This window comes from Elaeis guineensis, chromosome 11 (genome assembly GCF_000442705.2).
Source record: "Elaeis guineensis isolate ETL-2024a chromosome 11, EG11, whole genome shotgun sequence".
Lineage (NCBI taxonomy): Eukaryota > Viridiplantae > Streptophyta > Magnoliopsida > Arecales > Arecaceae > Elaeis > Elaeis guineensis.
Window position 1 is genome coordinate 9,870,428 of NC_026003.2, and position 72,089 is coordinate 9,942,516.

Here is a 72,089-nt window from a genome sequence, read left to right on the forward strand (position 1 = left end):
GAGCACTCCAAGTAAAATTAGACAATTATTGTTCACCCATATAATTAGTTTGGTCAAATCATATTTTTGCGAGAATAATGTATATTAACATGCAGGAAATAATTGAGAGGTCGAATAAATCCAGATAGTTACTCAAATAAATAACTTAATATGAGCCCTTGATGCAAAACTAGGCTACTCATAAGAAAAAATTTGTGCTTCAAAGATGATCTGCAAGCTAATGTTGTTTTCCTTGCTTCATCCACTAATTTGTGCCTTACTCTCTATTTCTATGAGTTTCTTAGCTAGACTCCTAGTTGTGATAGGATGAGCAATTGAATGACTAGTATTATCACACTCTGAATCTAACATCTTGATTGGCTATATGATGCGGCCATACATTCTTTAAAGCAAGATCCTAGAGAATATGCAAAATCTAAAAATTTATTACAACCATAATATCCATGAATAATACTGATCTTAATTTATAATAAATAATAAAATTTATATAATTATAAATTTAATCTTCTGATCAGCATCAATAGTGTTCTAACCAGTAAAAAAAATAGACTATTAGTAACGGCTAACTGCCGTCACTACTAATCATTTTACCATCACTAATAGTATTAGCAAAGGCAATCTAATGGAAATAACCTTGTCGCTGATTACCATTATTAGCGACAGCAAATCCACTGTCACTAATAACAGTAATTAGCGATAGTATTAGCGATAAAATATCATTACTAATAATTTTAACTTTTTTAATTAAAGTATTAAAAAATTATTAGTGATGGCCGTTGTCATCGCTATTGCCATCGTTAATAATTTTTTAATTTTTTAATAAAAATTTTAAAAAACTATTAGTGACGGCATCTACCGTCACTAATAGTTTTTAATTTTTTTTAAAAAAATTATAATTAAATATTTTAAAATCTATTTTAATCACATTAACAAGCAATAATATTTTCTAAAATTTATTATAAATAAAATAATAATTATTTACATAATCATAAATATAAAACTAATTATATTATATTAAAAATATAAATTTTATAATTTTATAAATTTATACTACTTTATAAGTATCAAAATTACATACATATCAAAAAAAAATCATGTAAGATCCTTCTCATCATCCTCCTCATCCTTCTTTTATTTCTGTACATCCTCTCCAGCAGTTGGTGGATAAGAACTGGATGCTTCAACATCCTATAACGAAGAAAAATAAAATATTATTAATAAATTTTGATCCAAAAATGTATATATCAATACGGAGATATATATTTTGATATACTATTTTGATTTTTGAACAGATTATTTCTACATATTTCATTTAATGATACAGAGCTATAAACACCTCCGATCCATCATTTGAACGGTTAGATTAAATTTTTATCTCCTATATCTTCTTTCTGGACTAAAACTAAAATATGTGAAGCTTCTAAATATAAAAATTTAAAATAAATAAAAAAATTATTAATAGACTTATCTGCTGTGATGGCTATAACAACAAGCCCAGTTGATCGCACAGATATAGATTTTGGAGAATCTCGATGATCGTATCGCCGACGGTGTCTCGGAAGCTTTGAGGTCGTTGGCTCCAAAACCTCTATATGACCTCCTCCATATGTGCGTCAGCCCATTTTTGAATCGTTGAGCCTTGAGAGGAGTATCGAGCTACTAGAGAGTCGAAGCTATGATCGAATCCTATGACCCAGCTCCTACTCATCCCTTCAATGGCCTTGAGCCATCCATCGAGATTAAAGAGGGGCTGAGAGGATGGATCATTGCCATGCCGCAATATGAGATACTTCGTATAATCTACATATATAGTTTAAAAATTTATTAATCCATATATATCAGTATATATAAAAATTTAATAAATAATATTTTAAGTTGTTACTGCAATCTATCGAGATCAAGGATCTAAATAATCACTACTCCTCCTAGACTGGTGTGTGGCCTCCCATATCTGTAGATGCTCTGGTGCATGATCCAGCTGTCGTATCTATAATAAATAAATAATAAATTAAATTAATTAATATATATATATGATTAATTTAATATGAAATTAATTTAAGTATAGAATTTTTATCAACTATCGATCATAACATATATGGCAATGGAGCCGTCAGTGTGCTTGATCGGATGCTACTGGATAGATTAATTCTATCATGCCTTCTGCCACCTACCAGAGTATTCCTCAATACTTCACTGGTCATAGAGGGCCTTCCATATATCCATCTGCATCCACTGATCTGTATAAGACTTTTAGTCCGATGGTGACTCAAAATTGGAATACTTTATGATGGACTGTCGAAGACTGTATAGTCCATCCCGTAACATCTATGTGGCCACCTCCTCGAAGGTCCGATGGCCAGGCTCTTCATCCTGAGAAGTCTCGAATCGATAGTACTCCTGCAAGTAAGAGTAATCGTGTATTAATAAAAAGAATACAAACCTACCATAAATTTAAAAATTAAACATCTTTGACTTACTTGGAAGATCTCCTAGGCTGCATCACGAGCTCCTGATGGCCAATTGGAGAACTCGTTTACTGATCTCAGCATCAATCATCGAATGATGTCGGTAACCACACGAGGCATCCCAGGCTTTGTAAATATACTACAAAATTTATTTTGAAAAATAAATATTAGACTCTAAAATAGTTAAAATTTAAATATATTTAGTGAAGATATATAGTACTTATGTACGGTTCTGAATATGGATGAGCTCTCTATCCTCTGATCAAGTCAGAAGTGCTGCGAGCCGAACGAATCCCCTACCATACCACTGACTCTGAGAGTCGGACGCTGCTCCATGTGAGTGTGGGGCCACTGATGACTCCACATTGTTCGAATCTGAGAGTATCAAGACATCATAAAGAATATTATGAACTGGTTCCATGGTATGTGTGCCACAGAACTATATGAGCTGGCTGCATGAGAGCTCTCTCCTTCCGAGCTCTTTCCTCGACTGGGATGGCTCCAGCCTCGGAAAGCCATCTACCGCAGATCAAGAATAATGTTAAAGAAGTTATATATGTTCATAAAATCTAATCGAGTATATATGTATAAAGTTAAATAAAGTCAAGTATCTATATTCATAAAATCTAATCTTTGGCATCCATCAATTTTAAAACATCATATGGATAGAAGAAAAAGTGGCCATAGTAATCTATGGAGCCAGTCCCTTCAATATCCATTTAGTTTGGATCATCATTAGAAAAAATAAGAAGGCAACCATAAGAATATAGAGGCATAAAAGTCAATTCAACTTCTACTGCATCTGATACCATCTGTTTAAAATGATGCAAGATAAGTATTTAGATGTTTGGTATCCTTCGGATGTTTGATACCCTTCAGATGGATGGCAATGCAAGATAAGTATTTAAAACAAGTTAGAGGTCTAGAAATTCATAGCAAGTAAGGAGCACTACTCATCGGCCTCTTTAGATGTTTGGTACTTCTCAGATTCTTCATTTAATTTTTCTTCTTTCTCCTCTTCTTTCACTTCTTCTTATTCTTTCTCTTCTTCACCTTCTTGGATAGGATGCTCCTTAAAAGCAAACTCAATATGATCTACCTCCTTATGTTGGCCATCATATAGGAGAATTTTTGGAGCATCCAACTCTATATTTATTAAATGTTGATGAACTCCTAATGTTTTATCCTCCTAAATGCATTCTGATAAATGAGGCTCTTCTTCTTCTTCTTTGAACTCATAATGAACGACTCGAGACTTAACCTTACATACAGCTCACCAATCTTTCTTTCCCTTTCTCTTGATGGAAAAGAAATATAATACACTTGAATAGCTTGTTGGACTAATACAAAGGGATCATTGACATATGCTTTTGATCCATGTTTGATTTCAATAAGTCTATGTCGTAAATCAACCTTCATACAATTGTTGGTATCAAACCATCGGCACTTAAATAAAATGACACTATTATCTCTAATGTAGATAAACTTGATCATTTCTTCGAGAATTTTATAGTAGTCACTCTCTGCCTCTGCCCACCAACTATCCTTTATATACATACCGCTGTTCATTATATTCTTATAATATCCATATTGCTACGTATGAAATTTGAGACCATTTATGTTACAACAATTATAATATATCACGTACTTTGTTGGTCTGTAACCTAATGGTCTTAGCTTCCTAGGTATGAATTCACCCTCTTGTATGACCTGCATATTATAAAAAGAATAAATTAAAAAAATTAAAATAAATAAAATGACAATAGTTGCTTATCAGTTATAAAATCAATTTGCAAAGTTCTGTAAGTGTTGAGTGAAAATTTTTCTTTGCTTATCATCAAGTTGTTCCATCTCAGCATCTCATTATATTGCCTATACATGTATAAGATAAGTATAGAATGGTAAGAGATTAAAGAGTTGAGATTATGATGGATACTTACTCAACATATGGGCCGACCTCTGTATAGTTTAGCAAAATATATATCTCTACCTATCAAATTTCAGTATCAATTAATATCCAACGAACCTCGTGCCCAAATTCACGAGTGGGATAGGTAAATATTGAGATCTCTACCTCTATCCCTAACCACCATCATCATTTTGATCCATTGGAGTCAGCTTTATCTGTACATTGGGGTTAAAGTAGTATTGGCTAAAATTAAAAATTTCTTCAATTATATAAGCCTCCACAATAGAACCTTCGACTCTGATCTTATTTTTTACTTTTTTCTTAAGATTGTTGTTGCTCCATGAATTGATTTTGATGATTACAATACATTTGAGTTACTAATGATTTTGGTTTGAAAAAAGATTTATTATATTTCAGAGGTAAATCATAATTTTACCAAGTTCTAATTCGAAAGCTTCAAGAGCAAGAACAGAAGATTTGTGATCTATTGGAGGCAATTTCATACTTTTTGGATGGATATGTTGAGAAAAATTTAAGTTTAAAGAATTGGGTCGACTCTTATCAAAAGAGACTGAACGGCATGCTATTTTTGACTGGCACACTCAAAGGGGTTGACCCTATAAGTCGACCTCTGTTGCTGTACAGACCAAAGATACAGAACAGTAGTTTTCTATTCTGTGCCACAGAGATCAACCCCATGAGTCGACTCCTGTGCAGAGATTGACCCCATGAGTCGACCTCCTGTGATGGAAATTTTTGTAACAGCTAGTTTTTAGTTCTTTTTGGCAGTATTTAATGCTCTTTTAATGATCTCCAACGGCTCTATTTTAGTCCAGATTTATCTCTACCATCTATTGAAGCTATAAAGGCACTTAAAGGAGGAAAAAAGAAAAAAAAAAAATTTTCAAGCATTCATTTCAGTCCTAAGCAAAAAGACCTCTTCAAGCAAAAGAAGCTTTCAATTCAAGTTCACCAACCCTTCAAGAGCTCATTCAAGTCTTTAAACACCTTGAAAAAAATCACAAAAGCTTCCTTCTTATTGTGTAAAATATATTTAAAGTTTTATTTACTCATTAAAGGAGCTAAATTTATATTTTCGTATGAGAAAGTGACCGCAATCTCAAGTTTTATTTACTCATTAAAGGAGCTAAATTTGTCTTGATCTTTAATTTTAGAAAGATTCCAAAACTTGAAAAGATTGGTCCGAACCTTGAATCGGATTGTATTGGGTTGGTTTGTACCCAAAAAATAAATGTTCTAGCTTGAGATAGCTAGAGTCGGAGGTACCAACATTGTATTCTTGATTAAATATAATTTTATGGATTTGAATTCTCAAGTAGGAGCTTGGAGAGTGGATGTAGGTGCAAGGTTGGCATTGGACCACTATAAATCTTGTTTGTTTGTGTTGTGCTTACTTGCTCTCTTTCTAAATTTTTTTATCTTCTTGCATTCTTACATCTAATTTTTACACCTTGCTAAAATCACTCTCTACATATATCCTGCTCATTATTATTTAATCCTCATAGTTCTAAATTATTTTTAAAATTTTAGAAATCTAATTCACCCCCCTCTTGGGTTGCATAGCTGGGCAACAATTGTGCATATATCTTTCAAATAGATACATCCATCTATACTGCACTAGTCGCCCCACCCTAGATTCACATGCCAAATGAATCACGAGATGCTCTATGGAGTTAAAAAAACTAGAAGAAAATATCTTCTCCGACTTGCATATAGTCTCTACACTGCTAACCTCAAGACTAGAGATGTGATCGGTGGATAGTTCAGTAGCATAAATATCTCTGAAGAAAAGACTAAGCTTGGTCAAAGAACTTCATATGGAGTTGGAAAGAAGATCACATCAAGCCAATGAGAGTAATTATTGCATGAAGATATGGTAGCCATGGCTCTTTAGTCGATAGAATCTATAATATTTGACATTGATGCACTGAGCTAGATTTCTTGTATAATCATCTAAAAATTTAAAATTTTTACACCATTCATATACATCCTTCAACTGCTCCTTTATTTAGGTGTAAGATACTTTCAGTTTCAAAAATTTTCTAGGTGACAACTCAACCAGCTCTAATAGAGGATGCTTGCATACGTTCTTCATATCTACTCAAACCTTGGGGTTGTCCTTCATCTTACTCTTGATATCTATAACAGTGTAAAAAATATTATCAAATACATTCTTCTCAATGTGCATGACATCAAGATTATGATGGATCAAATTGATCGATTAGTACAGTAATTCTTAGAAGACACTGCGCTTCATCTAGTTATGAGTTCTACCGAACTCTTGAGATTTCTACTTATCAAATAGTATGCGAAACTGAACTTTATCTATTTGAAATATCCTCTGAAATACTTCCATACCACTGAGACATGGGGGTGCACGATCTTTCTTTATCTTATTCCTCCTAAAACTGTTCTGCTGCTTTCGAAAAGGATGATACTTGGGGATAAATTGACAATGACAATCGAACCAGTAAGGCTTACGACCATGCTCAAGTTGAAATGATTTTATATTCTCCATGCAATAAGGACATGCTAACTTTTCATGAGTGCTCCATCCTGACAGCATCCCATAAGCAAAAAAATTACTAATGGTCCACATCAATGCAGCCTTCATTACAAAATTTTACTTCTTTGATACATCAAATGTATGTATGCCATCAGACCATAAGAATTTCAACTCATCAACAAGAGGTCTTAGATATACATCAATGCTTCTACCAGGATGCCATGGTCCAAGAATAACCAATGGGTACAGAAAGTCCTATCCCATTCAGGAATTGTATTAATTTTATAGATCAATTACAGTAATCAAATGATATACAATAGGAACCGAAAAAAATTTCGATAGTATTTTTTCTTAGTTCTTCCCATATGGCTGAAGATATATGAGGAGAGCTAAAAAAAAATACTGTCTGAAATTTTTTTCGAACCTTTAATATACTGTTTGATTATTGTAATTACTTATAAAATTAATTATAATTTTTAAACCATCTAAACTAGACAGTCAATTAATCAATGTACATTATTTTTCGATCCATACAAAAATATACAAATGTATGGATGCCGTAGAATATGTACATTAATCAAATGATGTGTCTATCATTATATGCAATACAATATTTTTAAAATTTTTTAAATCTTAGGTTTCTAATAAAGGACATCATTGCAAATGGAGATGTTGGGACACGTGTCCCATGCATGTGGACTTGAAGCATGCCAGACGACTAGATCGTGCAAGCACACTAGCATGAAATCCACACAAATTCTATCCTAGAGGTTCCAAAGTACTAAGCGGGATTGCAAATAGAGCTGGAAACGGGCTGGGGTGGATCAGGCCACACCCCTCCTTGAGTTCAGTCTGAAAATTAATTTTTTTCGAACTTCAAACTGAGCTTAGAGCCTAGAGCCCAAGCATCGAGTGCTCCGACCATCATCAGAGTAGATGAACAGACCAAAATCGATCTAGTAGTGATCCGATCTCGAGCCCTTCCCATCGAAGGCAGTAGGGCGGCTTTCACTGGAGAGCTTCTCAAAGTAGTTCCACCTCTCGAGAATAATATTAATTTAAATAATATTATTAATATTATTATTTAAATTAATAGTATTATTAATTTAAATATTATTAATATTTAAATTAATAATATTTAAATTTAAATATTATTAATTTAAAATTAATCAGATAAATATAATTTTAAATATTAAAAATTTAAAAGGATGGGAATGGGTTATAGCGATGGCGACGGAGCCGTCGAAGTCACCGTCGCTAAAAATCACCCGATGGCTCCGACGGCGGCATGGGTCCGATGGCATGTCAGTGGTGCGACACTCAAGCAGCTGGGTGTCCGAAGGGGGAGGTGAGGGCGTGGGCAACGATCTGGTGGTGCGACATGGTGGTGAGGTACGAGAAGAAGAGGGGAGGTCAAATCCAGTAAGGGGAAGCTCGATCCAGTGGGGCATGACGGTGAGGAAGCAAAAGGGGAGGCTGGGAAGATGAGGGGAGGTTGAGCAGTGGGACGTCGGTGCTGGGACACAGCCGTTAGCATCGAAAAAGAAAGGGGTAGGGCTCGAGAAGCATCGATGTGATGTGGGGATGTCGGATCCGAGGCGGAGATGGCGGTGCGAGGCTAGGGGAAGGCAGTCGGGGCTCAGGGAGGTGGAAGGCGGCCGAGGGGCTTGAGATCTGACAGACGGAGGCTCGGGGAGGCAGCTGGGGCTCGAGGCTCGGAGAGGTGATCGGGGACTCGAAGAGACAGTCGGGGCTCAGGGAAGCCCGATCCGATGATGAGGAAAAGAGGGGATTGGAGGTGGCCCAGAGGAGGTAGGTTGAGGGCTTAGGGATGTGGTAGGAGTCTCAGAGAGGGAAAAATTGGGAGGAGGGGTTCGGTCACCGATTGGGGAGCCAACCCAGAAAACAAGAGGGGGGTAGGGGAAAAGGAGAGGAGGGTGGGAGAAAATGAAGGTGCACGAAGAAATAAAAAGAAAAAAAATATTTAGGATTATTAGCAATAGAAAAAGCTATCACTAGTAAGATCACTCTGTCACTAATAATCTTATGTCAAATTTTAAAAAATAAAATTATTTTTTATTAGCAATGTGACTTGCCATCGCTAAAAGCCAAAAATATCATCGTTAATAATTTTTTTTACGATGGTATAATTATTGATCGCCATTTGCCATCGATAAAAAATATTATTAGCGACGGTAATTTTATCGTTGCTAATCGCCATCGGTAAAGATCCATTTTTTTATAGTAAACTGTTCATTCTTTCATCTATGATCCCATTTATAGCTAAGTATAAGCATTCTATAACTCTAAAAAATGAAAAAAAATGATTGTGAGCTTTACAATCCAGTATGAATCTCTACACATCCATACCAATATAATAATATAATATAAAAATAGCAATAAGTAATATTATATGAAAATATAAAATATGAAATCTTATATCAAATATTTAGTAAGACTCAATTAAAATCGATAAATATCTATGTAAATATATATCAAACATCTATTTGATCAAAAGAGATATACATCATGCTGTAGCAATAGTTAAAACCTTTTACTCAATATTGGTTTCATATGTCTTATCATTTGTTCCTCTTATTACAATTTCATATGTGATAATAATTTACTTTCTAGTTTTGTACTAATTAAAATCATGCCCCAATCCATGACTGCTAAACAAAATTCTCATATGTAAGCCTATGGCAGTCATTCTAATTGTAAGCCCATGGAGACTATCCCGGAAGTTACCAAACATACAAGCTCATGAAGGCCATCCCATGTATAAGCCCATGGAGATGATCCTATACATAAGCTTGTGGAGACTATCTTATATATAAGCTCATAGAAGTTATCCATATAATGAGATTAGTCTAAATCATTACTATCTATCTAATTATTACATATTGTTCTTATCAAATCAATTTTAATTTAATAGTATATTTCTTAATTTCAAGATAAGCATATCATAATAATATAACTATATTATCAACCACTAATATATATATATATATATATATATATATATATATATATAGTCAACATATAATATATTCATGCTGAAGAGCTATATAAAATGATATCATTTTATGCAAAGCTAAATCCATCGATAAAACTGTTACAATACAAATCCAATGGTGCAAATCAATATAACAAGTATTTAATGGTGATCAAGTGTGAGGATTCTTATCTCTGTCGTTAGCCAAATGCAGGTACCATATCTACTAGTCTACATCGAGCATATCCATCTATAAAAGTTCAACTCATCCTTGCTCACTCATCAACACAAGAAATAAATAAATTATTACTTGTTTCTTAATTTTAGAGCTCTAATATCTGAATTACTCTGAAATCTAATTTTCTAACTCATATAGAGATTAAATAAATAAATAAAATAAATATTAAGATTTTACCTTGATTGAAGCACTAGAGTGTAAAACCCTTACTTAGTAATTCTTGTCTTATCAATTGCATCTCCTGTAACACCTGGCCCATTTTGAGCCCTGGACCAAGCCCAAAAGCCCAAAGCCCATAAAAAAAAAAAAAAGAGAGGAAAGAAAATAGAGGAGAAGACTCCCTTCGGGAGTCTTCTTCCTCTGTTCACCGGCTCTCAATCAGAGTCAGAAAAGAGCCCCCTCCAGCTCTATTTAAGGAGGAGATCCCTCCTCTCTCCCTTCCACCAAAGATCCGAGATCCAGTCGGTGGCAATCGTTGGAAAACCACCGTGGAGACCCGACCTGTGCCCGTCCAATTTCTCATCGGAAAGCCTCACCGGCGTCGAAGGTGAGCCTCCTCCTCCTTCCTCTCTTCTCCCCTTTCCTTCCCGTGTCGGTGTGCACGCTTGCCGGCGACCGAAGTCACTAGATTTTATTGCGGAAGAAATCTTTATTTTGCCCGTTTTTCTTCGATTTTTCGATGCTGGTGGTCACCGCCGACCACCGGTTTGGTCCCTCTGAGCTGTGGGATCGTCGGCCCTTGTCGTCGGCCACCGCTATGCCAGCTGCGGCCCTTGGTCGGCCGAGCAAAGGAGGGGATTTGAGATCCCCTGTTTCGGCCCAAGAGAGGGTCGTGGGAAGAAGAAAAAAAAAAGAAAAAGAAGAAGGAAAAAAAAAGGAAAAGAAAAGAAAGGAAAAGAAAAAGAAAAAGAAAAAGAGAAAGAGAAAAAGAAAAAAAAGAAAGAGAAAATTTTCTCTCTCTCCTCTCTCTCCTTTCTCTTCCTCTTTCCTCTCTCCTATCTCTACCTTCTCTCTCCAATTTCTCTCTCTAGATTCTCTCTCTAGATCTTTCTCTCTCTTTATGGATTTTATCTCTCTAAGGTCTTTCTATTCTCTCTCTGATTGCATCACAGATCCTAGAATAAACTTGAGATGAAAATAAGATGATCTGAGATTGCTCCGAAATTCGTGCGATAGATCTGATCCCAGTCCGATCCTATTCAAAATTTGTAACACTTGATTCATATTGAGTCATCCTGATAGGACCTCTGATGATCTCAACCATGATTGCCTCATCTGAAGGATACGAAGATTCTCTCTCCAATTTCTCTCTCTACTTTTTCTCTCTAAAATTTTCTCTCTCTTCATGGATTTTCTCTCTCTAGAAGTCTTATGGATCAGTGGAGGATCCAGATACATAGACAAGTCCTAATTTTGATTAATCCTAAGAGAGGTCCTCGATTTGTGTTATTAGAATCGATTATCGGTAATTTTTCTATATGTAATTTTTATATTGATCAGGGTCATGAAGAGATGATTGTCTGTATATGATATCGAATAAAATATTTTATTAAAAAAATTCATAAATCAAAGAAGAACATTAATTTCTGTGCTTGGATCAGTCACCGGTAAAGATAAGAATCTTTGTACATGATCATCATTATATATGTTACTTTACCTTTGGTTTTATCTCATTGATTTTGTATCGTTGGATTTGAGATCGATAAATTTGTTATATCTGAGACACTGTTATTTATTTATGTGATTTTGAGCATAAGTATGTTATATCAATACATATGTATCAGCGATTGATGGCATGATTATATGGGTACGATATATTTATTACACTACAAAATTTAAATTGATTAATGAAGTCAAATATTATAATTTTATGAAAATAAAAAGAAAAAAAAATTTGATTTGGACTGGCCTTGTCATGTGGAATAGCCTACCAGGAGCTTATGCCTGGGACAGCCCCCACAGACTTATGTGTGAAAGAATTTGATCCGAGAAAGATCATGAAGAATCTGATCCGAGAAAGATCATGAATGATTTGATCTGAGAAAGATCATGACCACTTTGATCCGAGAAAGATCATGAATATTTCGATCCGAGGAAGATCACAGAAATCGATCCGAATAAAAGATCGTCGCATGATCCTGGTAGTCCAAAGCCAAAGCCAAAAAGAAAGGATTAAAGATGATGTGATAATAGAAGAAAATAGAAAGATAAGACATGAAACAATTGTTGAATAAAATTGTTTCACTTATTAACATATGATAATGCATCTCTTTTGATAAAACAGATAATCTATAAATGTTTGCAGTATTCTGGACAGTGAACATCGACTTTTATGTGTTATTGCTTATCTTTATTTTCAGATTATATTATTATATTGGTGTGATATGGGAATTCTTACTGGACTGTAAAGCTCACACCCCTTTATCTTTCTTTTCTTCTCAGAGTTACAAGATGTCCATGGTTGGCTATGGTATGGATTTGTCAGTGAGCGGATGCATGATAGGTACCGTTGATACCTGATCAGAGGATTGAAGGAATGTTAATTGTAATTATGCAAGTTTTATGAATTATTATTGAAATTAAATATTATGGTTGATAAGGTTGTAATGATTTAATTTAGCCTTGCATATTATTTAGGGCTTGCTTTAAGGAGTGTGCGGCCATCACGTATCCGATCTGGATGTTGGGTTCGGGGCGTGACAAAATGGTGTCAGAGCTTAGGTTATGATCATTAAGGATTATAATATAAGTGAATTAAATATTACAGAGTAATAACAGAGCTTAGGTTATGATCATATGAGATTTATGATTAGGATATGACAAAGTGGTATCAGAGCTTAGGTTTAAGATCATCAGAGATTATGAAGAGATATTAAAATTTTATGTAAGATCAATAGGATGTGACAAAGTAGTATTAGAGCTCAGGTTTAACGTCACTAGGGAATTGTCATATAAGTGATATCAAAACTTTGAGATTATAATCAATAGAGTATGATTGATAATATCAGAGTTTAAGATTATGATTATTAAAGGTATGATAGAATGATATTAGAGTTTAGGTTATGATCACTAGAAAAGATGATTTAAGTGGTATTTGAGTTTAAGGTTATAATTATTCAGAATTATAATTTTAGTGATATCTGAACTTAGGTTATGATCATGAGGAATATGATAGATATAAAAGAGAAGATTCAATATTTAGATTTCGATCAATAGATATTAAAATAAAATTTATGCATAAGTGGTATATGATATCTATAATAGAATTGACGAGTTATATCTTGAATTTCAATTAGTAGGGTGGCCTGAATATAAGAAGAGTTGACCCTAGAAGGAAGCAGGAGGTATTGATATATTATGTTGAGTATACTCGATGATTTTGGAATGCTAAACTTATATGGAAGGAAATCATGATAATTTTTTTGATTTTGATGTTAATTATCTGAGCATTACAAATTTTAAATTTATCAAAAGAAAGTTAATTATGGTATGGTCTAAGAAAAAATTACATCATATGAGAGAGAAATATTTTTGAACACTGAACCTATAAGAGGTCATATATGAAACTCAATCTTAGATGAAAAATATACTTAAATTTTATTATGAGAATATGAGATACACATCTTGGTGAAACCTTTGGTTACTCAAAATATCATATTCTGAATATGATTCCTTGATCTTTCAAGTTGCATTGAATTTCAAGTCAAAAATTTACTTTTCTAAGTGGATCAAAAGTATTTTGATATTGTTGTTAAATTAAAGAAGAAAATTTATTTTGTCAAAGTATGATATACAGGTTATGATGAAATCTTTAATAATTCGTATTACTATCTTTAGATTAGATTTTTTTTTATTTTTCTTGTGATTGTTGAAGATGGTAAAGTGTATTAATTATTCAAGTCAAAGTTTGGATTTTTTAAATTGAACTGAGACATCTTGCTAGTGTTAAATTTTGAATGACTTATACAAGGGACAAGATTTTTGTATGGATTTATTGATTAATATTAAGGGTTGTGATGAAGGGAGCTCTATAAGAAATAATCAAGTTGATTCTACTTAAAGATGTTGGCTTGAGTTCTTCTAGTTTGTCAAGTTAGAATTAATTCTTTTAAAAAGAAAGATTGATTTAGAAATTATCTAAATGATTGTAAGGTAAATCTAAGGTTAACTCCAATTAATTCTAGACATGTTGGATTCTTGAAGAGTGATAAAACTTATGCAATGATTTTAAATATAGGAAGTGAATCAAGGTTTAATTTTTATATACTATAACCAAAGATAGTAAAGATAAAGAAACTTAAAATTTTGCCCTAAGTCTTATATGAAATTTGAAGGTTGGATCTATCCTGGATTGATCTAACATATAAGGATATTTTTATCTTTGATAGACTTATATAATTTGATAAATTAAGATCAGAGTGCGCAGCAAAGCATGGTGGATTAAATTGATTAGAAATATTAATCTTTTAAATCAAAAGATATTATGATGAAATACATTAGTTGCAAATAAGGAAGGATTTTATTGATAATGAAAGGATGCTACAGATTTTGATCTAATCTAATCATAGCCGGATAATTTTTGTCAGTAGGTTGTTTCATTGTAGATAATGCTAAAAAATTTTAGATATCTCAAGTTTATTAACAGCTTGATAGTTCTGATATTAGTTCAAACTTAGAATATCCTGACATAGATCTTATTTTTTTTAAATTAAATATTGTTACTCGAACTAATATAGAAGATTGAGATTTTTCTTAAGATGAGAGTCTACATATAAAATTTGTTGGAAGGTCAAGAGAAGAAAGAAATCGATGATTGTGAAGAGTGCCTGATGTTTGACCTTTATTTATTTTTCTATCAAGGGTAGCCTGAGATAATTATGAATTTCGAGTGGAATGTGTTAGACAGATAATGGTGGTATATTAATACAAGTCCAAAATGTTATAGTTCTTCAAAAAGTTGAGAAATCAATAAGAGGGGATGAGTTTGAGATTTCAAATAATTTTTGTTATAACAAGATCATGAGAAATAAAAGACATGATGCATGTATATATATATTTTTAGAATATATCTCGAACGACATAACTTAATTTTGAAGACGAAATTATTTGAAGGGGGGAGAATGTAACACCCGGCCCATTTTGAGCCTTGGACCAAGCCCAAAAGCCCAAAGCCCATAAAAAAAAAAAAAAGAGAGGAAAGAAAATAGAGGAGAAGACTCCCAAAGGGAGTCTTCTTCCTCCGTTCACCGGCTCCCAATCGGAGTCAAAAAAGAGCCCCCTCCAGCTCTATTTAAGGAGGAGATCCCTCCTCTCTCCCTTCCACCAAAGACCCGAGATCCAGTCGGTAGCAATCATCGAAAAATCACCGTGGAGACCCGACCTGTGTCCGTCCAATTTCTCATCGGAAAGCCTCACCGGTGTCGAAGGTGAGCCTCCTCCTCCTTCCTCTCTTCTCCTCTTTCCTTCCCGTGCCGATGTGCATGCTCGTCGGTGATCGGAGTTGTTGGATTTTATTGCAGAAGAAACCTCTATTTTGCCCGTTTTTCTTCGATTTTTCGATGCCGGTGGTCACCACCGACCACCAGTTTGATCCCTCCGAGCTGTGGGATCGTCGGCCCTTGTTGCCGACCACCGCCATGCCGGCTGCAGCCCTTGGTCGGCTGAGCAAAGGAGGGGATTTGAGATCCCCTATTTCGGCCCAAGAGAGGGCCGTGGGAAGAAGAAAAAAAAAGAAAAAGAAGGAAAAGAAAAAAAAAGGGAAAAGAAAAGAAAAGAAAAAGAAAAAGAAAAAGAGAAAGAGAAAAAGAAAAAAAAAAAGAAAGAGAGAATTTTCTCTCTCCTCTTTTTCCTTTCTCTTCCTCTTTCCTCTCTCCACTCTCTACCTTCTCTCTCTAATTTCTTTCTCTAGATTCTCTCTCTAGACCTTTCTCTCTCTTTATGGATTTTATCTCTCTAAGGTCTTTCTATTCTCTCTCTAATTGCATCACAGACCCTAGAATAAACTTGAGATGAAAATAAGATGATCTGAGATTACTCCGAAATTCGTGCGGTAGATCTGATCCCAGTCCGATCCTATTCGAAATTTGTAACACTTGATTTATATTAAGTCACCCTGATAGGATCTCTGATGATCTCGACCATGATTGTCTCATCTGAAGGATACGAAGATTCTCTCTCTACTTTCTCTGTCTACTTTCTCTCTCTAAAATTTTCTCTCTCTTCATGAATTTTCTCTCTAGAAGTTTTATGGATCAGTGGAGGATCCAGATACATAGACAAGTTCTAATTTTGGTTAATCCTAAGAGAAGTCCTCGATCTTTGTTATTAGAATCAATTATCGATAATTTCTCTATATGTGATTTTTATATTGATCAGGGTCATGAAGAGATGATTGTCTGCATATGATATCGAGTAGAATATTTTATAAAAGAAATTCATAAATCAAAGAAGAATATTGATTTCTGTGCTTGGATCAGTCATCGGTAAAAGTAAGAATCTCTGTACATGATCATCATTATATATGTTACTTTACCGTTGGTTTTATCTCATTGATTTTGCATCGTTGGATTTGAGATCGATGAATTTGTTATATTTGAGACACTGTTATTTATTTATGTGATTTTGAGCATGAGTATGTTATATCAATACATATGTATCAGCGATTGATGGCATGATTATATGGGTATGACATATTTATTACACTGAAAAATTTGAATTGATTAATGAAGTCAAATATTATAATTTCATGAAAATGAAAAGAAAGAAAAATTTAGTTTGGACTGGCCTTGTCATGTGGAATAGCCTGCCAGGAGATTATGCCTGGGACAGTCCCCAGAGGCTTATGTGTGGAAGAATTTGATCCGAGAAAGATCATGAAGAATCTGATCCAAGAAAGATTATGAATGATTTGATCTGAGAAAGATCATAGCCACTTTGATCCGAGAAAGATCATGAATATTTCGATCCGAAGAAGATCACAGAAATCGATCCGAATAAAAGATCGTCACATGATCTTGGTAGTCCAAAGTCAAAGCCAAAAAGAAAAGGATTAAAGATGATGTGATAATCGAAGAAAATAGAAAGATAAGATATGAAACAATCGTTGAATAAAATTGTTTCACTTATTAACATATGATAATGCATCTCTTTTGATAAAACAGATAATCTATAAATGTTTGCAGTATTCTGGACAGTGAACTTTTATGTGTTATTGCTTATCTTTATTTTCAAATTATATTATTATATTGGTGTGATATGAAAATTCTTACTGGGCTATAAAGCTTACACCCCTTTATCTTTCTTTTCTTCTCAGAGTTACCAGATGTCCATGGTTGGTTATGGTATGAATTTGTAAGTGAGCGGATGCATAGATAGGTACCGTTGATACCTGATCAGAGGATTGAAAGAATGTTAATTATAATTATGCAAGTTTTATGAATTATTATTGAAATTAAATATTATGGTTGATAAAGTTGTAATGATTTAATTTGGCCTTGCATATTCTTTAGGGCTTGCTCTAAGGAGTGTGCGGCCATCACGTATCCGATCCAGATGTTGGGTTCGGGGCGATCCAGATGTTGGATTCGGGGCGTGACAAAATGGTATCAGAGCTCAGGTTATGATCATTAAGGATTATAATATATGTGATTTAAATATTACGGAGTAATAACAGAGCTTAGGTTATGATCATGTGAGATTTATGATTAGGATATGACAAAGTGGTATCAGAGATTAGGTTTAAGATCACCAGAGATTATGAAGAGATATTAAAACTTTATGTAAGATCAATAGGATGTGACAAAGTAGTATCAGAGCTCAGGTTTAACGTCACTAAGGAATTGTCATATAAGTGATATCAAAACTTTGGGATTATAATCAATAGAGTATGATTGATAATATCAGAGTTTAAGATTATGATCATTAAAGGTATGATAGAATGATATTAGAGTTTAAATTATGATCACTAGAAAAGATGATTTAAGTGGTATTTGAGTTTAAGGTTATAATTATTCAGAATTGTAATTTTAGTGATATCTGAACTTAGGTTATGATCATGAGGAACATGATAGATATAAAAGAAAAAATTCAATATTTAGATTTTGAATCAATAGATATTAAAATAAAATTTATGCATAAGTGGCATATGATATCTATAATAGAATTGATGAGTTATATCTTGAATTTCAATTAGTAGGGTGGCCTGAATATAAGAAGAGTTGACCTTGGAAGGAAGTGGGAGGTATTGATATATTATGTTGAGTATACTCGATGATTTTAGAATGCTAAACTTATATGGAAGGAAATCATGATAACTTTTTTGATTTTGATGTTAATTATCTGAGCATTACAAATTTTAAATTTATCAAAAGAAAGTTAATTAGGGTATGGTCTAAGAAGAAATTACATCATATGAGAGAAAAGTATTTTTGAACACTGAACCTATAAGAGGTCATATATGAAACTCAATCTTAGATAAAAAATATACTTGAATTTTATTATGAGAATATGAGATACACATCTTGGTGAAATCTTTGGTTACTCAAAATATCATATTCTGAATATGATTCCTTGATCTTTCAAGTTGCATTGAATTTCAAGTCAAAAGTTTACTTTTCTAAGTGGATCAAAAGTATTTTGATATTATTGTTAAATTAAAGAAAAAAATTTATTTTATCAGAGTATGATATATAGGTTATGATAAAATCTTTAATAATTCGTATTACTATCTTTAAATTAGATTTTTTTTTATTTTTCTTGTGATTGAAGATGGTGAAGTGTATTAATTATTCAAGTCAAAGTTTGGATTTTTTAAATTGAATTAAGACATCTTTCTAGTGTTAAATTTTGAATGACTTATACAAGGGACAAGATTTTTGTATGGATTTATTGATTAATATTAAGGGTTGTGAGGAAGGGAGCTCTATAAGAAATAATCAAGTTAATTCTATTTAAAGATGTTGGCTTGAGTTCTTCTAGTTTGTCAAGTTAGAATTAATTCTTTTAAAAAGAAAGATTGATTTAAAAATCATCTAAATGATTGTAAGGTAAATCTAAGGTTAACTCCAATTAATTCTAGACATGTTGGATTCTTGAAGAGTGATGAAACTTATGCAATGATTTCAAATATAGGAAGTGGATCAAGATTTAATTTTTATATGCTATACCCAAAGGTAGTAAAGATAAAGAAACTTAAAATTTTGTCCTAAGTCTTATATGAAATTTGAAGGTTGGATCTATCCTGGATTGATCTAACATATAAGGATATTTTTATCTTTGATAGACTTATATAATTTGATAAATTAAGATCAGAGTGCGCAGCAAAGCATGGTGGATTAAATTGATTAAAAATATTAATCTTTTAAATCAAAAGATATTATGATGAAATACATTAGTTGTAAATAAGGAAGGATTTTATTGATAATGAAAGGATGCTACAGATTTTGATCTAATCTAATCATAGCCGGATAATTTTTGTCAGTAGGTTGTTTCATTGTAGATAATGCCAAGAAATTTTAGATATCTCAAGTTTATTAACAGCTTGATAGTTTTGATATTAGCTCAAACTTAGAATATCCTGACATAGATTTTATTTTTTTCAAATTTAATATTGTTACTCGAACTGATATAGAAGATTAAGATTTTTCTTAAGATGAGAGTCTACATATAAAATTTATTGGAAGGTCAAGAGAAGAAAGAAATCGATGATTGTGAAGAGTGCCCGATGTTTGACCTTTATTTATTTTTCTATCAAGGGTAGCATGAGATAATTATGAATTTTGAGTGGAATGTATTAGATAGATAACGATAGCATATTAATACAAGTCCACAATGTTACAGTTCTTCAAAAAGTTGAAAAATCAATAAGAGGGGATGAGTTTGAGATTTCAAATAATTTTTGTTATAACAAGATCATGAGAAATAAAAGACATGATGCATGTATATATATATTTTTTAGAATATATCTCGAATGATATAACTTAATTTTGAGGACAAAATTATTTGAAGGGGGAGAGAATGTAACACCCAACCCATTTTGAGCTCTGGACCAAGCCCAAAAGCCCAAAGCCCATAAAAAAAAAAAGAGAGGAAAGAAAACAGAGGAGAAGACTCCCTTCGGGAGTCTTCTTCCTCCGTTCATCGGCTCCCAATCGGAGTCGGAAAAGAGCCCCCTCCAGCTCTATTTAAGGAGGAGATCCCTCCTCTCTCCCTTCCACCAAAGATCCGAGATCCAGTCGGTGGCAATCATCGAAAAACCACCGTGGAGACCCGACCTATGCCCGTCCAATTTCTCGCCGGAAAGCCTCACCGGCATCGAAGGTGAGCCTCCTCCTCCTTCCTCTCTTCTCTCCTTTCCTTCCTGTGTTGGTGTGCATGCTCGTCGATGACTGGAGTCGCCGGATTTTGTTGTGGAAGAAATCTCTATTTTGCCCATTTTTCTTCAATTTTTCGACGTCGGTGGTCATCGCCGACCACCAGTTTGGTCCCTCCGAGCTGTGGGATCATCGGCCCTTGTTGCCGGCCATCGCCATGCCGACTGCGGCCCTTGGTCGGCCAAGCAAAGGAGGGGATTTGAGATCCCCTGTTTCGGCCCAAGAGAGGGCCGTGGGAAGAAGAAAAAAAAAAGAAAAAGAAGAAGGAAAAGAAAAAAAAAGGGAAAAGAAAAGAAAAGAAAAAGAAAAAGAAAAAGAAAAAGAAAAAGAGAAAAAGAAAAAAAAAAGAAAGAATTTTTTCTGTCTCCTTTCTCTTCCTCTTTCCTCTCTCCTCTCTTTACCTTCTCTCTCCAGTTTCTCTCTATATTCTCTCTCTAGACCTTTCTTTCTCTTTATAAATTTTATCTCTCTAAGGTCTTTCTACTCTCTCTCTGATTGCATCACAGACCCTAGAATAAACTTGAGATGAAAATAAGATGATTTGAGATTACTTCAAAATTCGTGCGGTAGATCTGATCCCAGTCCGATCCTATTCGAAATTTGTAACACTTGATTCATATTGAGTCACCCTGATAGGACCTCTGATGATCTCGATTATGATTGTCTCATCTGAAGAATACGAAGATTCTCTCTCCACTTTCTCTCTCTACTTTCTCTCTCTAAAATTTTCTCTCTCTTCATAGATTTTCTCTCTCTTAAAGTCTTATGGATTAGTGGAGGATCCAAATACATAGATAAGTCCTAATTTTGGTTAATCCTAAGAGAAGTCCTCGATCTGTATTATTAGAATCGATTATCGATAATTTCTCTATATATGATTTTTATATTGATCAGGATCATGAAGAGATGATTGTCTGCATATGATATCGAGTGGAATATTTTGTTAAAAAAATTTATAAATCAAAGAAGAATATTGATTTCTGTACTTGGATCAATCACCGGTAAAGGTAAGAATCTCTGTACATGATCATCATTATATATGTTACTTTATCGTTAGTTTTATCTCATTGATTTTGCATCATTAGATTTGAGATCGATGAATTTGTTATATCTGAGACACTGTTATTTATTTATGTGATTTTGAGCATGAGTATGTTATATCAATACATATGTATCAGCAATTGATGGCATGATTATATGGGTATGACATATTTATTACACTATAAAATTTGAATTGATTAATGAAGTCAAATATTATAATTTCATGAAAATGAAAAGAAAGAAAAATTTAGTTTGGACTGGCCTTGTCATGTGGAATAGCCTGTCAGGAGCTTATGTCTGGGACAGCCCCCACAGGCTTATGTGTGGAAGAATTTGATCCGAGAAAGATCATGAAAAATATGATCCGAGAAAGATCATGAATAATTTGATCCGAGAAAGATCATGGCCACTTTGATTTGAGAAAGATCATGAATATTTCGATCCAAGGAAGATCACAGAAATCGATCTGAATAAAAGATCGTCGCATGATCTTAGTAGTCCGTAGCCAAAGCCAAAAAGAAAAGGATTAAAGATGATGTGATAATAGAAGAAAATAGAAAGATAAGATATGAAACAATCGTTGAATAAAATTGTTTCACTTATTAACATATGATAATGCATCTCTTTTGATATAACAGATAATCTATAAATATTTACAGTATTCTGGACAGTGAACATCGACTTTTATGTGTTATTGCTTATCTTTATTTTCAGATTATATTATTATATTGGTGTGATATGGAAATTCTTACTGGACTGTAAAGCTCACACCTCTTTATCTTTCTTTTCTTCTCAGAGTTACAAGATGTCCATGGTTGGCTATGGTATGGATTTGTGAGTGAGCAGATGCATAGATAGGTACCGTTGATACCTTGTCATAGGATTAAAAGAATGTTAATTGTAATTATGCAAGTTTTATGAATTATTATTGAAATTAAATATTATGGTTGATAAGGTTGTAATGATTTAATTTGTCCTTACATATTCTTTAGGACTTGCTCTAAGGAGTGTGCGGCCATCATGTATCCGATCTGAATGTTGGGTTCAAGGCGTGGCATCTCCACATAAAATTAATGGTAATCATGAAAGAAGAATGGCATAAGAAGAAGGACAAGGCTAGCTGGGTAGCGATATCTAGTAGCTTTAATTAGTCAAAGTAGTGTAACCAAATTTTTAGATCAGTAAACACATGTCCAATCAAGGTAAGATAGTGAATCAGAGATCACTGATGATAGATTCATGGATGGTCAATGAAGGCTGGAGTATAAGCTAACAAGATGGATGGTCATCCGCAATATCAGTCCAGGATCCTTTATTAGGAAACCTGAGATCCACACATTAAGAGTCCCGAACCCTCCATAGGGTCTGGTAAACCATATAAAGAGAATAGTGAGAGATATTAAGAAAGAAGAGAGATGAAGTGAAGAGAGAGAGAGAGAGCAAGAAAGGGAGAAAGAAAGGGGTAACAAGAGAGATATGGTATCTCTCTCTTCCTCACATCTAAGAAAAAGAAGAGGGGCTGCCCAAGCAATCATCATGGCTGAAAAAATGGTGATCCATGGTGGGTCCAGCAGCAACAATGGTGGCAGTTGGTAGCTGTTGGGATATACCGACTGACCCCCATACGCCGACTTACCCTCGGACCGGTCTGACCGATGACCGACGGATGACTCCGACCGATGTCCGACTCTACCGACCGCACTGATCGACGACTGCCGATAGTAAGCTGCCGACATTATCCAACTGAAGGAGTGTCGGTCGGGCAGACCCATTCTGTTCCCAACCAGCCGAGCGGTGGAGCCCAAATCACCAACTCACTGTCGGGGGCGGCAGCCGACGTCCGACCTTAGCGAGGCATTAAATCGGTCGACGGTGTCCCTGGATCTTCACCCGACATCCCACAACCAAATGCCGATGTATGGTCGGTCGGCTTCCTCAAATGCCGTACGACTACTGAGGCCCGCCGTCCTGACAAAGGCATACGGTGTAGCCACCCTAGGATATTGTCTTGCCAAGGACATAGATTAACCCCAGCGATGTGACAAGCCCACAGCGACTTGACAGTCCACGGCGACTCTGACAGCCTCCGACGATTTGACAACTCCTCCCATTGTCTGCGCCATTAATGACGGCGCCATGTCGTGCTCTACTATAAAACGGGAAAGGCAATAGTTCTGGAGGAGGTTCTCTCGAAACCCCAGGACTCCCCCTCTCTCTCTCTCTCTCTGAGCTCCTTGATTCTTTTCTACTGTTGCCTAGTCTCCTCTCTGACTTGACCGTCGGAGGGTCCCCGTCGGAGTCACCTCCGATCAGTATGGACTTTTTTAGCAGGTGCTCGTTCCCGGTGACCAGGCGACGAGGGGATTGGCCACAACAGGTTTGGTGCGCCAGGAAGGGGCGATCACGACCCCCACAGAACTCGAAACATCTTTTCGAAATGACAAGAACCAGGGTTCAGCGATCGAGAGCCACCGGATCGGCGAGGCACTCTTCCCGTCGGGAAGAGCCCTCTCCTTCACCCTCCATGGTGGAGCCCAGCTCTCCGCACCCTGTGGTGACCACGGAGGCGCAGATCGTGGCGATCGTGCGGCAGATGACCGTGCTAATGGACGCGGTCAAGAGCCTTCAACAACAACCAACCCGATTGCCGCGCTCGTCGGTGGAGCAACCTGCGGCACACCCGATGCCCTCCAGGAGCAGCCGCCGACGCCCACGTCGGTCTCCTTCCCCTCCTCAGGAGCAGTCGTCACGGCACTCCCACCGAGAGGGGGAAAGGCAGACACGGCATGATACCCACCGATCCCGACGACCTTCTCCTTCCCAGCTGGAACGAGCAAGGAAGGAGAAGCGGCCGCGAACACCGTCCGCCTCCCTCTCAGATTCGTCGGGAGACTCCACCCCCGAGGTCTCTCGGCACCGACGGACCAACAACTACGAACGCAGGTTTGAAGAAATCGACCGTTGGCTTGCCCAGCTGCAGATGGACGGATAGAAGTCCTCGAACGATATCGACTTTCAGACCGCCCAACCTCTCTCTCGACTCATCCTCGACGAATCAATCCCTAGTCGGTTCAAGATGCCTCACGTGAAGCCTTACGATGGCTCCACCGACCCAATTGACCATCTGGAGAGCTACAAGGCTCTCATGACGATCCAAGGGGCGACCGATGCCCTTTTTTGCATCGGATTCCCTGCCACACTTCGCAAGGCTGCCAGGGCCTGATACTCCGGCCTCCGTTCGGGAAGTATCCACTCCTTCGGACAGCTCGAACATTCTTTTGTGGCCCATTTCAGTACCAATCGGAAGCCGTCGCGAACCTCAGACAGTCTTTTTTCCCTTAAGTAGGGAGAAAATGAGACTCTACGACACTTTATGGCCCGGTTCAACGTGGCCACACTTGAGGTCCGGGACCTCAACGAAGACATGACTATCTCGGCCATGAAGAGGGGACTAAGGGGGTCTCGGTTCACCTATTCCTTGGACAAGAACCTCCCCCAGATGTATGCCGAATTGCTGGAGTGCGCGTACAAATATATGTGCGCAGACGAAGGAGCTTTCGACCGGCACCTAACCGAGGGCACGGGTCAGAAGGAGAAGCGGAAGAAAAATCGAGCTCCTGCTGAACCCAACGAGCCCCACCGATAGACAGATCTTGTCCCGACAACGGAGTCTGAGACCGACACATCACAGGTATGACTCCTACACCCCTCTCTCCGCTCCTCGTGCGCAGATCCTGATAGAGATCGAAGGAGTGGAGAATCTACGACGGCCTCGGCCTCTGAAGGCAAAAGGCCTCGATCGAAGCAGCTCGATAGTCGATCATCGATCGCCGAACCGACGGCCTCAGCCTCTGAAGGCAAAAGGCCCTGACCAACACGACGATCGCCGATCGTCGAATCAATGGCTCGATCACCGATCGCCGAACCGATGGCCTCGGCCTCTGAAGGCAAAAGGCCCCGACCAACATGGCTCGATCGTCGATCACCGAATCCACGGCTCGATCACGGATCGCCGAAACTTGCCAAAGTAGCTTCGACTAAGAAAAGGCAAAATGCCAAGACAACCGCGACATACCCGCCCGACCAAGGTCTGGGCAACGGGTATTCGACTTGCGACATATCGATCCGGTCACGACCGGTCGAAGGATATTCGGCTTGCCACCGTCTATCATACGACTCGACATGCTACATCAACGAATATTCGACTTGCGACATACCGACCCGGTCACGATCGGTCGAAGGATATTCGGCTTGCCACCGTCTATCATACGACTCGACATGCTACGTCAATGGATATTCGACTTGCGACATACTGACCCGGTCACGATCAGTCGAAGGATATTCGGCTTGCCACTGTCTATCATACGACTCGACATGCTACGTCAATGGATATTCGACTTGCGACATACCGATCCGGTCATGACCGATCGTAGGATATTCGACTTGCCACCATCTATCATACGACTCGACATGCTACGTCAATGGATATTCGACTTGCGACATACCGACCCGATCATGATCGATCGAAGGATATTCGGCTTGCTACCATTTATCATATGTCCTGATGTGCACACCCGACCTAGGGGCCGGACAATGGATATTCAACTTACCATCGTTATCCTATCCAAATACGTCGAATGCTACTCGACTATCAGACTCTGCGGAATGATCGTGTCGACGAGCAACATTCAGAGGTTGGCCGACCTCCGACCCGATGTGCATGCTCGACCTACTATCGAGACGACCGACATCGGATCGTTCGTTGATGCGATCGTCAGAGTTGGGGCAAGACATGACGAAAAACCACTCCTTTCGTCCGAAGCCGTCGCCCACGTGTTCATGCGAGCCAACACAACATCAGACTCAAGAGTGGGGGGGCAACTATTGGGATATACCGACTGACCCCCATACGCCGACTTACCCTCGGACCAGTCTGACCGACGACCGACGGATGACTTCGATCGATGTTCGACTCTACCGACTGCACTGATCGACGACTGACGATAGTAAGCTGCCGACATTATCTGACTGAAGGAGTGTCGGTCGGACAGACCCATTCTGTTCCCAACCAGCCGAGCGGTGGAGCCCAAATCATCGACTCACTGTCGGGGGCGGCAGCCGACGTCCGACCTCAGCGAGGCATTAAACCGACCGATGGTGTCCCTGGGTCTTCACCCGACATCCCACAATCAAATACCGACGTATGGTCGGTCGGCTTCCTCAAACACCGTACGACTACTGAGGCCCGCCGTCCTGACAAAGGCATGCGGCGTAGCTGCCCTGGGACATTGTCCTGCCAAGGACATAGATTAACCCCAGCGATGTGATAAGCCCACAGTGACTTGACAGTCCACGGTGACTCTGACAGCCTCCGGCGATTTGACAACTCCTCCCATTGTCTGCGCCATTAATGACGGCGCCATGCCGTGCTCTACTATAAAACGGGAAAGACAACAGTGCTGGAGGAGGTTCTCTCGAAACCCCAGGACTCCCCCTCTCTCTCTCTCTCTCGCTGAGCTCCTTGATTCTTTTCTACTGTTGCCTAGTTTCCTCTCTGACTTGACCGTCGGAGGGTCTCCGCCGGAGTCACCTCCGGTCAGTACGAACTTCTTTTGCAGGTGCTCGTTCCCGACGATCAGGCGACGAGGGGATTGGCCGCAACAGTAGCAATGATGAGTAGCCAAATGGAAAGAAAAGAAGAAAACAAAGAAAGGGAAAATTGTCAGCCATGACTCATCAAAACTCTAAGCAAGCGATGATGATTTCAAAATAGAGAAGATGGGGAAGAAGAATATTGAGAGACTGGAAGCCTAACATCTTACTTCCGATGAGCTATGATAGTTGTTTTCAGTGATTAAAATGACATCAATTAGTGGCATGGTGGAGGCGATGAAGCTCCAAATAAACCAAGAAGGAAGAAGATGGAAGAGGGGCTCGACCATGGCATCTTGTATGGGCTCGATTGGGAAACTCAAGCCAGTAGTCCCCCTGCCCCAATGGAATTCGATGAGGAGAAGTCCTCTCTTTCAAATTCAAATAGGAGCTCTACCTTGTTTTGATCTTGGAATAGGCTTTGAGGTCCTTTTTTTTCATATTAGGCCAGGCCAATGGGCCAGACCTATCTAGATCAGCTGGGTCTTACTAGGATAAAGGGTCCATCAAAAATAGACAGTATGATTTGAGAGTTTGGAGGGATCTGAAAATAATTGTTCTTGGCAAAAAGGAATAGTACAAAATTTGTAGTTTATTCTCTGAAGAGGGCAATCTAAACCTATCCAGTTTATTAAACTTCCCCTAGTTGTGGAAAATACTATTATGCTGAATTATTTGTGTTGACTTTATATGAAACAATATCTGCTTTTGTTTTCTTCAGAAAAATACTCACTATTCTAGATGAGCAGTGATGTATTTTGATTTAATTACATGAACTATATATTTAATTAGGATCATGAAAGGAATGATGGATATGATTAGAAGGATGGATGATCGGTCTCTATCCATTATTTGATTCAAAGAATTTTAGAAATAAGGGATTATCCATCCACGTGGGATCATTAATTTGCATCCTCCCAATTTAGAAAGATACAAGAAAGGATGGATGGAGTATATAAGAGATGAATTTCTATATTAACAAAATTACCCCTTGTTAGCTTTTTACAAAATCCTAATGGTTCTTCTTTTTTTATTTTTTATTTATATATTTATTTTATCTAAACTATTTACCTTATACTATTAAACATTATTACTGATTATTTTAATTTTAACATATAGTTTCCATAATTATGAGTAAATAATTAGAATTTTTTATTTATAATCACTATTTTTTAGTTATCTATTTACATAAAATTAATTAACTAATTAAATTAAATTATGAATTAATTAGTTATTTATATAACTAAGATATAAATAAATTTATTCATATATAACTAATTTATAAATTATTTATCAAATTAATAAGATAAAATTTAAATATTTATATTTTTAATAATTATAAATTATAAAGTTTATAATTTTATACATTGATCTATTTTTTTGTATAATAAATGTTATAAATTGATAATAATAATATTTTTTAAAAAAAATAATTTAATAAAAATATTATAAAAATATCATTTTTTTTTTTTATTCCTCCCGTACCAAACTGAGGATAGAATAGTTCCAATCCATCCTTTTATGTTTTATCAAATATATGGGAGGATGAACGGTAGATTCATCAATCCTCTCTCTTATCCATCGTTCCTTTCCTATCCATCTTTCATACAAAACAAAAGGAATTATTGATGGTGACAGCAAAAAAAGAAGTGAAAGAAGAAATAAAAGAAAAGAAAAGAATGAGAACAGAAAGAAAACAAAAGAAAAGAAATAGAGCTAGGGCCTGTTGGTCACAAATAATTGGCTGCCAACATAAACCATTACGGGATCAGAGTGTGTTATTCTGAGAGGACGAGTTGTGAAAATTGAATCCAATCATGACATGTATATCATGTAATTGCTCTTTTAAGCTAATTCAAGGTAATGAAATAATTATACATTAAGCAATATTAGCAAGTCATTCTACATCTAAATAATAACAAATACCAACATTAATTAGTTGTAACCATAAGCATGTAATCTTGGTACATGAAAATATGGTAAGTTTATAAGCAAAGAGGACTTGCACACTCGCACATTAATTTCATGTGAAAAATACTTTTTGTGCTTCAGCTATTTTCTTGATGTAACTTAGATTATATGAATTACTCATTACCCATAGAATAATAACCGCAACTATGGGACAATAATTATTTAATACTAGGGTCAAGAATGTGATGAATGAATAAAGGTAGCAAAAGCAAGGCTATGAACAAGTAGCATGACTTAGTTTAGATGCATGTGGATTTTACTTTTCCTAATAGATTGAGCAGGAGGTTGGAATTATTATTTTGCTGTCTTATGTTGAAGTACCTGGTTAGAAGGTAACTCTGAGGGTCTTCTCTTCCACCAAGCTGAATGCCGAGTGTGCTAGAAGAGTAATGTTCCTCAATATTTTTATACATCTCTGTCTTAAGCCTAAATTAGAGAGAAAATCATTAATATCCTTGCTTTGATATTATCTATTCCCTCCCCTCCATCTAACCTCCCTTCTGTATGATTGCAGCCACTCCTTATGGTGAGCTCAAATCTTTTTTTTTTTTTTTTTGATTGAAATAGAGAAGAAGCAAAAAACTTCCCCCCATATTTATTGATATAAAAGCTACAAAACAACAAAATAGAGACAATTAGACTTCTTAATTTGGCAGTAAGGAATAAATGTGCTCAGAAACGACCTAGTGGCTTCTTTTTATCTTCTCACTATGAATGACCTCCCATTGATAAAATGAGTGAATTGTATTGAATTGCTTTGTATAAAGTGGAATTAATGGAAGCTTTCTTTCATAGAAAAATTTGAGCATTACGATCCAATCAAATATGCCAACAAATCAACATAACCAATTGATCCCATCCCGATCTCAAATCTTTTTAAATTTTTCTTGATCTACATGCTATCCATATATCTTTGATATCCTTCGGCCATCTGCTAATGTCAAGATATAGCTTCAAAGAAAACCAGATACTCTTAGCATATGCGCATGTAATCACTAGATGATATATGGTTTCAAAACTATGGCCACTGAAAGGACCACAAAAATTAGAGTTCCATCATTTTTTGCCAATACTTCCCCTATGTTTAATCTCTTTCTCAATGCCAATCACATAAAGACCTTTATTTTTCTAGCACAACCGCTTTCCATATAGCTTAATAAAAGAGCCAAAGAAGACCACCATGATTGATGAATTTCTAAAAGTTGACTGAGAAGTTACCATAGCTAGCAAGTTTCCAAATCAGCCTATCTTCAATTTTCAAAGGTTTGATTGGTTCAAGCGTACGAAAAAGATACATAGACCGCTCGTTTCGATTCCATAAAAGTCAATGGGCCATAAAATTCAATAGACCATCTTCTAATTCAAGAGGGAGGCAACTGAGATATTAATTTTTACGAAATTCTTTATGCACTGCAGGTGGTGCAGAACTACACGCATCATCCGCGGTGATTGATTCTCATATAGAGCCGAAGGAAAAAAAAAAATTTCGTACGTCGCACTCCGACCCCTCGTATGAACCAATCACTATAGGCGTGCGCACGATTCTGCACCAACCGCAATGCACAAAGAATTCCTCTTAATTTTTATATATCTAGTATAGATTTTTTAGAAAAGTGACAAGAAAGGAACGAGGCCAACCCAAATATCCCCTTAGAAGTGAACCATCACCCAATTTAAAAGAAGTACAATCCCAAAATACATTCAAATTTTTGCTAATATCTCTCCAAATTGGAAATGCAGTTGATAAAGATTTTCTTCCCTTTAGCTTAAATTTTCTTCATGGGTAACATGCACATCTAACTTATACAGTCCAAGATGCAACATGACCTCCAATTAATTTGCTTCTTGTCAATGTGGGGGAGACCAAGGTATGTAAAGGATAAGGAACCTCTTTTGCAATTCATTAGTGCGGCCTAATAATTTGTTTCATGTTCATCAACATTCATACAAATCAGAGAGCTCTTTTGAAAATTGGTCTCCAAAATGGTGGCTAACTAAAACCCAAGTAAAACTACTTTAATATCAATAATATGAGCTATCCTCTTGGAGTTGAAGAGAAGGGTGTCATCTGCAGAGTGCAGACTCCTCGTATTAGAACAGAAAGAATTAGGAACAATGCCTACAATCAGCCTCTTTGATCGAGTTAGCTTTAGAGCTCGAGATAGCAAATCACCAAGAAGAATAAAAAGGCTTGGATGTAGATAGTCTCCTTGTCTCAAGCCAATGTTGTTGTTCATCCATCTACCTTGTTCACCGTTCACAATCACAACAATTGAAACAAAGGGTAGAAGCTACTCAATCCATACAATCAATTTGTCAGGAAACTTCCTACCTCTAAGAACATCAAGAAGAAACTTCCAATTAATTGACTTTGTCAAGAGTCTTCTCGAAATCTAACATGCAAAGAATGTCCTAACTACCGAATCATTTGCAATAAGCAATTATTTCATGAGCACCCAAAAAGTTCTCAATTATAAGTCTTCCTTTAATGAAAGCTTTGTGTGAATCATTCGCTAGCTAGGGAAGAAATTTAGCAAGCTTTCTATCTAGGATTTGTGAGATAATCTTGTGGAGGCTATTCAGCAAACTAAATCATCTGAAATCATGAATAGCAAGCAACCCCTCTTTTTTGGAAATAAGTGTGGCATAAGCAAAATTAAATCTTGAGATATCCAACATACCGCAATGCCAAACTTCTAGAAGGGCTAAGAGATCATCTTTCAACAAGTTCTAGTACATTTGAAAGAAGAAGAAAGAGAAACCATTCAAATCAGAAGCTTTTGTGCTATCCAAGGCAAAGACAGTTGCATGGATCTCCTTAAGAGAAAGGGTTAGCAAGAGCATGAAGATCCACCTTGTGATCTCCATAAAGACAATTATGATCAACTAAAATGATGGGGTCCAATGGTGAGGCAAATGGCTTCTTAAAAGGTCAAAAAGATGATAAGAGATGCTCTCTTGATTAGTAACCTCCACATCATCCCGAGAAAGGAAGAGGCAAAATTTCTTCTTTTTCAAGATGAGGCTATCTTATGGAAAAAAATGAAGTGTTCCTGTCACCATCTTTGAGCCAAAAAATTCTATATCTTTTTTTCCCAATATAGTTCCTCTTTGGCATAAAATGCCACCGAGAGATTGTCTCATGATGGTCCATGTAGCAAGTTCAGAGGATGACAAATCACCATTCTCCTCCTTTTTGTCAAGTCAGTCGATATTATGAAGCAAGACATCATTCTATTCCTTGTTGGTACTTCTTTTTGCAGTGGCCAATTTTTTAAAGTAGCCATCAAATTTCTAAGATTCTCCAACCCACAAGCAACCATATTAGAGGCACCTCTAATATGATGCTGATTGCACTTCACCACATCATCAATGTCATATTCTCTGGTCCACCAACTCTTAATATGAAAATCTTGCAAATTTTGAATTTAAGATTACACTCCAGAACTACAAGACTGTGATTGGCATCTGGACTTATCAATGCTTTTTGCTATGAAGTGGGGAATATATCTTCCCAATCTAAAGAAATGAGGAACATGTTCAAACAAGCAGAAGATGGGTGATCACATCCATTACTCCAAGTGAATTTCCTTCCCTTAAGATCCATATCAATAAGATCAAGAGAAATGATGAAGTCCTCAAGGGCCATGCAATCTTTTACACTATGTCCTGCTCCATCTTGAAATCACCACCAATTACCCACGGACCAGAAAAATTACTTCTAACATCCACAAGCTTATGACAAAAGGCTTGTCTCAATGATCTATCATTCAGTCTATAAACTGATGTCACGAGGAAGTGTTGATCTATCATTTAAGAAGAAAGGAAGGCTGATTCCATCCTCACAATCTCCCACTCAGGAGACCCACTGCATCAAGGTTGACCCGATTAGACAGTCTCAGAGCTCAACATGGCACCAGAAGGGTTAGAAATTTTGGTTTCCTGTAACATGGAAACAGAACAATTAGAGGATAGAATTAGATCCTTAATCTCTCTTCTCTTTGCCGATGCCATCATACCATGGGCATTCCACGACAAGAAGATCATTTGAAGCAGCAATACCACCACAATAGAAAGATCCAAGCAAGAACCAATCCTCTCCTAACTGACAATATTCTTAGCACATATTGGTTCCATTCCTTCTCTTCTCTAATTCGGTCAGGGATTCAATAACTTCAGTTTCAGTTTCCTCAAAGAAAACAAATGCGCAAGATCTTCCCCACTCTAACAGCAATTGCTTTGGAACGTCAAGTAGTGGAAAAAGGGGCTCAAGTATTTCACATCTACCATTATGAGGAAAACTGCATGCGATATTGCTTCCAATTTTGAACCAAGGATAAACACCTCCAAAAAAGATAGGTCTCTACCAACTAGAGATCTAGGAAACATTTGTTCAAGCATTCCGAACCTCGACATGATGTACTTGATGGATTCTGGATCTCTAGCTGGAAGAGAATTCCAATGAGAGAGAGTTTAGCTGTCATCTGAAGATTATGAGGAGCACCACCATCTTATTTACCACAGCTTGATTGAGGTGGTCACCACAAAGGCATGCATCTCACCTCTTCTATAAACATTGAGAAGGCTTTGATGTGTGAGGAAATGAACAATAAAAGTTTTATAGCCATACTCTGAAAGGTCCCGGCCATGTCAAGAAAAGAGGCATTGCGAAGCGCTTAATACTCTGCTCGGGCTTGGAAGAGTGGTACCGCTCCTCATTGGAGATGCATGAACTACAATTATCATTTCTAGATCAAGATATCTTCGAATGTGAACTTCATTCATGTTGAGGAAAACATTAAGAGATTCAAGTCTCCCAGGAATGTACAAGACGTCATCCGATTCCATGCCTGCACCACACATCCTGGAAGAATGCCCAACTCCTCAATGAAGCACACTAGACCATTTCTACAATCTCTCTTAAAATGGCCAAACTCCCCGCATTTGAAGCAGGCACCTGGTTTAAACAAGGGTCTTGATTCCAGAAGCCAGAGTTTAAAGGGGTTTCACTTGTTTCTGCTTATGGTAGGTGGAAAATAAATATGGTTTCTTAAACAACCGTACCCAAGATCATGGAGCATGGAGAATAGGTCTTGAAATTATGGGCTATGTAGGAATGGTAGTTTTGTGATGACCATTGAAAGCATGTTTGGGATGCTTGCCAAGAATGCCCTCCTTATAGCAAGAAAGGAAGACTTATTTATGTTAAAACAGAGTCCTTGTGCAAAGAAAGTTTTATCAAATCAAGAACTATTTTAAGCAAAAATTTTCATAACCTTCAGACTTATTTAAACTATATAATGAGGATAAAAATAAAAAATTTGACTTACCAAGAGTCTGATTAGATTGTTTCGTTAATTTAAGATGTAGATGAAGAAAAAACTCGGAAGCTTGTGATCACTTTCTTGAGGTAAATTTCAGATCTTCAAGTTGGTATTTATTAAAAATTGTATCTCAATATACAATCGGGATATCCTCTCTTGGAGCACAATCATAGAGAGATTTGATAGATCTTCCAAAACTCAACAAATAAATAAAGTGGAAGAGTATTTAAGCAATAAAGAGATGAAGTAGGGAGAGAGAAGAGTTGAGAAAAAAAATGCACTGCTTTCAATGTCCCATGCCATCTGAACTCATAGTTCTATATAGACTATGGGAAGACACAAATAAAGGGATGCTTTGACTGGTTGATCATGATAGGAAGCGATCGATCAAAGAAAAATACGTCCATTTGAAAAATAGGTCGTTTGGTCAAATGGTCAATTAACCATTATGGCAATGAAAATTTAAAAAAATAAGATGATAATGCAATAAAAAAGTAAACTCAAACAATTATATCGTTATCCATGTGGGTCACACCATGCCGCACTACATTTTCATGCACAGCCCGAGCCGGCTCGGGCAGTGCATGCATGTGTGGTGTCAAACGCACTTCCCTCCTTGATCTAAGCAAAGGTGGGAAAGAAAAGAAGGTATATAAGCATCAAAAGAAAATTTTTTCTTTTCAATACGGAACTAAACCCAAAATAAAAGATTTTAGGGACCTTTGGAAGGAAGAAAATTTTAAGTTTTCCTTCAAAACTCAAACAATACCCCTCAAACCTCAAAATTTTTAAAATAAATAATACTGATTATTTAATGTAAATATAAATAAAATTTTATTACTGAGTATTTATACCATGCAATGGGTGAAGTGTTTTAACCTCAATTAGTATAGATAGTGATCATCTAAAGGAATCGAAGTGGATCAGATCTTGAACTATGTTCCTTTGACCCAAACTTTAACTACCACACACATAGTATAGAAGGATCTGTCATGAGATTATGCATTATTGGCTATATGCAAGTATCTTGTAGTTCGTAAGAATACTTAGAATTTATCCATGTTTCCTAGCCACGTCATATGTACGGAAGCTTTCATATAGGTAAATCCTCTAAGGATGTATATAGAGTCATATCTTGAGGAGAATATCTCTTGAAAACTCATTCAGAGCTATACTCTTCTTTAACATCTATATAAGAGTACTGATCACCATAGGGATGGGCTGGGATGAAGACTCTCATGCATATCCAAAAATATGTGCTCCTAATTGACCAGCTAATCAACTTGTTATTATTAATATTGAACCTCCTTCCAAGAGTCTCCTATTATAGAGGCTGGGTTCCCACTGTTGGAAGGCCTATTATAGGTTAAGTCCTATCCCTCTTGATGACTCTAAGATATTAGTCTTATTTAGCTTTTAGTAAGACAATCTGTAAGATTATTATTAATTTTCACATAAGATAAATAAATAATACCATAGATTTTTATTTTCTTATAGACTTTTGTCTTACTACTTTTATATATCTATTTATTTCTGAATTTATACGTTTTTTTTTTGTATAAATCTATTGAAGCTCTGAAATCATAATGGATTGAAATAGAAGATATAGGAGATGAAATTAATCACTAAAATAAAATAAAATTTTTACGATGAAATTATTTATGATATAAATATTTTCATTGCAAATAATTCTATTTGAGATGCAAAAATGGTTTCATCATAAATAATCACTTATTTGTGACGTAAAATATTTTTCATCGTAAATAATAACTATTTGCAATGCAAAATATACTTTTCATTGTAAATATTAACTTATTTATGATGAAAATATTCATCCCAAATAATCGACGAAAATCACAAATACTAAAAAAATTTCATCGCTTATTTGCAATGAAAGAATTTTATGTCGCAAATACAATCTGTTTATGATGAAACATCGATTTTACGTCACAAATAGTTGATTATTTGCAATACAAAATTTTCATTATAAATAATCGATGAAAATAAAAAAAATTTTAAAAAGTAAATAGTAGATTATTTATGATGTTAATATTTGCATCACAAATAACCATTATTTAGGATGCAAAATGAATTTTACGCCATAAATATTGAATTATTTATGATGCAAAATATCCATCGTAAATAATTGATGAAAATTATTTTTTTTAAAAAAAATAAATAATAGATTATTTGTGATGTTAATATTTACGTCACAACTAACAATTACTTACGATGCAAAATTAATTTTACATTATAAATATTTATTTATTTATAATGAAAAATTTATGTTGCAAATAATTGATGAAAATATTTTTTTTAAAAAAAAATAAATAGCAGATTATTTGCAACATAAATAATTTGCATCGCTAATAACAATAATTTATGATGGAATATTTATTTTACATTGTAAATAGTTAATTATTTATGATACAAAACTTTCATCGTAAATAATCGATGAAAATCAAAAATTTTTAAAAAAATAGATAATAGATTATTTATGATGTAAATTAGTTTCATCACCAATAAAAATAATTTATGATGAAAAATATATATTGCATTGTAAATAGTTAATTATTTACGACAAAAGATTTCTATCACAATTAATCGACAAAAATCAAAAATTTTTTTAAAAATAAATATCAGATTATTTGTGACATAAATATTTTATAAATTAAAAAAATAATTTAATTATTTTATGATTAATTTTTTTATCATAATTTTTTTTAATATTTTACAATCAAAAAATCAGTCAAAAATTTATTTTACAATCAAATATAAATTTTTTTCTATCTGAATATGGTATAATTTTAGAATTTAAAATTCATCTTCACTATTCATTATCTAAATAATTATCATTAGAGCATCATCACAAAAGATCATCTCAATCCAATAGTCTTAGCTATATTGATCAATAAAATTTAATTTCGACGGTCACGAACAATTGTATGATGATCTAATAGATAAAGATCGTTGATAGATCCAAAAATTTATAACGATGATCTCAGTGATATTTGTAGTATATTACCAAAATTTTATTTCAATCGGATATTATTATCATAGTTAATTTAATACGGAATAATTTGGATCGTTAAATAAAAAATGAGTGATCAAAAGATCAAACGGCATCTGATTATAAGATGATTTTTTAGATAAATAATCTTTGCTACTACTTTAATCATCTATATGATGGTGATCATAAAATATAAATGGTGCATATATAAACTATCTATATTAAGTAGATCTTACAAAAATATAAGTATAATTACTTAAAGACTTCAAGAATGAATATCAAGAGACATATAGTTTTGGATGGTTTATATACATATGGTTTAAATTTTACGATCACCACTATACAAACGATCAAAATAGTAGCAAAGATTATTTGTCTAAAAAAAATTATCTTATAATCGAATGCCATTTGACCTTTTGATCACTTATTTTTTATTTAAAGACTCAAATTATCTTGTGTTAAATTGACCATGATAATAATATCTGATTGAAGTAAAATTTTGATAGTATGCTATAAATATCACTGAAATTATTTCTGTAAATTTTTAGATCGATCTCTATCTATCAGATCATCATGCAGTTGTTCGTGATCATCAAAATTAAATTTTATTGATCGATATAGATAGGGCTGTCAGATCGAGATGGTCTTTTATGATGATACTCTAATGATAATTATTTAGATAATGAATGGTGAAGATGGATTTTAAATTTTAAAATTATATCATATTTAAAAAAAATAAAAAAAATTATACTACAAGAAAATAAGATTTTTATGACAGAAAATATTATTCATCGCAAATAAGTATTATTTGTAATGAAAAATTTATTTCTATCATAAATAGTATATTAGTTGGGATGAAAAATTTTCAATGCAATAAATTGATAAAAAAATCAAAAATTTTTAAAAATTAAATAATTTATGATGAAATATTTATGTCACAAATAATTCATATTTATGATGTAAAATATTTTTTTATCATAAATATTAATTATTTACAACATAAAATTTTAGTGGCAAATAATCTATGAAATTTTAGAAATAAAAAAAAAAATAGTATGTTATTTGTGACAAAAATTAGCATCACAAATAAGTGAGATTATCATCACAATTTTTTTTGAAATTTTTTTGTTAAATTTTTTTTAGAGTGAAAAATTTTTAGAGAGAAATTTTTTTTTTATGAGAATTATTAGTAATAAAAATTTAATTTTCATCGTTAATAACTATTATTAGCGATGAATATTTTATTTCCATCGTAAATTAATTTTATTGAAAATTTTTTGATTAAAACTTTTTTTTAAAAAAAATTTAAAAAAAAATTGATGAAAATTATTAACGATGAAAATTTTATTTTCATCATTAATAAATTATTTAATAATAATAATTTTTTATCGTTAATAATTACGTAGCAAAAAATCTTATATCTCAATTTCTTGGTTCTCGCCTCCCGGCTCTCTCTCCCCACCCTCCCGGATCTCTCCCTCTGGGCTTCCTTGCCAGCGAGCGCATCGCCCCTCCGCTGCCGCCGATGATGTCGCCGCTGCTACCACTGCCGACATTCAAGGGAAGGGAGGGGTGGGGGACCATGGGCCAGGAGGAGCGGAGGATGGATGGGGGGGTGGAGCGGATGGGGGTTCAGGGGCTGGAGGACGTTGGGGGGGGGGGGGGGGGGGGGGGGGGGGCGCGAAAGCGAGGGACCAAGGGGTCGGAGGATGGGGGATCAGGGGCTAGAGGATGGGGGTGGGGGGGGGGGGGGCGGGGGTGTTTGTTCCCGCAGAGGGCCCGCGGTGGTCGGGGGGAGGAAGGGGGACCAGGTGGCCGAGGACTGGAGGATGGGGGTGGGGGGGTTTGTTCCTGTGGAGGGCCTGCGGTGGTCGGGCGGTAGAGGACTCAGGGGGGTAGGACAGGGGACCGGGGGGCCGGAGGATGGGGTTGGAGGGGGGGGTGTTCTCGCGGACGGCCTACGATGGCTTGGGGGGGGGGGTGCAGGGAGGGGGAGCGCGAGGTGTTCCCGCGGACAGCCACCGGAGCCTGGAGGTGTTGTGGACGGGAGGAATGATTTATTAATAATTTATTATAAAATAAAAAAATATATTTTTAAAAAATTAATAATTTATTACTAAAAATAATAAATTTTTAATGCATATGAACTGTTTCATCTGGGATCCGGATTGGGATCCGATCTGGGATCCGGTCCAGGACCCGAGTCAGGATTCGATCCGAGATCCGGATCGGCATCCAGTCAGGATCCAGTTCGGGATCCAGATCAAGATCCGAGATGGATCGAGGTCGGAATATGGGTCGGATCCGATTGGGATCCGGATCGAGATTCGGTTCGGATCTGGATCGAGATCTGGTTCAGATCTGCATACATCTTTCTATTTTCATAAAGAGATGCATGGCAGTGATTTAATGTGTGTATTAATGTAATCTTAGACTCTCATTCAAGAGTCGGTCCTAGAGTACCCAAAACAGACTCTGTGAATGGCTCTTAGATGCTCCATTTGGGCAGTTCAGAAATGTATTTATTTTTTATTGTTGTCACGACTTTCTTTATTCTATTGTAAAAAATTTCATTGCAGTTATCTCATTTGTTCTTTGGGTACATATTAGATGTGATTAAAATATGATCTATCTATATCATGTACTTGGAGAACTATAGGGAGATGCTGTCGGATTATTCCTGAATATAGAACAAAGAACAAAGCTGTGGCAACCATAAAAGTGATGCATTTTTGAAAGGGATATGACCTATATTTACCTATTAGTTGGTGCTCGAATGCATTTATTATGTAAGTTATTTTAAATGATAAAATAATTAGGTAGCAATTACCTTGTATTTGTATATGCAGAATCTGTAGATAGTGAATCCAGATCGGGATTCGGTTAGGGATCCTATCCAAGATCCGGATCGAGATCCGGTTCGAATGAATGCCAGGGGTATTTTCTTTGTTGTTAATGGTTTTCTTTATTGTCAGATGGATATCGATAAAAGTTAGATGAATGTCAGGGATAGTTTCTTGTCTGAATACCGAGCGAGTGTTTGAAATTTTATTGAGTTTGCACGGCATAAGGCTGACAGTGCCAATAGGATAAAGTGTTCATGCAAAAGATGTGCCAATATCGTATATCATCATATATCACTTATTGAGGAGCATCTACTACATTATGATATGGTATAGTTAAGAAGTATACTCGCTGGATATGGCATAAAGAGGATGATCTGAATGAAGTTGTGCGCGACAATGATGATATTGAAGATGATAGTGATGCTGCTAAACTTATCGAACATAGTGGTATAGGTTCACTATTGGATGAGTTACATCAGAAAATTTGCTCAAATATACCTATGAGTACTAGTGCATCCGAAGATAGTTCTAAACATGAACATAATATTAATGAGGTAGAAGGGACTTCTGAACAGTTTGTAAAGCTTGTAAGAATGCACGAGAGCCACTCGATTCAAATTATATAAAGTTTTTCAAATTAGAGTTTTGATCAAATTGCTTCATCTTAAAACCATAAATCGATGGAGTCAGAAGTCATTTGACTAAAATTTGATATTGATTAAAGCAGCTCTTTTCGATGGAGAGAGACTTTTGAAATCATATTCTGAAGCAAAAATATATATGCAAAAATTGAGACTTGGTTATATTCCTATACATGCCTGCAAAAATGATTGTATATTATTTGGTAAGGAGAACGAATAAGCAAGTGAATGTTTGGAATGCAGTGAGCTTAGGTACAAAATCGATAATAGAAAAAAAAAAAGAAGATACCTCATAAGGTTTTGAGATATTTTTTATTGATTCTAAGACTTCAAAAGTTATATATGTCCATAAGAACAGCTGAAGAAATGAGATGGCATCATGAGCAGTGGATTCTGGAGGAGAACATCCTTAGCCACTCGACCGACTTTGTAGTGTGGAAAGACTTCAATGCAAAGCATCTACACTTTGTGAGTGACCCACATAATATCTGACTTGGTCTAGTGATAGATGAATTTAATCCTTTTGGTAATTTGAGTACTTCCTACAGCATGTAGTCTGTGATGCTAATGTCATATAATGTGTCACCTTGGAAGTACATAAAAGAATCATTTATTTTTATGTCACTATTGATTTCAGGTCCAAAAGTATCAGATAATGAAATTGATGTATATCTATGACCCTTAATCGATGATCTGAAGGAGCTATGAGAAAATGGAGTATAGATACATGATTTTATCAGTTGAAGGAATTTTAAGTTGCATACTTCGATTTTATAGATTATCAATGATTTTTCTATATATGAAAACTTATCTGACTGGAGTACCAAAGAATATCTGGCATGTCAATATGCAACAAAGATAAGTCCTTCTTATATTTAAAGCATAGAAGAAAAATTTACTTCATGGGTTATCGGTGGTTTCTACCTGCTAATCACTCTTAGAGGATCCATTATAACCAATACTTTGATGGTAAGTCCAACCAGTATCCGCCACCTAAGGAGCTAAGTGGAGTAAAAATTTTAGAACAACTTGAAGCCATTGAAAATATAAAATTTAAAAAAAATATCGGATACTCACAAGCAGAAATGTACTGAAGCTGAGCTGAATTAGATAAAGCAAAGCATATTTTTCAAACTGCCATACTGGAAGTAGCTACTACTTCATCATAACCTGAATGTAATGCATATGAAGAAGAATATTTATGATAATATCATCGGTACAGTATTGAACATCGTAGAAAAAATAAAAATAATTCAAAAGCTCATCTTGATTTGTAAAAAATAAAAATCTGATCGGAGTTGCATTTACTTCACTAAGGTGATAAATTTTTTATGCCATTTGCATGTTATTCATTATTTGGTGAGGAGAAGAAGAGTTTATGTGGATAGTTCAAAATCGTAAAGTTTTCTTATGCTTACGCTTCAAATATATCGTAATATGTTGGCAACAACGACGATAATATCTTTAGCATAAAAAGTCATGACTCCCATATGATGATGCAGTGCTTGCTTCCTGTGGTCATGTATAGCTATCTGAGTAGTGATGTTCAAAATATATTGATTGAGTTGGGAGTGTTCTTCCAAGAACTGTATTGCTAGAAATTGAAAATTAACTTACTTGAGAAGTTTGAGAAAAATATCATGCTCATTCTTGGTAAGTTAAAAAAAAATTTCTATCATCATTTTTTTTATGTTATGGTGCATCTAGCTATTCATCTCCCAAAAGAAGCTCTTTTGGTTAGATCGATATATTATCGATGGATGTATCCTATTAAAAGATAAAGAAATCATAATCCCTTTGTCATATCAGTTATAAGATGTAAATGTATTAGTTAAATTTAAATTTATTTTTATTTGTAGGTTCTTGTATAGCCTAAAAAAATATGTGTGCAATAAGGCACGGCCTGAAAGATTTATAATGGAAGCATACATAGCTATGGAGTGTGTCACGTTCTTCTTGATGTATCTTAATGATATTAAAACAAGATTTAATCGTGCAGATCATAACACAAATTATGAATGGGATGATGATGAGCCAATACTGTCCATATTCAAACAAACAGTTCGACCTATGGGTGGAAGAAGATATGAGTTTATGGATGTGAATGAGCTATCTAAGGTATATTTCTATATTCTAAATAATTATAAAGAAATTAAATATTTTATTAAGTAAATACCATCTTAGCATACTTTTTAGTATTCTAACTAATTTTTTTATGTCGATGTAAAATTAAAAATTATAACTTATTGCAGTGAGTACAAAAAGATACTATCCAGAGAGAATAATACAGATATTGATGATCGATATACGAGTGAATTTATAAAATGATTTGGAGATCATGTAAGTTTCACTAATATTATATTATATTTTAATAATTATGAAATTAATTACTTGAAATAATATAATTTTTTATGTTATATTGTAGATAAAATCTAAGCATTTCAATAAAGAAGAGGGTGTGACCGATGAGTTGTATGATTTAGCATATGATCTCGATCGAAGGGTTAACCACTACGCATCCAATATCATTGAAGAAATGAGATTTCATATAAAAGAGCTTGAGATACAAAAATGAACCTAAAATAGTAAGATTGCTATGATAAGATATGAAAGAGAAGAGAAGATTGAATATCTTGGTGTATTGATAGATATCATAGAACTGAAGTATGGATCCAATAATTTGGTATTCTTGTTTCAGTATGAATGGTAAGATATTAGCAATAAGAAGATCGGTATTCATATCGATCTATACTTTATCAGTGTAAATTTGGCATGAACATGATACTAGAATGAGTCATATATATTAACAACTCAAGCGAAACAAGTAATATATTTGAAGGATCCAAAGTATCGAGGTGATTGGCATATCGTGCAAAGAATAATATCTAGAGACGTATATAACACATCCATCAGACTTGAGATGGATGAAGTTTCAGATCTATATGAAGAGGAAGCTTTTCAAGAAGAAGAGCAAACATTGACTGAGCTCCTTGTTGATGAAGAACTTGTGACAACTCATTTAAATAGAGCTGATCTGCCGTCCAACAAAATTAAAGCTAATTTTATATCTAATCTTGATGATTCGGAGAGCAACGATCAGTTCATAAATGATGATGAGATAGAAGATGATACATTAGTCAATTATTATGATTCGAAGGAGGATCTACAAATCAAAGAGGATACGGATATTGATGAGTAGATCTATATTCTTTGTTGAATTTTTTTTTATCTTGATGGTATGCAATACAATTCTATTCATTACCATTTATATATTTTTTGCTATTATTGTTCATTATTATATTCATTTATATGTCAAGTTAGTTATATGCATAGTTTAAGCATTGCAGGTATGGCGTCAGGAGGGAGACGACCACGTTCGAGTTTCCAGCCTCCTCTTGAGGAGCCTTCCTCCATTTTCACTACTGCACCATCGGAGCTACCAGAGGGTGCTGCAGAGGTGGTTCTGAGTGGTATTTTAATATTTTTTACATAATAAAATTTATTTTCAATTATATCTGTTAGATTTATAGATAGCTATCATACTAATGATTTATTTATTATTGTTTTATGCCATTCAGTGCAGGTGGTGAGGTGAGGGTGAGGTTTGTCGAAGAACCTTGCTTTGCAGCATTAGAGATGCAAGCATGAGAGGCAGTGTCTCGATATCGAGATTCTGCCCAACTACACCATGCCCATTAGAGGATGGTATGAGCCATGGCAGACTGAGTTGGGCATCATATGCCGTAGCTATACCCCTATGACGCTCTCCGATTGACGTCACATAAGCCGGCTCAGAGGAAGGTTTTCTATAGCTATTTACAGATAAAATAATATTTAGTAAAATATTTAATTAGCACTGTATTATTATAATATTTGTTATTGGTAGGCTATATTTGATATTATCGATTTTGAGCATGATTACATGCGGCGAGCTGTGGATGATCATCTATGCTTGTATTTCAAGGATTACTGCTATCACATTCATCGCCACTGATATGCTGTAGTGCAGGACCATGGGGTGGAGGCAGCATGGTAGCGGCCATATGACAGCATCAATATTGAGGACTGGACTGTCATATGCCGTAGGTATGAGGATCCGACATATCAGGTTAAACGTCCAATTTTTTTTAGAGTTTAATAATTGAATCATTTATTCTTAAATTCAGTTAGTTACTAATTTTACTATTAACTATACAGGATTGATGTGTCCAAAATACCGTCAATCGGGCGAAACAGACTGTCGCACACTGTAGAGGTTTGAGACCGTTCGCTTGTCATATAGAGCAAATGGTAAGTAATTTTTATTTAGTATATTTTAACTCTTTAACTATTTAAAATTTTTTTTATTAATTATTCTCAAATTACAGAGAGATATAGAGAGTGGCAAGCTTCCTAGTAAGATTGAGATCTACCAGCAGACCCACCAACAACGGTCAAAGGAGTGGACGACGGAGAGCCAAAAGCTTTATATAAGTTTTTTCAACTATTTTTTTATTGATATTTTGATTTTCAGTATAAATTTATAATAGCTATAACTTTAATTTTCAAGATCGTATGATGGAGATTAGATCCCAACCAACCCCTGAGGACTCGATCACACCCACAGATGATGAAATCTGTGATCAGATTCTTGGTATGAGACCCTATTATATTAGGATGCTAGGATATGGGATCAGAGCTCCTCCATCTGCACGCTCATCCAAGACAGATGTCCATACTGCCTGTGATTCCCGACTGATGGAGATACAAAGATAGGCTGTTGAGGATCGACAACAAATCGATGAAGATCGACAGCTGATGAGGCAGATGATAAAGTGGATGGCACAGATCATGTAGATGATGGAGCTGACGAGGTAGCAGTAGGTCAGTTCGAGCTCCTCCATTTGTTCTCCTTCTCTAGATGCTGATGCTTAACGGCCAGCGACTTATTTTTATATTTTTTATTTTTATTTTGGATCTATTATAGTTATTAAATTTATTTTTTTATAATTATATTTTAATATAATAAAATTATCAAATTTATTTATAACTTTATTGTATGATTTTTTTTATTTTATAGATTATAAATATAAAATATTAAAAATATAAATTAAAAAAATATATATTTATAAATTATATTTAAAAAATTCAAATTTTTATTAGCGATGTAATTATTTGCGACATAATATGAGTCACAAATAACTTTATTTGTGATGAAAATATTTTATTACAAATTATTTATTTAATTTTTTTTAAAAATTATTTATGATAGAATATTATCGTCATAAATATTTTTTTTGACAAAAATATTTACGACTAAACTTTTTGATGCAAAAAAAATAATTTATTTTATTTTTTAAAAAATATTAAATTTATTTATTGAATTATTAATGATGAAAAATTTTCATCATAAATAATCTTATTTATGATAGAAAGATGTTTCCATCATAAAATTTTTTATTTATGATGAACTATTAGTCATCGTAAATAATTTAAAAAAAAATTACGACATAAATATTTAGTCACAAATAATTGATTATTAGTGATAAAAAATTTTTATTCTATCATAAAATATTATCTGCGATCCCATTTTTAGCGATGAAGTATTAGCGACATAATTTCCATCATAAATTAGTTTTTGTGATGAAAATTTAGTATTTGCAATATTTTTTTTGCATCGCAAATAATCCTTTCTATTGTAGTGAATGAAATTTTAAATAAAAGATCTTTAAGCCATTTGATTTTAGAGCAGATAGAATCAAGAGTTACAAGTTCAGGTTCTATTATACATCTAGCTAATATAGATTGTTTGGCTAACTTCGAAGAAATAGCATTATCACCAATTGAAGAAATACATAGCTAGAAGTAGATTTAACATCAGATCAGTCAGATATCCAATTGGCATCACTGTATCTCTTCAATACAACTAGATAGCCAACAAATCTAAGACAATATGGAATAGTACCTTTAAGATAACTAAATATTCTTTCAAGAGTAATCCAATGAATCCTACTAATATTATTGGTATGTCGACTAAGTCTTAAAATAGCATGAGCAATGTCAGATCCAGTACGATTGGAGAGATACATAAGAGATCTAATTATTTGAGCATATCTTTCTTGATTCACCGATTTATCATAATTTTTAAAAAGTTGTATAGAAGGATAAAAAAAAGTAGAAATAGGAGACAAATCAGAATAGCCAAATTTATCAATCAATAATTGGGTATAATAAGATTGAGATAGAGATATAAAATCAGAGAATCGATTGATCTTCATCTGAAGGATTAGATCAGCTTCACCTAGATCATTCATATCAAAATGTTGGAAAATTTTTTTTGACATTATTTATTAAATCAAGATCAAAAGATAGAATTAAGATATCATCAACATAGAGATAAAGAAGAATATATTGATTATCAAATCTTTTATAATAGAGACAGTTATCAGATTCATTGATTTGAAAGCCACAAGATAGAATAATACTATCGAACTTATCATGCTATTATTTAAGTACTTATTTTAATCTATATAATGGTCTGATAAACTTGCACACTTTATCCTCTCGAACAGACAATATGAAGCCCTCAGGTTGAGTCATATAGATTTTTTCAACAAAATCTTCATGAAAAAAGGTATGGATAGTGGTAATACTAACATCTATTTAATGCACAAAAAGATTATGGATAGAAGCAAGAGTAAGAAAAATATGGATAGTGGTAATACTAACAATAGGTGCATAAGTATCAAAGAAATTAGTACCGACTTTTACCCTAAATCTTTGGACTACAAGCCGTGCCTTATACTTTTTCATCGATCTATCGCTTCTAAGTTTTTTTTTAAAGATCTATTTATTATCTAAAGGTTTGATTTCAGGAGGTAAATCAATGAGAATCCAAGTATTATTTCTAATAATGGATTCAATTTTACTATTGATTGCCTCCTTTCAAAATAGAGCATCAAGAGATCTCATAACTCCTAATATAAGGTAGCTATATCCTCAACTAAGAAAGTAAGGAAACCTTCATCTTGATTCTTTTCGATCTTAACCCTTTTGTTTCTTCTAGGTCAGAAGGAAGATCAGGTTGATTTGAATCAGGATCATTAGGGACCAAAGGATTAGATATTAATGATGAACTAGGTAAGGAGAAAGAGTCATAATCAAGTGTAGATCTACGGACTTGAGTCTTAAAAAAAAATATATTTTCAAAAAAAGTTGCATCTCTAGATTTGATTATGGTATTAACGGATATATCAATAAAATCAAAAAAAATAATAAGAAAATGATGGATATTAGTATCAAGAGAATAACTATTAGAGATAGAATCAATAGTTTTAAGATCAATTTTATTTCTCTTAGATTTAGGAACAATAATCTTAGCTAAGCACTCCTAGATATAGAAGTAACTCAACTTTTATGCATGTCCCTTCCAATACTCATAGGGAGTCTTTTCTCTATCCTTTGATGGAGGAATTCTATTAAGAATGAAAGAAAAAATTAAAAGAGCTTCTCCCCATATATAATTTTTTCAAAATATCAGAACTGATGATCATGGCATTAACCACATCCAAAAGAGTTCTATCTTTCATTCAGCAACCCCATTGGATTGAAGAGAATAAAAAGTAGTAACTTTATGAATTATACCATGTTTTTCATAGAATATAGCAAGTTCATTTAAAGTGTACTTCCCTCCATGATCAAACCTTAGGATTTTGATTTCCTTTTCAGTTTGGTTTGGTCTCAGTTTTGAAAATCTTAAATCTATTGAAGACTTTATCCTTGATCTTTAGGAAATAGGAATAACAATATTTGAAGAAGTCATCTATAAAGATTAAAAAATAACGACTACCTCTATGGATTAGATTTCTAGTTGACTTGATTATAATCACATTTAATGCCTGCAGCTTTACTTTTTCGTTTGAAAATTTTGAATGACGAAAATGCTTCTGTTCTTTGTAAAAAATTATGATATCCTGTGCATATTATGACATCCTGTGAATAAAAATTATGATTTTCTGGATGCAGAATGTCATAATATATATATAGAATATTATAATTTTTTTCAAAGAATATGGACATTTCATCATATAAAATTTTTAAATGAAAAAATCGATCTATAGACATCAAATACGTATTGGAAAGTGATGACTATATGGACCAATCGGATAAGGTGCATAACGAATTTCCCTTCCATCTCGATAAACGTCCCCCTTGAATCAACCCAGCAAGGCCCAGAGATCCACCCATTGATGCCTTTCCCAACACCAAGGGGCACTTGGTTTGCCAAGTCTTCCACTCACCACTCTCATCTTCCTCTAGAAGAAGACTAATCTAATGTTACAATGGCAAGCCTAAATTATCACTCTCTTAATGACTGGTTTCATTGATAGCTTTCCATCATTCTTTCTAGGAGAGGGCAGAAGAAAAAGAAATTAGTTAGCTTTGTTTTGCCCACATTTATGGTAATATGCTCATATTAAGAACTTGTGCTGCATTTTAATACTTTTTGCCTTTGACAGTCCACACTTATCGATCTTTAAGAGAGAGGAGCATGAGAAGTGCATTGTCCACAAACTAGAGTATTTTCATTAACATATATAAAATAAAAATTATTAAATAAAGAACTCCACTAATATATGTGCCTAACATTGCTAGTCTCAATACAAGAAAAAGGAACTTTGAACATAGCCCGCTTCATAGTCCCATAGGCTGCACGGGAGCAAAGTCCCTGCTTTCTTGCTTGCCCTAAAGAATCTGAATTACACTTTTGCCCACGTGTTTTTGTTCATCCTAGGTCCACGGTGGTATCTTCCATCTCCATCATAGTAATAAAAGACAGGCTGCGATGCCATATCTTTACAAACAAATTTAATGGTTCATGGACATACTGGGTCTAAGCTTATGTTACCACGTCCACATGGTACTTTAATTCTTTATTCATGATGTATAGGCCCAGAGAGTCCATACTATCGCAGTGAGACTCTTGATCACTTCCTCTTCCAAGGGCCAGAGGGTCCACGCTCTCATAACACTATGAAGGGGCCAGACCCAAGGTTTTCGGGTAAGAGTAACTCCTTTTAACCGAGAGAGGAATCCCGAACAGCAAGAATTGATCCATCCAGCTCGATCATCAAGCATGCATTGTCTTCCGATCTCCTTGCGGTTGGCATTTCCTTCAGTAAATAAACTGTCGAGTAAAAGCCTCTGTAGGACTACTACCTCAGAATTACTTCCCTAATAAAGCCGGCATAGAATTTGACAAAGCAACTTCTCTCAATGTCGGGACCGAAGAAGTGACTTGAAACAATAGAAGTGAGTTGTCATGATGTCATCCACCTATTTACGAGGCGGCCAAATGGCTTCATAAAGTCATGTAAGTCTCTGGCCTCAGTCATGCCAAGCCTGGTGGCCAGGGGGAAGGCAACCCATGAGCCTACACCATGAAGCCAACTCGTAGAGGATAACCTAAAAGCTTAGCTACATAAATTTTGTTTACCGTTTTCCACCATACTTTGCAAAAATAAAGTGAAGAGTTAACAAGCTCGGGATAGAAAAAGTTCATTACACTAAATCAAATGAATTAGAGGAGGCTAGAAAGAAGAGGAAGATTATAAAATAAAAGCTCACCCTACAGCTGAGCTAAAGAAGGACCTATGCTACTCTTCCCTTTCTTCTCCATCTTCCTCGGAGAATGATTCCTTTTCAGTGGCAATAGGTCCTCCTGAGGTCAAGCTGGGGATGCAACTCGTTGACCATCATCCAACAAGCTTAGAAGCCCTTATTGAAGGAATCCATAGCAGCCTCCAACATCACATCGTGAAACCCATGGAAGCTCTTCTAGTCCGCAATGGCTTGCCGTGTCTTCTCCTCAGCTCAGGTGGCCTGCTCCGGAGCCTGGACCGCTTTGTTTTCGACCAAGATGAACTTCTCCTCAGGACCTCAACCTAAGAGATTCTACTTTCTACTTCTGCCACCTCCCCAATCAGCTAAGCGAGCTCTTCCTCGATATCCTTATTTTAGCTCTTGCAGCCTCATCTCCTTTTAGGAGATAATCATAGAGGAGTAGACCCTCATCTTGGCAAGATGGGCTTGAGCCTCGGCTTCCTCCCTCACATTCTCTCCACTACAGCCCTTGCCAACTCAGCTCTATGAATCCTGCATTCAGCCCCATCCATCCTGCATTAATGGTAGGTCTGCATGATTTCTGTTACAGTGGTTATCGTGAGTATTTTGGATCAGCATGATAATCATGAAACATCTCAGGTCTTCAAGCTATCATTGGGACTAAAGTACGGAGCCATATGCAAAGCAGAGCTACTTATGCCTTATCTACGTGATCTGTTCGACGCGACCCATTACCTCAGTGGGCCGATGCCTTAATACGTGGACTGTCTCAATTATCATAGTCGGCTCACTTCATGATGTGCGCGATAGCTATCCATCTTGAGTGGATAGACTCAGGTGTAACTGACTCCCCTAATCTCGTGGGAGCGATTGAAGGCTAAACTATCTCATCCATAATGGCATATTCAATGACCTTATGATCTCAGAATCGTACGATCTTATAGCAGTTTGATCGGCTGCTCGACAGCCTTCTATATAAGCAACCAAAGCCCCGAGGATCAGGTAAATCAACCAATGCCTCTCAAAGAACGTGTTGCTACTCCTGTTATTCTCTGAATCTGACTTGAGCATCGGAGAATTTTTATCGAAACAAAAATATCCAGTTTGGACTTATTTTGTAGGTCACTCCAGCACCATTATCCCTGCACGACGCTCGATCACCTTCTCTCCGACCCCAACCAAATTGAGCAGCAACAGATAGAGGAAGGGTGTAATCTTTATTATGCCTCTAAAGCGAACATCATCTTGGCTTTCCAATGCCAGTGCCTCTCACCATACGGAGAGCCAAGCCAACAACCAAATGCAGCAACCGACGATTGAAACTCCCCCGCCAGCCTAGCCAGTGCTGGTCACAGCAGATCAGTTCAGTCTGCTCTTTCAGTAGGTTTAAAACTTGATAGCAACCGTTTAGGCAGTCCAGACTGTTCTGACGCCTCCCCCAACGGCGCCGCAGCCTGTTCAGACTATCCCTGCACCTCCTTCAATGGTGCAATCGGTGGCTCTCTCGACGGCACCATCGATGCCTCCCGTGATGGTGCCCCTACCAAATCCTATTCGCTGCCACTAGTCAGAGCTGCATGTGCCTCCTCAGAGCTCGGAGGGGAGACACATCCATCAGAACCGTCAGTCGGCCAGACAGAGATCTCCCAGTCCACAATCGGGGCATGATTCAACCTTCGATCATCATTCTCTACAATACTCTGAGGCCTGCACCATCTGAAATCTCGATATTGAAAGACGATTCCAAGCTCTCGACAAACACATGGAGAAGAGAATAGAAAATGCACTCAATAATAATGACTCCTCAGCGCAGCCCTACGAGGGGTATAATAATGAACCACCCTTCATCTTGAGGATAGTGTAGGAGTCGCTCTCTCGGTACTTCAATCTGTCTCAGCTCGAGGTCTACGATAGGACCGCCGACCCCGTCGACCAACTGAAAACCTTTAAGATGGCCATGCTCCTTTAGGGAGCATTTGATGCAATCCTCTATCACGCATTCCCTCCGACTTTCAAAAGGGCGGCTTGATAGTGGTACTTTAGTTTGAAGCCGACTTCCATCCACTCCTTCGAGGATCTGTGCCAGTCCTCCATCACCAACTTTATTAGTGGTCGATGGCAGCAGAAGCGGTCCAACTACCTCCACACCATTAAGCAGAAAGAAAGCGAGTTGATCTACTCTTTTGTCAACCGATTCAATGCGGCAACTCTGGAGGTTCGAGATCTGGATCAGTCGATCGCGATGGCCGTGATAATAGGCAGCCTGCTGAAGAACGACTTGAAAAAATTATTGATCAAAACTTATCTCCAAAATTTTTCAGATATGCTTGCCCACATAGAGAAGTATGCATGCACGGAGGAGACCTCTGCCAGTTTTATTATAGCAGGGCAAAATAAGGAGAGCTCTCTAAGGCGGGAGGGGAGAAACCACCAACGCTTCCAATCCCCATTCTAGAAGCAGAAGAATGGAGGTCGAAATCATCAATCTCAAAGTCCTCAAAGAAGGGATCGACGGCCCTCACCCCCTGGGCATTATAATAATTACATGCCCTTAACTATTTCTAAGGGGAGGTGTTGATGAAAATCTGTGCTGAGCTGCCCTAGCCTCCTCAGATGTGGATGAAGCTAGAGTATCGTCACGATCTAAATAAGTACTGTCATTATCATCATGACTATAGTCACGATACTGAAGATTGCCTGTAACTCCGTGATGAGATTGAGAGACTCATCGGGTAGGAGAGGCTGAATCACTTTATCTAAGGGAGAGTGCCTCTATGGAGACCTCCTCCAAGAGCTCAGCGGCCACCTTCTTCGCCTCAGCAGCCACTATCTTTGCCTCAGCCGCAGCTAGCATCGATGCAGCCAGTGAGACAGGAAGCAGGGAGACGAGCGGTAGTTGAAAACCGACCCATTTATGATGAAATCCACATGATAACTGGAGGGTCATCTAAATCGATGGAGCCATCAGAGATGAAGAGGCCAAGACTTGAAGAAGAGGGTGAGGATGCCATTATCTTCATCAAGTAGGATGCTGAGGGTGTGCTTGCCCCACACAATGATGCGGTAGTTATAATGGCAAACATTATCGATTTCAATGTGCATCGTATATTCATTAATAATGGAAGATTAGTCGATATGCTGTATTTTTCTATTTTTATCTAAATGGGGTTTGCCCCAGACCAACTAACTAGATTTAACATCCCGATTCAGGATTTTTTCGAAAGTTTGATGATTCCGAAGGGGATGATTAAGCTCTCCCTTACTGTGGGTATTGCACCAAAGTAGACTATGATCCAAGTTGACTTCTTGGTAGTTAAGCTCTCTTTAGTTTATAATACAATCCTTGACCATCCAAGCTTATGAACTTTAAAGGCCATGGCATCGAGCTACCACTTGATGGTGAAGTTTCTAACACCGAATGGAGTGAGACAAATCAGAGGCAACTAGGCCATGGCTCGACAATATTTTGCTACCAAACTTCAAGCAGAAGGCTAGCCATCCTAGGCAAGGGCCCAACCTAAACTTCCTATTGGGTTGGATGCCCGAGATGATCTATCCGGGGAATGAGCCCAGCCGTTTGAGGACCTCTTGGAGATTCCACTGAGGAAGGAGAATCTCTAAAAAACTATGAAGATCAGCTCACACCTTGATGAGGTAACGAAGGGTCGGCTAACTACTCTTTTACAGAAAAATATAGATCTCTTTATCTAATCGACTGCAGACATGCCTGATATTGACCCTAAGGTGATGTTCCATCACCTGAAGGTGGATCCAAATTACCATCCAATTAAATAGAAGAAGCAGAGCTTTGCCCCAGAGTGCCAAAAGGCTATATCCAAGAAAGTAGATAAACTGCTCAAGGCTGGCTTCATTCGAGAAGCGATGTACCTAGATTGGCTAGTGAATGTTGTTCTGATTAAAAAAATGAATGAGAAGTAGCATATGTACATCGACTTCATCGATTTGAACAAGGTCTGCTCAAAAGATAGCTATCTGTTACCTCAGATAGACCAGATGGTGGATGCTATTTCTGGACGTGAGCTCCTCAGCTTCATGGATACCTTTTTCGGCTATAATCAGATCTGGATGGTGTTTGAAGATGAAGAGAAAATAGCCTTTATTACTAACCATGGGCTTTATTATTACAAGATGATGCCCTTTGACTTGAAAAATATAGGGGCTACTTATCAGCAGCTTGTGGACAAGATCTTTAAAGATTAAGTCGATCATAATATGGAGGCATATGTAGATGATATGTTGGTCAAGAGCCGTGCAAAGCATATTGTAGACCTCTAGAAGATCTTCAGCACCTTCCGTCGATTTCAAATGAAGCTGAATCCAGTGAAGTGTGCTTTTGGAGTTATCGTCAGAAAGTTTCTGAGATTCATGATCTCACAAAGAGGTATCGAGGTGAATCTCGAGAAAATCAGGATAATTCTTGAGATAACTCCATCAAAAATAGTTGGGAGGTTCAACATCTCATTGGCAGGATCACCTCACTAAACTATTTCATCTTTAGATCGGCTAAGAGGTGCCTTCCATTTTTTCAGACTCTTAGATAGCCAAAAGACTTCTCATGGATCATTGAATGTCAAAAGATGTTTGAGAAGTTAAAATAATATCTCAATTCTCTATCACTACTCACAAAATCTCAATCTGATGAGGAACTGCTGTTGTACCTCACTATCTCTTTAGTGGTGATCGGCACAGTTCTTATTCGAAAAGAAGGACGAATTCAGAGGCCCATATATTATACCAGCAAAATCTTTCACGGTGTGGAGACCAGATACTCTAAGCTCAAGAAGCTAATTTTTGCTTTGATTGTCATGGTTAGAAAACTGCGGCCTTATTTCTAGGCTCATAAAGTAGTGCTGCTCACAGATCAACCGATCAAGGCTATTCTCCACCATCCGGATACCTCAAAGTGGATTATAAAGTGAGTGCTGGAACTTGTTGAGCTGGATGTGCAGTACCATCTAAGGCCTGCTATCAAGGCTCAGATACTAGCAGACTTTATTCTTGAATGTACCATTTCGAACGGGGCAGAGCTCACAAGATGGAGAAGGCTCAAGGGCTGTCGAGTGCTCAGAAGTTGGTGAAAGCTTAAAAAGTGAGGAGATAGATGTAGGATCTGATTTTGAAGAATTGTGAATGTTGCACATTAATGGCTTATCGAATGCTTCTGGAGCTAGGGTCGGACTAATCTTGATCGGTCCTGAAGGCGATGTTGTGGGATACGCACTGCACTTTGAATTTTTGACCATCAATAATGGGGCAGATACGAAGCTCTGCTTGTCGATCTCAAGGTGGTGAGAGAAGTCGAAGCCCAACACCTGAAGATCTTCAGTGACTCTCAACTGGTAGTGGGACACATAAAGGACAGATATGAGGCATGAGAGGAGAATATGAAGAAGTATCTCTAGAAGGTAAAAAATTTAACCTTAATCTTTCTGAGCTTTGACATTCAACAGATCTCCAGAGTAGATAATGCTAGGACAGATGCACTATCAAAACTAGTAGTTTTGTTGCCCGCTGATTTAGAAAATAGGACATACTTCGAGGTGCTTAAAGCCTCGACCCTTGAGGAACCTTTCTCTATCCAGCAAGTTGATAAAGAATCCACTGCTCAAGTACCTTAGATCAGGCGAGCTACCCATTGATCGCAAGGAAGCCCAAAAGATAAGGAAACAGGCCCTCCGCTATATCTTACACGATAACAAGCTGTACAAGCGATTGTTCTCCCTACCTCTCCTAAAATATCTATGCCCATCCAAGACAGATTATGAATAATGAAAGGTCCATGAAGGAATCTGCAGAAGTCACTTGGGGGGTAGGTCTCTCTCTTACAAAATCCTTCGGCAAGGCTACTACTGGCCCACATGCAGCAGAATGCAGGCGCCTTTGTCAGAAAATACGATCGATGCCAGAGAATCTCCAATATTCAGCATCAATCGGTAGCACTTCTAACTTCCATCAACATCCTATGGTCATTTGCTCAGTAGGGGATGGATATCTTTGATTTTTTCTCCCTTGCATCTAGTTAGCGCAAATTTCTATCGGTGGCCATCGACTATTTTACAAAGTGGATCGAGGTCGAACCTCTGGCTCGTATGTCTGAGGTGCAAGTAAAGAATTTCATTTGATAATCAATCATCTACCGTTATGATCTTCCGCGAGTATTGATCACAGATAACGACAGGCAGTTTAGTGGTGCCCTACTTCGTGAATTCTATAAAAAATATGGAATAAAGCACTACTTTACCTCAGTTGGCCATCCACAGGTGAATAGAGAGGTGGAGATGACCAACAGAACTCTCTTGTAAGGCTTGAAGATCTGAATTGATCGAATTGGGGGGTCCTGAGTGGATAAGCTTCATCATGTGTTGTGGGCCTATCAAACCACTCAGAGGCTTTCGATGAGTGAGACTCCTTTCAACCTTACATTCGGGATCGAAACAATCATCCCTATGGAATTCAGACTCCCATCTCTCAGAATCGAGGAATATAATGAAGATACCAACCCTGTATGGCTTCGAGCCAACCTCGACTTGATCAAAGAAAGCAGAGAGCATGCCACTATCCGAATAGCTGCCTATCATCAGAGGGTGGCCAGATACTACAACACCCAGGTCAAAACCAAGAAATTTTAAGTTGGTGACCTGGTATTACGGTGAGCCGAAGTCTCAGAGCCCACTGAGCAGAGAAAGTTATCATCCAACTAAGAAGGTCCTTATCAGATGGACAAGGTAATACGTCCGAAGATCTATCAGCTCAAATAACTTGACAGGACTCCACTCTCTAGACTATGAAACTCTGCCAACCTGCACATATATCATCAGTGATGTTATAATTTTATGTCATCAATTCAAATGCTCAGATTCACTAATCCCTACTTGTTCAAGCATCATGAATGATCTAAATTTCTTTTATTGTGAAGAATTCTTCTGACCAGAACTATATCTAATAGATGAGGGCTAACCACAAGGACCCTCAATGATTAATGATCAATCCTCGATGACTTGAAGGTGGGGCTAACTCATAAGACCCCATCAAAGTCTGAGTCGCATGGAAAGCGAAGGGAGACCCTGAGGGATCTCTGAAGGGCTAAGTTTTAAGACTCTCAGTCTGCGATCGTGAGATGTGCACATGCTACCTATGGACACACACTGCTCTCACGTGAAGTCGAGATGTGCACACACTGCCTATGGGCACATACTGCCTCTTGCATGAAGATAAAAAGTACACATGCTGTCTACGAGCACATGTTGCCTCTTGCATAAAGATAAAAAGTACACACGCAGTCTATGGGTACATACTGCCTCTCGTAGGAAGAGCCGAGCACATGCTGCCTAGAGCACATACTACCTCTCGTATAACGATGTGCACATACTACTCCACTCACAAGACGAGCCAAGCACACCTTGCCTCTTTCCCATAGGGTAGAGCCAAGCCACTGCCCACAGGGCAAAGCCAAGCAACCGCTCATAGGGCAGAGCCAAGCTATCGCCTACGGGCAGAGCTAAGTTGTCATTTGTAGAGCAGAGCCGAGATGTCACTTATCGAGCAGAACCAGTGGCCCTCTGGATGGAGCTACCTTCAACAAGATTCGTTCAGGATAATTTTATCTCAAATAGGAACGAGCTTGCTCAAATTCCTAAGATCTAGATTGACCTAGATCAAAGCAATTCTAAGGGCCTTAGGTGAAGGTCAGCCTCTGCGTGTTCAGTTAAAAAATGCAAACTTGCAAAAAATAAATTTTTATTTATTTTTTATATTTACAAGAGGAAGGAAGGATGGCATCTTCAGCACCACCATATTAACATTTTTATAAGAAAAAGGATGACGTCCTCAATGCCACATTACAAAAAAGAGAAAGTGAAAGTGAAATAAATTAGAAAGCCACAAAGATCATGTCGGTCTAGAAGTAGTTCTCCATCAGTCAGCAAATTTGGATCAGAGCTCCCATCATCATAGATGATGGCAATAACTGGACAATGGATACTCCTCAGTCCCCAGCTCAAGGATGAGGAAGCTTAGTCCTCATCTGATGAGGAAGCCTCCTCATCATTTTTTTCGGATTGAAAGGAGTGGAGCTCTAAATACGGCATTATCTACAGCAAGCAAGCCTTGTAATTCTTGAAACCATTGATAAACCTACCAGTGGTGATGTCGATGACCTCCCTCCTAAACTCTATAAAATCCCAATACTTCCGAATATCAGGAGGAATCCGTTTGAATTGGAGGGTGCGATGACCCCTGAGCCTTGGTGGAGATCGTGAGGTAGAAGGCACCCAGTGAGAGGAAGATAGACTAGCACCCCTGACTCTCATCCTTCTCCAAGCCTCTCTTATAAAGGCTCACCTCTTCTTCACCCTGGCCTTCACCGTCGGCAAAGGAGGGTGCAAAGGAGAATGCGGGGGTGATGCCATCACAATAGAGAGGTGAAATTTTTGCAAATGATGGAGACAGGAGATTAAGTTTCTCCATCCATTGACCTCTATTTATAAGCACCAAAGCCTACATCAACTGTCAATCGATGGCTTGAGTGGATACAGCTATCTATCAACTAATAAATGGTGTTATCTTCCCACCATCAGGAATAAATCCCGACAATGCTTCGAGAATTAAAATACGGCTATGTGGTAGATGCCTATTGGCCCCACATCCTTCTCTTGGCGTTATCCTAGTGGAAGAGTCAACAGCCATCCTTCTCACGATCGCTGGCATTGAAAAGGGTAGAATGCAAATACCGCTAGATATTCGTCTAAGATCGGCATGTTCAAATAATTGCTCCAGATCGGCTGGTGTGGGAAGTGACCTCAGATCAGCATGCATACCGCAAATAAAGACAAGGTATGAAAGAAAATCAATTTTATTCATTCTTTCAAAAGCTTTTACAATAATCTCGAGGGGTCCAAGGTACAAAAAGAAAAAAAAATCTAAGAAGCCACATCCGGAGTCGAGGCTCCTATCATTGGATCTTCGACTGTAGTAGTGTCCCAAACTTTATCTAAAAATTTTAAATTTAATTTTGGATATTTAGTGGTGACCCTATCTCGGACTGACTGCCTCCCAAAGTCATAAGCATCAGTAGCAAATTCGACCTGCTCGTCTTGACACTCTGCTGATGCTCGAAAGTCTGCAACAGCTTTAAGGGCAGCCTCCACTACTTCTTTTTGATTGCACCCAACTAAGCTTCAAACTCTTTTATTAGTCCTTGTAGTCGAGAATTTTCTTCGATTATGATCTCACTCCCCTCGAGTTGAGCCTCAAGCCCCTCTATTTTTTTTAACAACTGAGAGTTCTCCTTGATGGCCCCTTTCAATGCCACCTTAGTATCCTCGGCTCTTCTCTCGATAGCATCGGCTCTCAAGAGGCCCTCTCCAGTCTCCCTTGTTGCCTTATCCTTGGCATCCCTGAGCATCATGACTTCGAGCTGGTACTTTTTTGCCTAGTCAAGAGGTCGCAGCAGCTCTCAATATATCCATTTAAATAATGAAAAAACTGGTAAGAGGCATTTCTTGTCAGTAAGCACCATAAATACATTTGCAAGATAAATAAAATTACAGGAGCCCTAACTTATATGGATGATGTACTCTACAGCTCCTTTCCTCACCTCATTCTGCAGTACACCCAGTAGTTCGTTTGCGTCAGTCGAAAGAAGCATCCTAGAGAAAAGCTCGCTCGCCAACTTCTAATCCCTTAAAGCCCAGGCCTCGAGCCTTAAACCAACCGGTGCAGCTCTAGAACCAGAAACCTTGGGTGCGGCCCCAGAAGTCCTAGCCTCCTTGGTTGGCTCATCTCCTAGGGAAGATTTAATGGCAGGAGGGGTCGGCAAACTCAGAATTATGTCTTCAGGGGCCCGACTCGTTTGGCTCCTTCGATCTCCATCGAAGGTTGGAGAGGTCGAGCCGACCCTTACCATTCTGAGGTCACTAGCATGGGGAAGTTCAAAATCTCCTGATCTAGAAGCTGATGATGCTGGAGGAATTTCGAACGTGATGTGGATGCTTCGACCGTCCACAGGCTCGACTGCCATTTTTTGATGGGCCTTCTTATCTGGTTTATCCGAGGAGCCCGCATCCTTCTCCACGACCATCTCTGTAACAAAGGCAAGTAAGTCATCAGCAAGAGCAAGGTGGAAATCAAAGTGTAAGACCCTAGGAGCAGGCGATATGCACCTCGAGGAGGAACCTGGTAGATGCTAATGTTGAACAACATCTGGACTGATAGCAGCTCCTTCAGCTCCAGAATCTTGAAGCCGCGCATGGTTGCCAACTCCTGCCTTAGGCGTTCGTTCATGGAAGGCACTTTTAGTGAGGCCTCTTGAGGTTCACCCCAAATAACGAACCCCTAATCCTCGTCGGATGTTTGAGAGACGAAGAGGAATCATGATTTCCAACCATGAACAATGATGGAGATCCTTAGAAAAGATAGTAGGCAGACTTCTTTCTTCCTCTGCGGCGTCACATACCACCAGCCACGAGACTCCGAATGCCTTTTGAGGATGAAGGGGGAGCGAAAGAGCACAACACTGGGGTCAATTCCTGCCAACACGCATACAGTAGTGAAGCCGTAGATATACCACCACGAGTTTGAGACTACCAAGCATAGCGATATCCTGAGATATTGAAGGAGAACCGCGAAGAAAGGATGAAGAGGAAGCTGCAATCTAGTCCGAAAGCATTCCTCGTAGAGACTCATCCGGCCAGGGGGTGGTCAGCAGACTCGATCATCTAGCCCTGAGACTTCCAGCTGGAATATCGAAGGGATTTGAAACTGCTCATGGAGTAGTACTATATCCCTCTCAGTCAACTCGGATCGAAACCCCAACGGTGAGAAGTCAAACTCTCTGAAGGCCATTCCTCTCACTCAGGAAGAAAATCACGAAAGCAGAAGATAAAGGAAGAAGGAGAACCTGCAGCAAAAGAGAGAAGACAATATGAAACCGAAAGGGACCTACGTCTGACTTTGCCTAGGGCTTTAAATAGTCTCTGGTTCAATGGAGCCTTCAAAGAACACCTCCCATCATAGCATTAATTGCAGAAGGCATGAATCGACAAGGAGCGAAGACGCTCAAGGCATGGTAATACTAGACGAATATAATTTTTGCCACCGATTTGGTAGTTAATGCCAATGGCTAGCAAATCATAATCTGCGCCACTTTCAAAGAGACATGTGGAGATGTGCAATAGTGCCTGCCATGCGGATGTGGTTCAAATTTCTATCCTTTCAAGGCTTATGCGATAGGTACGAGTCGTATAGCTCGGGTGATTCAAATTTTTATCCTTTCAAAGCTCGGATCAGAACTTGATTTATGGTTCGCATCATATTTTATTATTTTAATTCTTTTTAAACTCTCAATTTAGCTCAAAATTTAACCATTATGGTCCAAAATTTACACTCATACATCCAAACATTGGATATTAATAAAGGAGAATTTCATTTATTTATATCAAAACAATTACAAAATTCGGATTGCAGAAGGAAAAGAAAGGAGATATAAGTTATTGCCTCAAAGTACTATCAAGATAGCTTACTTCAGAATGGCCTCCTTTTGCGTCAGTAACTTTTTCAGTTTGAATGGCTACACTGATCTTGTTCACTTCAGCAGAGTAGCGATATGTCCTAATGAACTTTTCCACACTATCCGCTGCTATGGCAATCAAGCTTTCATCCACAACGTTAGCTTGAAGAGGCCCAACACTATCAGTAGGAAGGAGCACCTGGACCATTCTTTTACACTTATCAAAGCTTGTTGAGAACGTCATCCTGTAGGCCTGGTTTATAATTTTAGTCTCCTTTTTTGCTAGCCGACCTGCCCTTCTCTCTACATGGATTGTCAGAAACTCCTGCTCTCTAAATTGGTGCCAGAGGTGTTTGTGATTTTTTTTTTGCCTCCTTTAGTTCCTTCTTCTAGTGCTCCACCTCTGGCGAACCTTCTTGAAGCTCGACGGGCGGCTCCGAGGTTGTCTAAACCCTTCTAGAAGCAGATAGTTCCTCCCTCTGAGGTGCTTTCTCGCTATGACCTCCCTTTTTCAAGGATCTAGCCCTCTTAGCTGAGCTTCTGCTAGGACTCCTCCGAGAATGAGCCTCAGGAAAAGCATGGTCTCGACTTCTTTTCCTTTCAGATGTCCTTAAGCGCTCCAGGTCATCCCGAGCATGGTGCCAATCTCTTTCGGCCCTTGACCTCTGTCTCTCATGGTCTTCAATTTTTTTTCAGCCCTCCATAACTCGTCATCTCGATGATTGATAATCTCCTAGACTTCCTAATGGGCCTCCTCAGAGAAGCCAAGCTCTTTGGCTAGTTCGCCATTATTCTTCTCTACCTGCTTCAATTGATACATCAGCAAATCAACCTCTTCCTTCACTGCTGCAAGCTCCAACAATGAGGCATCTGAAGTGGCGCCCGCAAAGCTGGCCAAGAAGTATCCCACTTGCGTAAAAAATTCACAAACAAGCATCAAAATACTGCACATTATTGGAGATCAACAAGAAGATCTAAAAATTTCTTACATGCGTGAGTGACCTCAGGGCGCTAGCCATCCACCCCCGAGCCCCTTGCTCATCCATATATAACTTTTCTGTAGGCGACAGAAAGCTCCTCAGAAAATCCACTGCTGACTGAAGATTTTTCACTGTGAACGGGATAGAAGACATCATTTTCAAAGGGGCTACTTGAGAAATAGCCGAAGGAAGACAGCCAGCCGGTGTTACCTACTCCGAGGATTTCTCAATTTCCATAACCGCCTTTAGAACTCTCTTAGCAAGAATAGCCACATCCTCCGCTTGTGTCACCGCAATCGAAACTTTTGCAGGACTACTGGTTGTTTCCACCGCCTATGCCCTCTCCGTTGGCATCTCCTTTCTTGCCGAAACCCCTTCCGATGGGTCTTTCATCACATCCTCCGATGGGGCAATGATCGGTTCTACAATCGGAGGAGGATTTTCATCCCCCACAGTAGTTGGAGTTGATCCGATGGCTGGAGCTTGGGCATGGTCACCCTTTGGAGCTGAAGGATCGGCTGTCAGGGCCTTAGCCTATTTCTTTTCGACCAACATCAATTCGAGCTTCCTCACGAGTTCTGCACTCATCTTGTCTCTGAGGGTCGCAATAAGAGTTTGGAGCAGAAAGGTTTCGTGATTACTTTACTTTGACTAAATGCCCAGGAGCCTGATTTAAAAGAGGAGTGAAAATGAAGACAAAAAGCCACCACCTAGAAAATTAAATTTTTGAGAAGACCACCAGCTTTTGGGTCCCATCAATTACGATCATTCGTAACGATCATGTCGAAATGACATCAGTGGCTTTAAATGCCGGACATTCATGAAAGCATGAAAGTGCGCATCCTCAGATCGAAGGTATGACTTCTGAAATATTCCTTTCATCTGATTCTCAGACTCAGGAGTAGGGGGGTAGTATTACGGTGGTTACCATGAGTATCGTGGATCGACGTGACAACCATAGGACATCTCAGGTCTTCAAGCTATCATCGAGACTAAAATGCGGAGCCGTATGCAAAGTAGAGCTACTTACACCTTATCTACTGCGTGGTCTGTCCGTCGTATCCTATTGCCTTAGCGGGCCAATGCTTTAGCATGTAGACTGTCCCAGTTAATATAGCCAGCTCACCTCATGATGTGCGCGACAGCTGTCCACCCTGAGTGGATAGACTCAGGCATAACTGACTCCTCTAATCTCGTGGGAGCGATTGAAGGCTGAATTATCTTGTCCATAATGTCATGTTCAATGATCCTACGATCTCGGGATCGCATGATCTCACAGTAGTTCGATCGGTGTTCGACAACCTTCTATATAAACGTTCAAAGCCCCGAGGATCAGATAAGTCAACCAATTCCTCTTAGAAAACTCGTTGCTGTTCCTGTTGTTCTCTGAATCTGACTTGAGTATCGGAAGATCTTCATCGGAGTAAAAATCTCTGATTTGAATTTATTTTATAGGTCACTCCAGCACCATCATCTCTGCACAAGGCTCGATTGCCTTCTCTCCGATCCCAACCAAATCGAGCAGCAACAATTTCAATTAGGGCTCAAGCGATGTAGACATTTTACAATAAAATGAAAGAAATTCAACTTAACAAACAAAAAAGAAAGATTAAGCATCGCAACTTGAATTCTCATAGCCTAGATTCCCACCTCTATGGTTGTGCTGTTCATCGTGGTGATGAGGCTCTCAATCGGCTCTGTCTGGAGCATCTTCTCATCCTCTAGGAGTATGGTTCTTTGGACCATCTCAGCCACACCCAAGTGATAAGGAATGCCGAGTAAGTGACCTTAACCAACCATTTTGGTTGGTAAATTGCCAGTGCAATCTCCCTCGATGAGGATAGAGGCACCTTGGAGGTCAGAGATCATGAGAAGCCTTTGGAGCGGATGAACAAGTGGTGGTCAGGATGATCACCTCCACTTCAGGTGATCTCTCTCGATCAAGATGCTCCTCATCCTGACCAGAGGTCATCAACCTCGATGTTGTTGGGAGCTCGCTCTCAACAGATAGTGGAGTAGCCATCATCTTCTTCTTCTTCCTCGATGACAGCTTCTTTGGTAGCTTCTTTAAGAAGGTCCTCGAGCTCAAACTTCATCGCTGCAAAAGCCAAAGAAAGCAAGCCAATAAACTGATCAATAGCAATTCAAAGAAATACAGGCGAGATTAAGGAATTATCCTCAGCAAAGGTCGAACTAAGGCCAACATTCGCCATAGCGGTTTCAGAGGGCAAATTGGCCAAAGATGGTGCCTTCATCCTACGAAGGGCATTGGTCATCGCCTACTCCTATCCAACAAAATGGGAAAATAGTTCATCGCCTTCTTCCTTGGTGTTGTCCAATGCATCAAAAAGTGCCAAGGTTTTGTCAAGGTCACATAGAAGAATAGACCCTTTTAGTCATGAATGGAGGAAGGACCGGATGGAAGAAGGTTGTAACCCATCCTACAAGAGAGGTACCACCGACATATATTTCGAGGGTGCTCCTTCACTTAGAAAAAAGCTCAAAACAACCTTGCAAAATGAGCGAACCTATAGAGTATCAAAAAGAATAAAACCTGATGGTCATCCTCCAAATGTTGGGGACAAGTTGGGTCAGGACGAGCTAGTACTCATGATGAAGCAAAGTAAAATGGATTTGGATCGGAAGTCTTAGTCCTACCTCAGAGTTTTCTCGTGAAAGTTGATGTCATCTTTAGAGTCCTTCAAATTTTGAACTCCTCTAGCTGGTAAAACCATCCATGCACATGAAATGCGCAAGCATGATCCTTAAGCGAGACCTGCGATTTGTTACCATAATGAGGGCTGAAACTGAGCTCGGACTGGCTTGACTTAAGGTCGAACTTTGGCCTAGGCACGAATAAATTTGGATCAGATTTGAGCTAAGATGTAGAACCAGTTTGATTTTTAAGTTGGATTTTAGTGTACCATTAGCCCGGCCCTACCCTAGCTCGAGCCTGAGCTTTTATATATATATATATATATATATATATATATATATATATATATATATATATATATATATAAAGGCTGGATGGATCTTGGAGGATACCCTCTAGAGTGTTTTGGGACCACAATGGGGAGTGTTTTTCTAAGAAAAGAAGCTACTTTTCAAAGTGGACGAGGCCAAGGAGATGGATTCCACAAACAAGCCAGAGACGCCTGAGCAGCAAGGAAGGAAGAAATGGTGCAACCGACACACACCAAAACAAATGCAAGAGCTGGAGCCTGGAAGCATATGCTCTGTTCGTCTCTCCCTCCATGTGGTTTTCTTTGATGGTTTTTTCCCTTCCTCTATTCTTGGGGTTTTTTGAGGTGGGGGATGTTTTAGTGATGGAATTCTTTTGGTTTGTTTTAGGATGTTTTGATTGAATATATGGCTCTCAATGTTTTGTGTTGTTTTGATCAAAATGCGCTAATGTGGAGCCTAGGAGACTTGGATTTGACTTGAACCAAGTCAAACAACAATTATTTTATGGGACGCACCAAATCAGTTTTTTATTTACCATTCACAGGTTAGATGGTTCATCAAGGGTTTTATTGCTCATTTCAACAAAAATAAATAAATAATAAGGCAAGCACCTTCTCTTCCCCATGGTTTTGTTGTTTTGTTCATCAGATTTTGAGGTGGATGGATTGGTGCCAAGCCAAACTTATGTATATAAATGAGTTGTTCCAAACCTGGATTCTTTTAAAAAAATTTGGGCCTAAGCCTAGTCTGAAGTTTGAAAAAAATCACTCGAGGCTGTCAAGGTAAGTTCCTGTTCGACCCTACCACCATACTGCCACGTCTCTATTTCAAACCTTCTCTATTTCTTGAGATCAATACTTGACTTAAATATCAAAAGATCCCCCATAAGGTACTCTTAGGCAAATGGACTTTCAAATTTTTGGTTTTAGGTCAGATTGGATGCAAAAGCACCAGACCAAATATAACCATCATCATCCAGCTCTTCCATAGCAACTCGAGGACCAGCAGCAGCCCCAAACTGACGCTATTGACCTCAACGGGCAACCTGCCAAGCTCTTCAGCCATGCAGTCTGCTCAATGCCAAGATTAAGCTAGATTTTGGTGGTAACAAGTGTAATTGTCAGTGATAATTTTATGGGAGCATTATATGAAGCTTCTAATCATAATACTACCGAAATCCAGAAACAGATACCTTGTAATAATTGTACATGTTTTTGTGCTTCTTTTGTTATTTGTCTATCAAAATTATCTTGACTGACTCAAAGCTCTTCGTCACAATAATTTGGTATATGATAACCTTAATAAATGGACCAGTTGCAATGACAGGGAATGCAATTAAGACTTTTTTCATTAAGCACCAAGAACACTTGAATTGCATAATATAGGCTGTGCCGATACATGTTACATGCATTGGAAGTCATCTAAAATTAATCATCATAGCGTAAAGAAAAAAATAATGATATATACTTTATAACATACTTTTATTCTCATCAAGTGCATCCCAGTGAGCAACAAGCGAACCAATATGAGTAAATGTTTCTTACATCAAAAGATAGCACAGAGCACCTGCAACGGGAAACACACATCGTCACATGTACGTACATGTGGATGGAGGTATTGGGCAATGGACTAAGGTACCACCAAGTGGTGTGGACTTTAGCAATTAGATCAAATACTATATGTGCATACAACTTATCATAGATGAATTGATAGTTGTATCTCAAATAAAAGCTTGAGTCTTGTTACGATGGTACCATAGATATCTCGAATCTGTGTGTTATCATAGAATACCTCAATTCACTGAGCCATCACTGTGGCTGTCAACCTAAGCACGGAGCTCAGGTGTGCGGAGCCGAACTATCTACATCCTGTCTACTACATGGCCTGTTGGACACGTGAGCTGCCTTCTTCATCTCAGCCAACGAGTCTCCTGATACGTACAACAGCTGTGTGCCCTAAATAGATAAGCTTGGAGGTAACTAACTTCCCTAATTTCGTGGGAGCAATTGAGGGCTGAAATATCTCGTCCGCAATGGCATGTTTAACAGCCCCGCAATCTCAAAATTGCATGATTTCACAACTGTTCGACCAGCTGTTCGATGATATTCTCTATAAGTAACCAAAGTCCTGAGGACCCAGGTAAGCAATCTCTCTCAGAGAACCCATTGTTACTCCTTTGTTATCTAATTTCTGACTTAAGCGTCGGAGGTTTCTCGTTGGAGTGAAAACTGTCGATTTGGACTTGTTTTGTAAGTCACTCCAGCACCACCTTGCAAGGCCCAGTCGTCTATCTTCCGACCCCAACAAAAACGAGCAACAACTGATAGAGGAAGTGCATTCTTTTCACAACATGCCACCAAAAAAAACCACTGCTAGGCAATCGGAGCGATCTATCGCCTCTCGAACTGCCATCAGTGTCAGAGAAAATCATGCACCGACATCACAACAACCGGCCCCTCCATACGAAGGAGGGCTCAGGCCCAATTTTTGAGAAGCTAAGTGAGCATGCGATGGCACCACGTAAGGTTTCTTCACGGTGTTCTAATGACGCCTCTTCTAGAAATGAGGGAGCCCATGCCGGTAGCGAGGCCCCCGCATCGCCATCACCACCAGCACCGTCACCTTCGCCGGTCATGGAGATAAGCGCGGATCAGTTCAATGTGCTAGTCCAACGGGTATACAACTGGACCATTGCAATCCATATGACGCGGAGGAACAATGACGCACGGTAGGAGATGCATCTTGCTCACACACCCACATCAACCCGGACCTCTATGGTGTAGTACCCACCACTTACTTGTACCGAAGGTGGGGAAATCAATAAAGCAAGGAAGAAGAAATAGAAATTCCTCAATTCTTGAATTATTTTTATTTATATTTTTAAAACACTGGAGCAGGCTCAAATAGGGAAAGAGATCATGATGCTCAAATAAAAAAACGAGATCATGAAAATTTCTCAATTTTTCAATCCAAAAATCAATTTTTGGAGGACTCCAAATAAAAAAAGATATCGCAGTATCCAAAATTATAGCAGACTAGAATCCAGCAAAAAAGGAGATTATTGAAATCCCTCAAGTTCTCATAACTCAAGATTCTCCTGGTAAGAGATTTTTTGGAGTCCTTTTCCAGAATAATGCAAAAAAAAAACTTATTTACCAAAATATACCAAAATCAAACTTATTTACCAAACTAATGCAAAAGGGAAAAACGCCATTTTGAATGGCGTTTTTTCCCCTTCCACGTCACCCCACATTTCCACGGTGGCATCGTCCCAAAAAAAAAAAAAAAGGAAGAAACGCCATTTAGAATGGCGTCTTTAAAAACGCCATTTTGAATGGCGTTTTTAAAAACGCCATTCAAAATGGCGTTTTCCAATTTTCCCACCAAAAAAAGGAAAAAATCGTGAAAAAATGCAAAAATTGGTTTTTTAAAATTTGAAATTAATTAATAAATTAAAATTGTAATTTTGATTGAAATTAAAAATATAAAGATTTGAATTTGTAATTCATTAAAAAAATTAATTTAGAATTTTTATTAAAAATATTTTTTAAAAGATGTCCAAAAAAATCTTAAGAAATAAAAAGAAAATTATCATAGAAAATTAAAAAAGGAGAAAGAAATATGAAAGAAATAAAAATATGAAATTTAATTGAAAAACATCATTCGAAATACTTGTCCTAAAAAATTTTTTAAAAAAAATTTAAATAATAAAAAAAATTATAATTTAAAATTTAAAAGAAATAAAATTTTAGAGATTAATTGAAATAAAAATAAGCATTCAAATTACTTTGTCAAATTAAAATTAATTTATTTTAAAAATATTCAAAAAAAAATGAAAAATAGGCTAAAAAATTTTTATAAAGACATAAAGAATTGAAAAAAAATAGAAATTATAATTGTAATTGAAGAACAAAGTTTATAATTTTTAATTTTAAGAAATAAGAATTATAATTTTAATAGAAATTAAAATTTACTTTTTAAATAACTAAATTAATTGAAATATAAATTTTTCAGAAATATTTTAAATAAAAAAAAAATACGTAATAGAATATCAAAAAGATAAAAATGGAAGAAAACTAAAATTAAAATTTAAAATTATAAAAATTATAAATTAGATTAGAAAAAATATATCATAAAAGAATAAAATTAAATTAAATTAAATATAATTTCATTTTTAGGGTATTTTATAAATGTGACTTAAAAAAATTAAATTTGAATTAAATTTTGATAAAAAAAGAAATACATTAATAAGTTAAAAAATGATGAAAAGTTAAAAAGTTAAAAAGTTAAAATTTGTAAAAAGTCAGAAAAAATAAGAATTATAAATTTAAAATTTTAAAAAAATAAAATTTTAAAGATTAAGTGAAATAGAAATATTTTTTAAAATTAATTTCTCAAATTAAAATTAATTTAATTAAAAAAATTTCTAAATAAAATATAAAAATCGCCTAAAAAAATTTCATAAAAAGATAAAGAATTAAAAAAAATAAAAATTCTAATTGTAATTGAAGAACAAAGTTTATAATTTTTAATTTTAAGAAATAAGAATTAAAATTATAATTGAAATTAAAAATAATATTTTAAATAACTAAATTAATTTAAACATTAATATTTAAAAAATATTTTAAATAAAGAAAAAAAATACGTAATAGAATGTCAAAAAAATAAAAGTGGAAGAAAAATAAAAATAAAAATAAAAATTATAAAAATTATAAAAAAAATATTTCATAAAAGAATAAAATGTAATAATTAAATTAATTACAATTTATTTTTTCGGGTATTTTATAAATGTGACTTAAAAAATTTTAATTTGAATTAAATTTTGATCAAAAAATAAATACATTAAAAAGTTAAAAAATGAAGAAAAAAAATCATAATTTTATCAGATATGATTCTGAAGTCTCAAAAGCAAGAACAAAAGATGTGTAATCTATTAGAGGCAATTTCAATATTTTTGGAAGCGTATTTTCTAAGAAAAATAGATTTATATTTTTTAGTCGACCCCATGAATCGACTCATGGCTAAAAATGTTTAACGGCACGCAAAATTTTTGGCTGCCACACTCTGTGAGTCGACCCCTTGACTTTCTTTCTGGTAATTTTTATTTTTAATTTTTTTAAAAAGAGGGAGAGAGAGGAAGAGAGAGAGAGGAGGCAGCTCACCGCGGTGCTGTAGGAGAGACGCCGGAGAAGGGAGAAGAGGGAGAAGAGGGAGAAAGGAGAAGAGGGAGAAGGAGAGAAGAAGGGAGGAAAGGAGAAAACGCCGTTCCCTTCGGCATTTTTTTATTCTTTTTCTTTTCTTAAAATTTTTTTAAATTTTTTTCATAATTTGTTTAATTATTTTTTTTTAATTTATTAAATTTCTTAATGAGGATAGTAATTTGAATGATAATTTTTAATTTAAATTAAAGTTAATTTTTTATTTTAAATTATAATTTCTATTTTATTACCATTTTTTCTCTTTTATTTACTATTTTTATGATATATTTATGTTGCTCCTAGATTGATTTTGATGATTACAAAGCAGATTGAAGGGATACAAATATTTTTTATTTGAAAAAGTTTTTATGCTCTTCAGGGGCAAAAATGTAATTTTATCAAAACCCTGATTTGATAGTATCATTTGGTAGAACAAATGATTTGTGATCTATTGGTGAAAATTTTATTATTTTTGGACTTATATTTTTGAAGTTATGAATGTTTTAAGTGCATGAGTCGACTCATGAGTCAACTCATGGCACAATGAGCTGCTTGGCACGCTGAAATTCCTATTGGCACGCTGATTTTCTGGCTTGGCACGACCTGTGAGTCGACTCATGAGTCGACCCACAAGGCATGAGTCGACTCATGAGTCGACCTCTGCTGGTTTGAGCCAAAAAATCCAGAAACCCACATTTCTGGCTGTTGCAACAGAGGTCGACTCATGAGTCGACCCCTGAAGCATGAGTCGACTCATGAGTCGACCCCTGCGACGGGAATTGTCCGCAACGGCTAGTTTTTAGCCCGTTTTAGTTGCTTTTAATA